The sequence below is a fragment of the Lissotriton helveticus genome, chromosome 9 (genome assembly GCF_964261635.1).
Source record: "Lissotriton helveticus chromosome 9, aLisHel1.1, whole genome shotgun sequence".
In the NCBI taxonomy this organism is placed as follows: Eukaryota; Metazoa; Chordata; class Amphibia; order Caudata; family Salamandridae; genus Lissotriton; species Lissotriton helveticus.
In genome coordinates, this window is record NC_136070.1 from 1,234,375,444 (window position 1) to 1,234,447,532 (window position 72,089).

A 72,089-nucleotide genomic window follows, 5' to 3' on the forward strand; every position below is an offset into this window, starting at 1 on the left:
AGGGCTGCCCGGGTGCAGCGGTGCTTGCTGCTGCGAACTTTCATTCATTCATTCATTCATTCATTCATTCATGCAGGTAGATGTGAGCGCTGCAGCACTTTGCGCCAGACCGCTCTCACCTCAGGAGGTGCCTTGAATGTCAATTAAGCAGATTTCTCCCCTTAATGGCTCCATAACCGGATTACTGTCTCGCAGCTGGAATGGCAGCTGCGGCAGGGGTCTGTTTATCACATTAGCGGGAAGGAAGCAGCGTTGGCCCCTGGCACGCACTATCCATGTGTGTCTGCATGTGAGATCTCCGTGCCCTGAAGGGAAGGGGCAGTGCACGAGGAAGATACATATGGGCATCTCAGCGTACGGCAGGAGGTCGTGGGCAGTGCCAGCCTAGCCCAGGGCACCCACAGGGTATGACTGACCATGTTAGTGAGGTGTCATGCCCATTAAGTCCTTGGTCGCTCTGTGGGGCTGACTTGTAGAGACCAGAGAGAGAGGGGTGCATTACCAGGCCCTCTCTCTGGCGCCCCCCTCTCTGGCGGCCCCCTCTGCTTTGGAAGGGTGGGGGCTGGTACCCCGGGGCTGTCCTCCAGACACTGAGGGACAGGGTGTTAGAATCCTCTTTCTCTGGACGTTCATGTGCCGTAGACTTATTCAATCCTCAGGAAAACACTGAAATGTATCCCTTCTATTGGAGGCTCCTTGAGGACGTCTTCTCTTCCTTTAGGTTTCCTGCATGGCGTCTTCACGTTTCAGTTGTCCTTTTCTTCTTCTTGGGGGTTGCTGGGAATCCCCTCTTAAAGCCAAGAATAAGGGGGTAATTAGGATGAGTCCGCCCGCCATCCTGTCGGAATTCGGGACCGCCCGCCATAAGGGCAGGGGTCCCGTGGGGGGTAGTAGGATGTGCCCGCCACAGTGGCGGGCACATCCTGCCTTTTTGAGCATTGTGGCTGGCGGTGCTCTCTGCACCGCCCGCCACAATGCTAAAAATGCATTTCAGCATTTGCATTAACAAAGCAGCAGGCACCGCGCGGTGCCTGCCGCTTTGTTAATGCAAATGACCACAGGTACCCCCCGTGTGCATCCCCCACCTATACTTCACTCTGGGGGCCCGAAAGGGGCCCCCAGAGTGAAGACCGCATGCCTTTCCGTGGCGGCATTGCCGCCGCGGAAAGGCACCTAAAAACAACCATCATAATATGGCTGGCGGTGCCTGATAGACACCGCCACCATATTATTCCTTTTCCGCCCCGGTCTTTCCGTCTGCCGAGGTCCCCCCGCCATACTAATATGGCGGGGGGAAAGACGAGTGTGGATGTCGGGCGGATTGCCCCGGCCAGGCTGGCGGTGGCTACCGCCAGCCTGGCGGGGGCAATCCGCCCGACATCATAATGGGCCCCTAAGGGTGGTGGAGCTCTGTATAAAACAACCATTTGCAATGCAATAGGTCTCGCATTTACGCGAGTTTGAGCTATTGACATTGCAAATAACAACGCCTTTTATTTTTGTTTTCAAAACATAAATAAAAGGCATTGTCATTTACAATGCCAATAGCTTAAACCTGCGTAAATGCGAGACCTATTGCATTGCAAATGCTTGTTATTAATTTGTTGAAGCCACAGGAAGTGGATTTCAGGCCCATGGGAAGAGCCCTGGTGTCACCACACCCAGTTGCATGTATTGATTGTCTCGAAACTCATAAAATAGCATGTGCTTTTTCAGGACTGAAACATCTTCTGTCACATACTTTACAAGTATTCTAACCAGGGCTTAAAGTGGAATTAAACAACTTGGGGGTAGGGGCGGTCTCTCCAAGGGACGTAGTTGATGTAATTAAGGGCGTGGCTTAAAACAAATAAGCTAAAAATCTGTGCTCAGCATAAGGTCCTGCTCTTCTGGTATATTGCTGCTTCTGTGACTGCACTGGATGACCCCTTTGACATACAGTAATTGGCACTAAGCTTGAATGGTGTTATGCATATTATTGAATGTGGTAGATTATGTTGGTAATATGTGGGATTAATTGTGGGTAATGTTTTGATCTTTCATTAGCAGATGGTTTTACTATTGTATTAAAAGAGACTCTTAGTTGGAATTACTCTTGTGAAAGGAAAAACAGAGAGTTCCATGGTGGTCTGTTTTTACAATGTTGCTAACCGCAAATTAATAAGTCATCTATGACTATGTGAGCAAATAAATTCATCAGTTTGACAGTAAAGCATATGTTTAAATCGGAAACAAAAGCAACAAGCATTGGCAAAGGCAATAGAGCTGACCATCGCAAGAGCTATTGGCTTTGTCAATGTGCTTTAGCTATGTTATACAGTAGCACAGCTGCTATTCAGCATGGCTAAAAGTTCGAGAAACAGACATTTGCAATGTAATAGGTTTTGCATTTGCAAGAGTTTGAGTTAATTGCATTGTAAATGACAAGTGTAAACATGCACTTACTACTTATAGTCCTTGCTTAGGAGAAGCAAGGCTGGCAATAAAAGAGGCGCAGTTACTGCCAGCCTTGCTTCTCCCAAGCAAGGAATATAAGTATAAACTGCATGTTTATGTTTACACATGACTTGCAGGTTTTTAAAACACATAAATTAAAAGCGTTGTCATTTATAATGCAATAGCTCAAACTCTCGCAAATGCGAGGCCTATTGCATTGCTTGTTTGGTATTGGATTCTTATCTGTCGACCATTCCTTCAGTCTTTGAAGCACTATTTTCTAAAACGCCTTGGTTCCAGTGCCCAGAAGACTAACCATAGAACAATAGTGTTTTGGTTTTAAGGGTTTACATTTTCAGAATTGGTTTCTTAATAGTCCCCTTCTAACTGCTGGGGGAGTTGCCAGGCACTTGCATTTTTGGGGGTACTATAGTAAATAACCTGGCCCACTAATCTATATTTGTTTTGATCACAATTGCTAGTAAATTATCTTGCCCCTCTACTCTTGTTACTTTTAATGTTAAATCTTATTTTTTTCACTGTTGTGAAGGAGACTTGCTCTAAGATCTCCATAGAGATGTCTAGCTGTCTCCATATTGTGTCTATATATCACTCCATGTAAATTTCCTCCATGTAGGTCATACATGCTGACCATACTTACGAACTTTAAAATAAAAAATGCATTCATTAAATAGAAAACAAATAAAATGTATTATAATAAATACAAATTGTATTTTATAAACATAAAAATACTTTAAAATCAAAATTACAAATATTTTCAATTAAAACCATTTCCACCCTACTACTCTAAAAACCTAACATTGACAAACAATTATATTTAATAATTATTATACTAACATTAAGTAGAAAATTACAAGTAATAAACAGAAATTAACACAACTAATAAAATAAATACAACGATAAACTAATCAACAAATAATTCAAAATCAACAAGCAATATAGCAATCAGTAATAATTAACATATTTGATTATCAATTGAATAAATAAACTAAATAAATAATTAAGATGTGTATTAAAACTAAAGGTTTACATATTATAAAAACTTCCATCCTAATTCCTTTCAAACCCAAAAACCCATTACTAAATTAACAATTTCTAAGTAAATTAAAAAAATAAGATTATATAAACATGTACGAAAATGAATAGTATCACAATATAAATACCTTAAAGTATAAAAATAACTAAAATGTATCAAATAAAGGCGATAATGATTTTATATGCAATTATATTAAAACCATGATATTATATACAACTTTAATTTAAAAAAGCCTATTAAATACCTAAAAAGTGAAACACAATATTCTTATCTTCTACATTTGGTTCCACAATATTTTTGACACGATGATATTTTTGACACTAAGGGGCACAATATGATAACGGGCGGATCGCCACCGCCCGTATGGTGGTGGCGATCCGCCCGCAAAAAACCACCGGCCGCCTCTAATTTCCCCCCAGCCACATTACCTTGGCGGGGGGACCCCGGCGGACGGGAAGACCGTCCACCAGTTTTACGCCGGTAGGCAATCCGCCTGATTGCCTACCGGCCGGAAAAGCAGTTCATGTGGTGGTGGTGTCTGGTAGACACCGCCATCCATATTACTATGAGGGCGGGGATGTGCGCCGCCACGGAAAGGCAGGCGGTTTTCTACATTGGGGGCCCGTAGCGGGCCCCCAGGGATTCTGGGGGGTGGGGGTTGCACATGGGGGGATACCTATGGTACCCTCCAGCAGTTCCATGCACAACATGGCAGGCACCGCGCGGTGCCTGCCATGTTGTGCATTGAAGTGCACAGCATGCCTTCCTGGCATTGTGGCGGGCGGTGCTGACTGCACCACCCGCCACAATGACAGGAATGCTGGATGCACCCACCACACCCCCGCCCTTATGGCGGGTGGTCCCTTTTTGCGATGGGATGGCTGGTGGGCAAAGTCCACCCGCCATCCTAATGTGCCCCTATGTCTCAATATATGTTTTTCACTATATTTTGTCAGAATACCCTTTAGTTATGGTGTTTTTCACTGACCTTGACAGACAGGGGTGACCTAAAAGAGGGATTAGCAAATAATAGTAACCTGGTGATTTCAGCGTTTTAGAGATCTGCCTATGCCTTTCTCATTGAGCAAGGTTTCATTTGGTTTAAATATCTACCAAATTGTTCTACCATAATCTTACACTTTTTATATCTAGACACAACAAAAATATCTAGTCCACTATACCGACTATCAAAATCTCATAAAGCTAAATGTATGTAATAAGTATAGAATTGCTATTTTTAACTCAGCATTTAAGTACCTTGATGATGTAGTAGCAGTAATTATTTTTGTTGGTTGATATTTGATATTTTTTATAAATTGAAATTTTTGACTTCAATACTCTGACGCCTCTGGCCTTTGGGTAATCAGACGAAATGTGAAAAAAGGCTAATTATCAACTATAACTTACATGACTTTCTATTTGAACCTGCAAGTTACAAAATTTCCACCTAGACAATTTGAGTAATCAATGCGGACCTTACAGCAACTGAAGTATTGTGACCAATTCTTATTAGATCTAAAGAAATGAGGTTAGAATTCCAAGCGAGCACCCTGTGCCCACATACTATTTTAAGAGACCTCCCACACGATCAGTAACCTGTTTACAATTAATTTGTATTCCAATTTTTCCTCCAGGCAAGACACATCTCCTGTTAGGTAAGGTGTTTTGCATGCTGTCCAAAGCTAACTTGACTGACGACTTCCAGCTGTTCCAAACATACTCTTAATAGGACCCTATAGACACCCATAAGTACATTTGATAAAAGACAAAAGACTGATCTGGCTAAATTTCCTCTATAGCCAAGTCAAACCATAAATGGATCACTAAACTAATAATTCTATGCACCAGTTAGGGATTAGGCGACGGCCCTGATGACGACTCCTACAAAGCATGTCATGAGTGGGAGGGAAAATGCACCACAATAACAGAGAATCCTGGGATGAGAATACTTCTACCTATCCACAGTAAGATTGGACTGAATACATTGAACCATCAAAGAGACATTCATCCAGGTTATTGATTCTGTGGGTGGAGGGTAGGGGGAGAGTAGGGGGAACAAAAACCACCTAACTCTGTTTACAACCACGCAAGAACTTAGGGGCATATTAGCAAGGGTGTTGTCGCCGCTTTAGCGGCACTTTTTGCCGATAAAGCAGCAAGCAGCAAGCAGCAAATTTTTTATCACCCAATTACCAAGCTGTCACTAACAGTAGTTAGCGACAGCTTCCAGGCAATAGCGACCGATTTGGGACCCGATTTGCTTGTCAGCGATATTTATCACTAATGACATGCAAAGTGGGTGTACCCAAACTGGTAGCGACTGAAAGCAGTCGCTAACACAGCTATCGCCTATAAGCAATACCCGTAATGCGACAAAATAATGTGCGCTAATCGCGATTAGCGCCAGGATTTTACACCTGGTAAAAACCTGACTTAGCCATCATAGTCTATGGGAGGTGGATTCTATGGCTAAGTCCCCACCTGCCTATTAGCGAGATTTTCCATTAGCAATATGATTTTTATCGCTGGAAATCTCACGTTATAGATGCGATTTGCCGCTTTCGCTGGATTTTTTATCGACGTGGAAATAAACGTTGGTAATACTGTGTTATCTCCATGATAAAATCCAGCGATAGGAGGCGATAAAAAAAATCACACTAAGCGTGGTTTCGATAATTTTCGCAAGTTGTTGCTAATATGCCCCTTATTTTTTTTAAATCATTCATGGTTGAAATGTAAATACAGTTAGTAGCACAAAACATATATAGATCTATAAATGATGACGCAATATAAATGGTTTGAGCTGTGTTTTTATGGTTAGTGCAGTTATGCTATTATAGGAAAAATCTCAAGATTAGATTATGAAGCTAGACGATGAAAGACTTCTGCAAAACTGAGTATTCGAAGCACTAAGGAGTGCCCAGACATATTCCGCATTTTAGCTGATGGAGGAACTAAGGGGCTGATTACGATGGCCACCGTAGCGGTGATTGGGACCGCCCGCCAGACATGCGGTGGTCCCACCACTGTAATTAGGATGCGCCCGCCATACTGGCGGACGTATCCTGGGCTTTCAACATTGCGGGTGGTGATGCTGGCTGCAGTACCGCCGCAATGTTGAAAGTCCTTGCCCCGCATGGTGCCTGCCACTTAGTGCATGGCAATGCAGAGGGTACCTGGGTCCCCCCCCAGTGCAGCGACACCCTCCCCCCAAACAAGAGGGGCCCGCAACGGGCCCTCAAACCCAATCTCCGCTAGCCATTCCATGGTGGCATTGCCACTATGGATAGGCGCCTGCCTACACACATCCTAATATGGTGAACGGTGCCTGCTAGGCACCACTGTCATATTAGTTGCCCTGCAACGCCCACCAGGCAATCGCTGCGACTGCCACCGGTGGAAAAGCGGCAGATGGACATTTTTATTTTTATTTTTATTTATTTATTTTTTGTAGAGTTTTATGCGTCCGCCGCGAAACCCACAGCCAGCCTAATATGGCGGTGGGTAAATCTCAATGTGATGGCGGAACAATGGTCACCGCCGGCCCAGCAGTGGCAATTGTTCAGCCATCGTAATGAACCCCTATGTTTTTTTTCTGGCTACATGGGACAGACCTCTTCACATTATTTCCACTTGTTGGCTTTCAGGCAACTTGCACTCAAGGCACATGCAATAATGTTTCACAAGTAGTCACAACCACCCCCAGGAGGAGGACAAATGCCATGGGGGAAGGAAATTATACAACCCTCAAAGTCAGCTGTATTGGATTGAAGCTTTGGTCTGTAAATGCATCACCATGAACCATTGGGAAAAAAACATGTATTCTCAACCGGCACTGGAAACTGTCTTCTTGAGTCATACACTGGTTCCATGCATGGAAGGAGAAGGCATGGTTGAAGATTCATGAAATATTTCTGGTTCAGGAACCCATTGTACTCAAGAAAGAGATTAAGCATCTCTGATATCTGATTTATCTCCCCAACACCAACAAACAATCTTGTATTGTGTTATTTCGATGGCTCTAGACTCAGTTTTATCAGTTGAAAATCTACCAAACATCTCTTAGTCAATACATGAGTGGCTATGGTGATATATCCTAAATGAGGTTCCTACTAACAACGTGTGCCCCGTTTTACTTCCTTAAAGTCAGATTGATGCATTTGAGGTCCAGGCCTAGCCCATGTGTGATGATGGGTCACTCTATACCGAGGTCATTGACAGTGTATTCACTCCCAGTGCAGCCACCTGTAATGTCTGAGGTGTTCTTCCTCAGTCTTGAAGATAGAACATCAAACGGCCTTGATATTGACTCCACAATATTGACTAAACATTTGAACACAAACCTACACACACCAAAAGCGGCCCTGGGAAAGATGTTCAAACCGCCCCAGCCTCCCTTCCTTCCTCGTCCATTTCTCTCTCTCTTGCTCTATCTCTGACTTTCTATCGCTCTCTCTTCCATCCACTCCTTCTCTTTCTCTCTCTCTCCTCCCTGTATGATCTCTCTCTCTCTGAGACTCTCTCTCTCTTACTCTGTCTCTCACTTTCTCTCTCCCATCCATTCCTTCTCTTTCTCTCTCTCTCTCCCATCCATTCCTTCTCTTTCTCTCTCTCTCTCCCATCCATTCCTTCTCTTTCTCTCTCTCTCTCCCATCCATTCCTTCTCTTTCTCTCTCTCTCCTCCCTGTATGGTGTCTCTCTCTGTCTCTTCAATTAGATGTGTCTGCCTCTCTCCTGAAGCACTGCGGTGCCTGCTGCTGCTAACATCAGGGAGCTGGAGAAAGCTACTGCGGCGCTAGCAGCGGCACTGATCCTTCAAAATCGGACTTCCAATGACTGAAGCCTGCGGGAGATGCCCAATAGAATAAATGACCAGTCCAACATGTATACAAAGAAGCAGAATGACAGAGGTGCCTTAATTCTATCTGTCAGGTCACTGAAGCATAAGAAGTGACAGAAAGCTGGAGGGATCTTCTGAGCATAACAGAAGATCAACGCATAGCCAGCAGAGAAATAACATCCAGGGCCCCATAATTGACAAAGTTAAGACACAGCTTCTGCCTTTTATCTTTTCCTTACAGCATGCTTGTGAGTTTGCACCATAGGAGAATTGTGTTTGTCTAAGTGAACCTAGTTATAACGAATTCTTCCCTCCCATTCTTCCAGTGTTGTAAAACATATCAGTTTCTTAACTATTTTGGCCCCAATTTACGAAATCTATTTTCATCAGTCATTTATGGCTGCCAGGAATATACAAAAGGATTCCTGGCTGGCATCTGGAATAAATAGTTCTACAACTGTGGATTCCTTTACCATTGCATCGATAATCCACCATAGGTGTGTTTTCCCTCAAAAGTTTGTGAACACCTACAAACGTACAGTTTATTGACATTTACAAATTCTGATCTTTGAAGTTGAAGTTGAGTTTATTGTACAGTTAATTAAAATCTTTACAATCATGCATTAAATTCCTTTTTTAACATTTTTAGTGACTTAAAATAAATTGGTGTTACAACACAATAAAATTCAGTAAAATGTGACCCAGAAGTAGTTTTAAATAGCAAAAAAGAAGTATCAGGCGGCTAGGAATGTAGAGTAAAGTGGAGGTTGCAAGGCAGCAGTTGTTACTTTTACAGGATTCTTGTTAAAGGTCATGGGTGTTCCACTTGTCTTACAACAAACGGCGATGCTGTTTGCAGAGCGTCTATTTGCTGCGGTTTTGCAAAAAAAATCTGATCTTACCACTTCCTAACATAGAAATGGGTAGACAGTTATTTTAGTCAAGGGCTAGTTGAACACCCCTTCCAGGGTGCATGGTGCATCACACTGCCTGCCAGTGTCTGTTTCTTACACAATAACAAGGCAACCTATTCTCTGCCCACCAGCATTCACTCCTTATCTTGCTCTCCAGTGCCAGCTCCTCACACTGCCAACTTCACATTGCACCCCAGTGCCAACTTTTCTTGATGGCTTACAAGTGCAAGCCATACATAATGCCAATCAATGCCATTTCCCCACCATACATACCAATACATTCCCATTCTATATGCCAGTGTGAACTTCTCACACTGTCAATCAATGCATTTTCCTCATCCTGACGATGAGAGCATCTTCTCACTCTTCCAACAAGATGTTACTTCAATAATATCATTTGAGATGTCATCAGTGATGCAATCAATAATATTATTGTACATGTCATGAGTGATGTAATATGTGAGGTCAAAAGATATCACAAAAAGGTCACATCAAAAACTACATTTTATGTTCAGGAATGGAGGCGAAAGTACCGTAATTACTAGTAATTATTTCTTCATGTACTGGTCTTTAAATATTATGGTACACAATTACAGTACCAGCTGTGCTCCACTGAAGAGCTCATGAACAAAAAAACACATCTTTCTGATGCAAAGAAAATAAGATGCTACAAAATGTTGAAAGAAAGACAGTTACCAAGGTAAGAAAATGATATAATGGAAGAGAGTCAACGTTTTCAAGCTTTGCTTCGTTGGAAAAACTGCATCTTTGTATAGATGGACCCTACTGACCATAACGCACTGAGAGGACACCTGACTGAGGGCCTCATTTATGAGGACCCTTATGGCACTTTGGCACTGCCGGAATGTCACTTTTTTTACATTCCTGTGGCGCAATGTGGCACAGCATATTTACAAGGCCACTTAAGGCATTTCATGACCTTGTAAATATTTGTCCCTTTCACGCAGAACACTGCACAAAAGGGGAGTTCCATGGGTTTTGCTGTGGTTTTTCCCAGGCAACACCCACAGAATCTGAAGCCTTCCCAGACTTATGAGAAATCAGAAACCTGGGAATGTGGCAGAATCTAATGCCACCCCAGGGGTGGCGTTAGGGAGGCGCAATGCGGAGAAATCTTTTAATTTCTCCTCATTTTTACTGCATTCTGCAGCACACATACAAAGAGAAAATCACCTGAATTGATTGATTTTGTTCAAGAAGGTGTCCCTTCATGCAAAACATCAATCATCCCGCATTGCATGGTTGCAAAGGTGCCGGCGTTGGCTTATGGCAGCCCATTTTGTGCTGGCGCAGGGGAAAAGAACAGGAATGTGCTGTTTCTCAAAGATACAGTGCATTCATGCCCTTTTGTTTTGATGTAGGGTAGCGCAGCAAGATTCTTGCAGTTCTGCCTTATGCCAAAACCTCATAAATGAGGCTCTCAGTTGTTATTCGCCTGAATTCCATAGTTGAAGATTATTGTTCAGTGTTAATCCCTGTTTTGAGTGCAGCCAAATAGTTAGGACAAGAAAATGCCAATTTTCTAAAGTGCCATTTTCAGAATTGTGACTTAAGATCTGATTTTACCATAAAAGAGGTTTTAAAGTACAGACACCAAACATGAATTTGCCACCGTCTCCCAATCAGATGTTATCACTTATTAAATGTAATAAGGTAACCCAATGTTATTCTATGGGAGAGATAGGCCTTGCAACAGTGAAAAACAATTTTGAGAGGACCAGGACATGTAAAACTTATAAGAACATGTCCATCTTTTAAAATATTACGCACTCTGCCCTGTGACCTGTTTTGGTCCAAACCTAGGGGTGGCGCACCTTGTACCACTGATGGGGGCTCCCTACCGCCAGGCAAAAGTTATTTGAGGTGAGACGTATGGCAAACTGGATGGCAGTTGATCTGCTGATGCTGGGAGAATGCTCATGCTATCCGATCCCTGGAGATCCTGATTGCAGAGAATGGCCTCCCAGGCCCACAATTCCTGACATATGGGGCACTGGTGCGGACGATGCACTATCTCATTGGGGCATTGGACCCTGAAGCAGCCACACATGACCCATTGCTGACAATTCTGACATTTTGGGGGCGAACGACACCTGGTCTCCTGTTTGAATAAAACAATGATGTATATGACAGTTGATAACCTTGCGAAGCTGTTGGCTAGATGGGAAACCATAATAGAGTGGCAATTTACAGGGAAGGAGTGGGGCAGGGTGTGGTAGTATGCACATAGTGTTTTCAGGAACACTAGGTTTGACTTCACCCATTTTAATTATCTGCACACCACTTACCTCACCCCACACTGACGGAACACGATGTTCAGACTACCGACTTCGCCTGCCCCAGGTGTCACTTGGTGGATGAAGGATTTGCACACATGGTCTGGGAGTGCCTGGTGATAATGCAGGCTAGAGGAGGGTCACTCCCCTAGGCAGACAAGCGCTCTAACGTGCAGAACTATGCCTGCTGGGGCTTTATCAAAGACCGGCATTTAGGAAAGGCAGTAACAGGTTCCTTGACCTGGCACTGGGAGTGGCTCGCAGAGATATAGCTAGGCACTGGAGGTCGCCGGAGGGCCCGCCACATAATAGGTGGAAGCTTGATGTTGAGAACTGGGTCATTAGGGTGGGTGCACTCTTTCGTCTAGAGGAACTCAGAGGGATACATAAAAACACCTAGCGGACCAATGGCAGGACGTTATTGACAGTTTCTTAGATGCAGGGCCTTAGGGAGAGGCTGTGCAAACCTCAGACAGGCAGGCTCTAACCAACCTAAATTGTAGGCATGAATTGGGAGCAGAGCCTGAGAGCCAACTCAGGAGAGCTGCTCATTCCAGCCTACCCCGCTGCCCAAACAGTGCACATTAAGCTTCGTGCTGCGACACGTCCCCCAACATTGATACACTCCAGTTTGGGTAAGTTACAGAAATTTTTCAGTGGTTTATTGCTATGTTTGTTCATGCCACACAGAACGGGCATTAGCCCACATGCCTATTTGTATGATGTTACACAGGGGATATATTATGTGCTTACGAGCTCAATAAAAATATTTTTTTTATAAAGTATTAAAAAGGAAGGTTTACGCCTGACACAGGATTATTTTGTCAGGTCAAAATGACAGTTTAAAACTGCACACAGCCTGCAATCGCATGCGTGGCACAAGTTTTAAAAGATACTTAAGTGGGTGGCACAATCAGTGCTGCAGGTTCAATAACAGCATTTAATTTACAGGTCCGGGATACCAGTAGTACCACTTTACTAGGGACTTACAAGTAAATTAAAAGTGCCAATTTGGTGTTAGCAGTGTTAAAGTGCAGAGTCCTAAAAAGCCAACAGAAACGGGTTCAGGAACAGGAGGCATGAAGGCAAAATGTTTGGGGGCCAGCTCCAACAGTTTCCATCCCAGTCCTGGGTACATATTCACATTTTTTTTCTTTTTATCGCATCTCTCGTTTTAATCTGTGCACCAAATTCATCTTTTGTGGTCTGAAATAGGGTGAACCTATAAAATACAGAATACGCAGTATCTCATCAGCTCTGATGCAAGACTTCTTTCCCCATAAAACATTAAAGTGACTCATGCAACATTAAAGTTTGCCATTCTGCATTCCTCCTTGAACAAACGTCGGGGCATATCAATAACGAGGGGCGATAATTATCGCCCACCGCGCCTAGCGCTGATTTCCCTAACGCCGGCTATCGCTGATTTAAATCGCCGAGTTAGCGCGTTATCATCAACGCATAACTCATGGGCGATATATAATCCAGAGATAACGGGGAAATCGCCATCTTGCAGGGAACATTGCTGGTTTTCCAACGATGTTACCTGCAAAACGGCGATATGCTTGATGATACGACCCTGTGGTCATAACACATCAATCCACCTCCCATTGTCAATATACATTAGTCAGGATTTTAGCAGACATTAGTTTTCGGTGAAAAAAACTGCGGTTTTCGCCAAAAACTAACGTCTGCTAAAATCCTGAGGGCCACCTTGTAAATATCGCGATGTGCATTCAGCAATAAATTACAAAGTAGTCCGCCAGGGGTACACCCAGCCCACTTTGCATCTCATTGTTCTCATTAGAGATGCAAAGTGAGGCGCCGGCAAAACTGCTGCTAACATGCGCTAATGCATGTTAGCACCGGCTTGCAAATAGGGCGAAAACATTATCTCCGCTTTTTTGGCTTTAAAAGCCAAAAAAGCGGGAGATAAGGCCCTTGTAAATATGCCCCGTCATTTTTAAATCCATTGGTCGAAATCTGGCGCCCTCTTGTGCTTTAAGTATATGGCAGCTTTTATAGTGGCCGGATCTAGTATAGGCCCGGAACACAGCCTATTTATTTCTCTATGAATATTTAACAATGCTAATGTGTGCATGCTTGTTTCATGCCGCCTGACAATTAGGCCTTTCCCGGACATGCAATCTGAAGTGTTAGCAATTAGCTCCATTGCGGACAGCGACCAGTGACACTGCTTTGCACTGCCTCATAAGCACATATAAACGCCTCTCCATCCGTTCCCATGTGTTTTCTGCACAGCTGGCTGCTACCAGATAATTTCATTAAGTCTCGTCTCCTGAAAACGCCTCGCTCACTGCAGGTCATTAAAAAACACATGGTTGGTTTTTTATCTAATTACTCCAAAATAACGACGCAAGTCCCAGTAGTAAGCGACAGGATTGTTAATAAGGAAGAAAACTTGGCAAGCACATCCTCGCAGCATTTCTTTCATTTTTATTCTATTTGTGTCTCTTTTACTGTAACAAAGTAGGGCCAGTGAAATGCTGTTGCTTGCCCTAGGCAAATACCCCCAGGTGCATCAAGCACCCATTTTGGTATTCCTTATTAGCGAAAAAGTAAGGATTCGCTAATAAGGAATAGCAAAATGCTATGCAAGTAGAAATCACAAAAAAATTAGCAATTTCTTAAAATTCCTTAATTGCGACTCGCAAATTGCGAGTCGCAATTAAGGAATACCTCCCCATTCATTCCTGCGGGCCTAGAGGCCCATAGGAATGAATGGGAAGACAATCTCAATTTGCGATTCTCAATTAGAGAATCGCAAATTGAGATTGCAATTTCAAGGGTGCCAGGGTGTCAAAAGGACATCCTGTTGCACCCCTGAAATCTGCCTATGGGTACATTTTGCACACACACATGCCCCAAGGGCATGTCTGTGTGTAAAATGGAACTTTGAAAAATGCACTTTAGTGCATTTTTCAAAGTTTTTGCAAATTACCATGAAGTTCAACTTCATGGTAATTTGCGCCCCCTATTAGCGAAATCGCAAATTTTTTTACTGAAATGCATTGCATTTAAGGAATCTCAATTTGAGATTCCTTAAATGCAATAGCAATTTCAGTAATCGCAATTTTTCGATTTCTTAAATTGCGATTTTTGCATTTAGGATGATTCATCCCAAATGCAAAAATACCGGTCGCAAAGGGGCAGATTCTGAGAATCTGCCCCTTTGCGAGCGGTTTTTAGCTTCATGCATCTGGGCCTATATCTTCCTAGATGTCGCAATTAGCCCAATTGTATATGTCGAGCAAACCTGAGTAGAATATCGAGAAGTGTGTTATAAACTTCAAATATAACTGGAAACAAGTTGCGTGGATTTTGTTAATTTATTAAGATAGAAAGATCTCTACACAGCTGATCATCTGCTAGTCTCCTCAGTCCTCCAGTACAGTTGGTTCCACAGCATTGAAACATAACATTCTTGATGCCGTGACATCATAAACCCAGTGACATCAGTTGTACATGACAACTCAAACTAAGCTAGCAAACATAGAGCATACATAATATATATAAATTGAACCTAGAATATAACATAACAAGTTGAGTGGATTTTGTTAATTTATTGAGATAGAAAGATCTCTACACAGCTAATCATCTGCTAGTCTCCTCAGTCCTCCAGTACAGTTGGTTCCACAGCATTGAAACATAACATTCTTGATGCTGTGACATCATAAACCCAGTGACATCAGTTGTACATGACAACTCAAACTAAGCTAGCAAACATAGAGCATACATAATATATATACATTGAATAACAATATACAATATACAATTAACAATAAATTAACAAAATACACTCAACTTATTTCCAGTTATTTTTGGAGTTTATAACAAATTTTTGGCGACGAAGACTCTACACAGCAGAACCCACTCAGTTTTTGGGATTTATCAATATTTTTCCATCATCTGCTATCAAGGATCTACTTTTCTATGATCTTCAAGATTTTCAATTTTCAAGAAAATATCTTTTTCAATCTTTTCAAAATCATCATCAAACCACCATCCAGTGGATTCATTGACATCTACCTCATCTACGGTATATTCCGATAAGTGACTATAACATTTTGTTTTGTTCTAACTACGTTTTACATGCTAATTTTGGGCGATTTGTTTTTAATTCAAAAAGACACTTTGCGAGTTATTTTATGGGATCTTTCTATCCGAATCTCTTTAAAGAAGCTAGACATCTTCGTTCGATTTTCCGCTATCTGAGCTCTTTTATTCAAAAGAAGGGGAGAACAATATGGAAGGAAAGGGAAAATGTTTGTTTTAACTCGCAGCCAGCAAGCGTTATGTTTACAGTCTTCATTTTCAACAATTTGTTATTCGCCCATCTGCATGTACTAATCATTTTCAAGAGTTCACCACGAGAGTCCATTTCCACTGTTGCTGTTGTTTATTTTTGAAAAAGGAAGGCGTACCTGCATGAGCGTGCCATTATTTTCTCGCTCATTCGTTCATTCAACGCTTGTGTTCTGCTGTTGCCTATGCGAGATTTAATGTCATAGATCGCGAGATTCAGACACCGCGCATGCGCGCTTCCCGGAACAGTGTCTTTGCCAACCATTGTCTACGTTGCCAACCACGTACTCAACGCTATTTCCTCATAGCGTTTTGCCAATCAGCGTCAGCGTTGCCTTCCGTGTGGGAATCGGACCTTGGAACTTACATTGTGTGATGTCACAATAGTTTTCTTTTCCCTTGGAGTTTAGTTCTCAGCGTTTTCTCCTGTGATTTTTATGACATCACAAGGCTGCATTATTGAAGGGCTTGCTGAGAGTTTACTCGTTTTCTATCTAAGGAAACTATTACATTTTATACTGTTTCACATCTTACATCAACTGGTGCAAACTTCAGTGATTTGCACACTTTTCTAAATGTCAATAACTGTCATCCTACAGTGATTTGCACACTATATTATTCCACGGAGTGCAAATAACAGAATACAGTGTTTTGTAAATAACAGAATACAGTGTTTTGCTCTATTTTTTTAAACTTTGATGCAGATTTCGTTTTACAGTGATTTGCACACTATTTTCAAAAGGGATTTTTTTTTTAATGCAATTGGATACATTATCAACAGAGAACAGGCTTCATACTCTATATTCCTGTTATTTAGGTGTTATTGAACTTCAATAATTTGCTCAATCTTTTACATTTAACATATTTTTTTCAGTCATTATATTCACATTTTTCACATTCTCCAAAATTGTTATTGACATTTTATTGCAAATTTTGTTATTTAACATTTATTTGTATAATGTCCTCTTTACAGTCTGTACATGCTCCTCCCTCTTTTCTTGAGTCTCCAGGGGAACCTCCTGTAAAGTGGGATGTATGGTTCGATGCTTTTGAAACATACTTAGGAGCTATTGGTGCTGTGAGATATCGTCCTGAAAGAAAGAAATGGTTACTGTTACACTCGGTAGGTTTTGAAGGGAGATCGATTTTTAAGCACTTACCTGATTTACCTGATAATGGAGATGTTTTAGATGAATATCAATGTACTGTATTGAAACTCAAGGCACGTTTTGATAAGCAACCAAATTTGATTGATCTACGACATAAGTTTTTTAAGAGATAACAGTCTGAAAATGAAGATGTGGATTCTTATGTTTCTGTTCTTAGGAAGTTTGCTTCTGTTTGTCTTTTCGAGAACTTCACTGAACAATTGATCTGCAATCAATTTGTGGGGAATTGCAAAGATAAACAAATTAGACAAAAGTTATTATCCATGGATAATCCACTTCTTGATAAAAGCATAAAAATTGCAAAGAGTATTGAAACGTCGCATATATCTCTCAAGGAATTGGAAGACAAACTAGTTGACACTATCAATTTTGTAGGTCCAGCAAAGAAAACAAATAGCAAGGGTATAAAAAAGGTGAACACCTGGTCATCTAAAACTAAATCAGATAATGCTATACCTAGCAGTGTTTGTTTACGGTGTGGGAGTTCTTTGCATGGGAAGGGATCTAAATGCCCAGCCTTGAACTCGACCTGCAATTACTGTAAAAACATTGGTCATTTTGCTGCTGTGTGTCTGAAAAAGAATTTTCAAAAGAACTCCATTGCTTGTGTGTTAGAATCTGATGATAACTTCTCAGATGAAGAAATTGTTTCTGTAGTACAGGATAAGGTTACGTTTAGTGGATCGGAAATACCACTCACTGAGGATCCTTCATCTTGTGTTGATCCTATTGTTGAGATTACTGTGGGTGATAAGAAACTTGATTTATTAGTTGATCCCGGTGCTAGAATCACCATGATAACACAGAAACTTTTCTATGAAACATGGGGTGAGAGAGTGTTGTTTCCTCCTGATCGATCACCAGTTTCCTACGAAGGACGTAAAATAGTTTTACTTGGTTTCATTGAGGATTTCCTTATTTTCAAAGGCAGGAAAATCAGGGGGAAGATCTGTCTTTGGTCAGACCCATCAGCAATCTTCTTAAGTTTTCTACGAAATTCATATGGTCATCAGATTGTGTTCATGCCTTTAGAGAAGTTAAGGACGCTTTATTAAAAAGTGATGCTCTTACACCTTTTGACCCGGAGTTACCATGTTACATTATGGTTGATGCCAACAAGGAAGGGTTAGGGGCTATTCTTACCCAGCTTTCAGGAAATCAAGAAGTTACAGTTGCCTTTGCATCTAGAGTGCTCAGGAATGCAGAAATACAATATTCTGTGATCGAAAAGGAACTGTTAGCCTGCTTGTGGGCCATTGACAAGTATCGTCCTTATGTATGGGGAAGGCATTTCGATCTTGTGACGGACCACAAGCCTCTAGTCTCTATACTGTCTTCTGGTCCTAGCAAGTGTTGCACACCAAAAATTATTAGAATGGTTAGCAAACTGTTACAGTACCAATTCAATATTACACATATTTCTGGTGGAAAAAATATCAGAGCCGATTATCTGTCACGTTTCCCTCAAAGCTGTGATATTAGTGAAGGTACTGGTTTCAGCAAAATTAATGATGAGGATGATGAAGATTGTTTTGTAGCATCTGTTGACATTCCCATTTTAGCGGTTGGGTCAGAGGAAGATTGGAGGCTGGCCTTTTCTGATGACAAAATTCTCCAAGATGTTGGTAATTATGTGAAGTATGGTTGGCCGAGGGAGAAGTCCCTTCCTTCTGAATTGCAACCCTATTGGAAGGTTGAATCGGAGTTATCTATAGAGGATGGGTTTCTGATGAGGTGTAACATTGTCATGAGACTTGTCATCCTTGGCATAAATAAGGACGTCATCCTGAAATACCAGGACCCCTTCTACACTCCTCAACATATTCTGCATGACCCTCTGGAAAACTGACGCCGCAGAGGCTAACCCAAAAGGCATCCTCTTGTAACGGAAAGTTCCAATGGGTGATACAAAGGCCGTCAAAGAGCGCGAATCAGGGTGCAGTTCTATCTGGTGGTAGGCGCTAGCCAAATCTAACTTTGAAAATATTCTAGCACCTTTGACACACAAAAATAGATCTGTTATTTTGGGTAAAGGGTGGGAATCTGCCGTGACATCATAAACCCAGTGACATCAGTTGTACATGACAAATCAAACTAAGCTAGCAAACATAGAGCATACATAATATATATACCTAGAATATAACAAAGTGTTTGGTGAGAATGTAGAAAATGTTCAGTACAAGGACGCAGAGAGTGTATAAACACGAGCTCCCACATACTGAGTTTGTATAATAGGTTTAGGCTGATCCAGTTGGACTTGAGGACTACGCCAGAACCCAAGGACACCATTCTATAGTAGATGTAATATTCTGGTGGTGTGTGATGTAGGATTGCGTTTTGCTCCCTTTTTCGTTCAGCACCTTTTTTATTTTTTTCATTTTTTCTGGGTTTTTATCTAGTTATTTTAAATTGCACGTTTTTATGTATTTTGTCGCGGGGTGCATGGAATTACAGAGCATACCTTGCTTGCACGGATGGTAGAAATTGAAAAGAATAAATAAGTAACAAATAATGATTTTTTGCATGCTTTCGGAATTTTTTCCTTTCCTCCCAGTCAAGGTGATGTTTATCGCTTATCCCTGCCCCAGGCACTTGTGATTTACCCAATACATATTTTACAGATTTCGGATCAGGGCAGAGCAGGGCCAATTAAAGGCCGGCCTGTGCATCACAGTTATCTATGGCTTGCAGTGCTGACAAGGCCTGCATTGTGCACTCTATTAGCATGTATGTATTTATGATCTGCACGTGCAGAGCTGCTCTTGTGGGGCTGGGATGATGAGTGCACGAGGCAGCAATAAACATTGATTCGTGGACGTGATTAAATTGTGCGACCATTTACTGACTGCTCTGATTACCATCACAGTCAGCAGCCAATGGCTTCACCGCCGCATTTCAACAAACACAGTTACCTTCCCTTGGCACCGGATGGAATGTTGGTGGAGACCGTTCTGGAAAGTTCTGCCCACCAAGATTCTTCCCGAAGGGCCAAATGGGGGGTGTGGGTGTATTCCACCAAACCAGATCGAACCCCGAACAAAATATGACTTGGGGGCGGGTGTGCAAGAGTCTGAACAAACCTTTACCCGCTCGTGATCTCTAATGCATTGCGAACAGTTGCAGTAGCAGCACAGTGCCATACGAGGGCGCCCTAGAGAAGAGAAGGATGAGTCACGCTGTTAGATGGAGTGCTCTTGTTTGGGGCAGTGAGGTCTCTTAGGCTCCACCCCTTTTTCCGGGGTAACTTTACATTCGTATTTAGTGAATATCCTTAAAGTATTAAAGTTACGCAAAATTGTAAGAGTAACTCACAGGTCTAAATTGCTCACAAATATAGGCTACCTTCGTAAACAGCCTGCAAATAAATCAATAGGTAAATGGAACAATATTCTACCCAGAACACTAGCATATCCACTCAAGAGAACCAATGTACTAATAAAGAAAACGTGATATATAAAATCAAAATTGTTTAGCGCATTATTTGAAAAAAACGTGAAAGATTGTGAATCACAACATAACAAATGTACCTGGCAACTGAAGAAAGAAAACAGAAATATTACATCAACACACATAATAATACTGCAAGATGTAAAGTTCTCAATTGCCTCCCCAATGAAGACAGGAGCCACTGTATCTTTGAGGATTTATTCTGTTATATTTTCCATCAGAGAGCGCCGAGCCGCTAACACTGTCCGGCTCCGGCACTCGCGCTCTTTTACTGGGATGCGCGCGCATCCCCAACATGGCCGCAGGCGTGCAGCGTCATCACGCTGCCCGCGCCGTCTAGAGCGCTAACATTACATATCTCCCTTTATTACACCAATGAACAAAACAAGAAAACTATAGTCCATCACCCATGTCATAGTCCTGGAACCTGGATGGTCTCACCGCCACTCTCCCCCCTCGGGTGTGTCTTACCGGGGTGGCAGTGTTCTCTCCCTCTTGAGTCTCTCCGCTACCTTCTCCTGGGCTCGGTTCAGCTGGGCTCCCCATCGATCTCCTATTGCTCCTCTCCATTTCCATGCTGTGGTCGATGTCGCTGCCTTGCTCCTCATTTAATCCTCCCCCTTCTGTGTCCACGTCCAAATCGGGGAGCTCCGTCCCCTGTTCAAGCTCCGCTGTTCTTCCCTGCTCCTGTTCGCCGGAGTCCCATCTTACTATTCTGTTGCACCTTGCCATTCTGTCTTGTGACCACACATTACCATCGCTCAACAGGGCCGCTCTGTCATACACTTCCTTGACCTGGAGCGGTTTGCTATACTTGCTGTCTCCCTTCCTTTGTAATGTCGCCAGCTTGACTCTCACCCACTCTCCTTTCTCCAGTCCCGTGTCTCTCACATTCCTGCGCAAGTTGTAGTACTTGGCATAAACTGCTTGTACTTTCTCCAGATTGGCATGAACCACTGCCGGGGACCATTGGCTGGTCACTGTTTTTTCCTTCCACACTCTGTTGTCCCTCGTGAATGGTTCTCGGCCCCTCAGTATTTGGAAGGGACTTTATCCTGTTCCAGTGGGTGTGATCCGGTAAGCCCATATCATTTTCCATATTTCTTTTTCCCAATCCTTGTCACTCATTATGGCCGCCTGTACCGACCCCATCACCACTCTGTTAAAACGCTCTACCAAGCCGTTTCCAGCCGGGTGGTAAATGGATGTGTGTTTGGACAGGATTCCATTTCTCTCCATGAATTTAGTCCATTTCTCTGAGGTGAAGTGAGGCCCATTGTCACTTAGTATGGATTTGGGAATACCTTCTCTTACAAACGTGTCATTCAGGAACCTTACAATTGTCTCTGTGTCCATCACTTCTGCCACCATCACTTCTGGCCACTTGGAGTACCTGTCTATGAGTACACACACGTACTTTTGGGTTCCCTGTCCATCTAAAATTGGGCCCAAGATGTCAATGGACAGCTCTTCCCACGGATTCTTCGGGGACTCGAACCTCCCCAGCGCTGGCCTTAAGGGTTTGAGTGTTTTGTCCGCCTCTTGGCATTGTGCACATTCTCTGACGTACCGTTCAGCTCGCACATCCATGCCTGGCCACCAGTATCCCTGTTTAGTCCGTAATTTCATCTTCCCGATCCCCAGATGTCCTTCATGGAGTATCGCTAGTAACCTCGGTACAATTCTTGCTGGGGGAATGACCTTGTCTCCTCTGTATACAAACACTCCTTTATCGTCGACGGACAGTTCCTCCCTGATTTCATAATACTTCCTCAGGTTCTCATCAAGGTGTTTCTTTTCCGGCCATCCCTTCACTATGCACTCCTTCACCTGCTGCATGTCACCGTCCTCCTTATAGGCTTCATGCCACTCTTGGTTGCTGATGACCCTTTCTTGGTCCTCCGTTAATGCTACCATTTCCCTTCCGACTTCTTCATCCTCCGCTGCTGTCTCCATGGCCGCCGCTCTGCTCAAATAGTCTGCTACTTTATTCCTACTGCCCGAGATATACTTCATGTCGTATCTGTATTCCAACAGCTTCAACGTCACCTTAGCTATCCTGGGCGTGGCACTGGCATGCCCACTTGAGGTTAGTACCTTCAACAATGGTTTGTGGTCCGTTTTTAACTGGAATCGTGTACCCCATAGAAATTGTCGAAATCTTGCCATTGCCCACACCACGGCCAGCATTTCTTTTTCTATGACGCTGAATTTCTTTTCCGTGTCGCTCAGTGTGCGTGATGCAAAACTCAACGTTTCCACCACTCCTTGACCTCTGTCCTGCATTAACACAGCGCCAAGCCCCTTGTCACTGGCATCCGTCGTGAGCACCGTTCGACCCTGGGGATCGTACCTTGTAGGGGTACAGCACCTACCACGTCTCTCTTTACGCTCTCAAACTCCTGTTGCGTTTCTTCCGTCCATCTGAATGGCGTCTTCTCCCTTGTCAGTTGTCTCATGTGGTGGGTCTTTGTTGCAAAATGTTGGACGAATTTACTATAGTATTCCGCCATGCCTACGAAGGATCTGACGTCCTCTCTGTTAGTGGGGGGTGGTGCGTCACAAATTGCTCTTACGTTCTCAGTTTTTGGTTTGATTCCTCGCACCCTTATTTCGTGCCCCAAGTAGGTTACTGATTCCAGGCCCAAATGGCATTTCTCCCACTCCGCCATCATGCCCTTTTCCTCCAGTACACTCAGTAGTTTGGTTAGCTTGGCGTCGTGGTCCATCCTGTCTCACCCCATCACTAGGATGTCATCCTGAAAGTATTGGATGCCGTCCATGTTCTTGAACAGTTGGTGCATCAGTTTCTGGAACACCGCCGCTGCCGATGCCAGTCCGAACGGCATGCGACAGAACTGGTAGCATCCAAAGAGGGTGATGAAGGACCTCAACCTCTTGCTCTCAGGATGTAACGCGATCTGGTGGTATGCGGAAGTTAAGTCAATGGTTGGGTACCACTTTATTCCTCTGGTCTTTGCTAGCATCTCCTCGATGCGAGGTAAGGGGAACTTTTCTACTACGATATTCTTGTTGAGCTCGCGGAGGTCAACACATAGCCTGACCTTTCCATTGGGTTTCATTACCACCACAAGTGGCGCCAACCATTCTGCGCATGTGATGGGTTCGATTATGCCTTTGTTCTCCAGCTCTTGTAACTCGTCTTGTACTGCCTCTCTTACGGCCAACGGCACGTTTCTCACCTTGTGTGACACCGGTACTGCTCCTTCTTTCAGTACAATCTTGTGTGCAAACTTCTCCAGTCTTCCCACAGTGCCTCCAAATACCTTGGGGTACTCCTTCCTCCACCGGTCTATGTCTGGCCAGCTTTCTGGTTCAGTGAGCAGTATCTGAACCTTACCTCCCGGGTCCAGCTTGATGCCCAAGTCACCCTGGTCCAGCCAACCCAAGACTGAGGGTCCCTTCTCAGAGACGTACAGTTTGCAGATGGCACTACGCCCCCTGAATTCGAACTTCAATGGTCTGAACCCTGCCATGGGTATACGATCTCCGTTGTACGTGACCGGTCGTATGTCCAGACGCTCCAGTTCCGGGCCCAGTGTCGGCTTAAATGTTTCGTTCCATACCGCCCTCTGGACTATTGTGTAGGGCGAGCCTGTGTCTGCTACTATGCTTATTGGCACTCCTCCAATCGTCATATCCAACACGGGCTTGGTTGACCTCTTGGTGTCGACACAGAGCACTTGATCGTAGATGCATAACACGGTGTCGTCCTCTTCATAGTCGTCTTCCCCCGGGTCTTCTTGCCCCTGGTCCACGAACTTCACCATGGTCCTGGTAGACTTCCTGCGGCACACCTCCTCATAGTGCCCTACGATCCTGCAGAACAGGCATTTGGTGCGAAACGCCTGACATTTCCTGTCGTGAGCCTCGTGCGCCGGGCTGCCACATCTGTAGCAGCTCCTCTTATTAGATCCCTCCTGTTTTCCTGGGGGTCCTGGATTACCCTGCCATTTGTTTGGACTTCTCTGTGCGGTGCTTTTGTACTTGCCCTCTCTCCGGGGCACTTCATCCTCTATCCTGTTCACCATCGGTCTGGTCACCGTCTCTTTCTTCACCGCCTCGGCCCAACGCTTTGCTAATTCCACTTTCTTGACTATCACCATGACTTCCTTCAGCGTGGTGTCTCCGCTCGCCCATAACTTTTCCTGCACAGCTTTGCTCGTGGTGTGCATAACAATCTGATCTTTGATTAACTCATCCTGGAATGCATCGTACTTGCACGTGGAGGCCAACTTCCTCAACGCCGCTACATATTCCTCAACCGACTCCCCTATCTCTTGTTTCCTCTGTTGAAAGTTGTATCTGTCGATAGAAACACAGACGGCTGGTCGAAAGTGTTCGTTCAATTCTTCGATTGCATGGGCGTAGACATCATCATCGGTGCTCGCACGTTGCTTGGGTACTAAGTTCCTGAAAACTCTGAGGCCCTCCGGGCCTAGGTTATGTAATAATATTCTTCTCTTCCTCTTGCTTGTAAATTTCTCCTCGTTTGCGTCCTCCAGCACTGCAATAAAGTTGTCTATGTAATCTCTCCAATCTTCCCACATCATGAGGGGTTCCTCTGGCTTGGGTAGGAATGGCACGGGTGCTGTTGCTGATGACGCCTGGGCGCACATGCTTTCGCGCTTTTCTGGGGGGCCGGACCCACTCTGGCTCTTGGGGCTGCCTGGCGAGTTGTCCTCCTCCTGCTTTCTTTGCTGCCTCTGGGGGCTTTTACTGTTTTCCCCTTCGCCTTTCCCCGAGGTCGCCAGCGCTCCAGCCCTTGGGGTGTATGTGTGGGGGAGGGGTTCCCTTGCTCTCTTACCCCTTTTCTTTCCGGTGTGCTGTCTGGCTCCTCTGTGTATGGGTGGGCTCTGCCACGCTCTCTGATGGTCCTGCCTTGGGTGGTGGGTAGGTTTATCAAGCACGTCGTGCTGATAGAGCTGTGCTCCTGCTCAGGGCTCAGTGTCTCATCCTGCTTGCTGATCCGTTTTTTTCTTTTTTTTTTTTCCTTCGTTACTTTCTGTTCGGTCCCGAGCTCGTCGCCATTGTAAAGTTCTCAATTGCCTCCCCAAAAAAGACAGGAGCCACTGTATCTTTGAGGATTTATTCTGTTATATTTTCCATCAGAGAGCGCCGAGCCGCTAACACTGTCCGGCTCCGGCACTCGCGCTCTTTTACTGGGATGCCCGCGCATCCCCAACATGGCCACGGGCGTGCAGCGTCATCACGCTGCCCGCGCCGACTAGAGCGCTAACATTACACAAGACACTCACTAAAGACGGAAATGCTGCTAAAATGCAAATGTATGTATGCATGGGTACATACACACCCTATTCAGGGGAAAAGGGGTTCATTGAGATAACCCGGCCCAAAGTCCATCTGACCCTACCCTGGCTGCAAATAATCAACAATGTTAGCAACCCATGTAAGCTAGCATGGCAACTTTTTGGTACAGTAATGGCTTCAATTTTTGTTTCACTTCCCCTGATCCTGAGGAAAAACTACTTCATTGGGAAGAAGAGGGCATATACTGAGGGACAATTTCTCTCTTTTGCAGCTGAAGAGGTATTGGGAGATAACACTTCAAAATCTCTACAGGAGTGATCATGGAGTGATGTGGGCATGGTTGCAAAATGGAACCTGGAATGATTGTACTGTGGAATATTGAGTACAAGAATATTGTGGCACACTAATATCGTAGCCAAAATATTGAGGAACAAAATAATGAAAATGAAATGCATACAGGGAACTATAGACTTACTATTGTTAACTATGTACCGTGAAGATATATGTATGTAAAGATATAAGGATATCTTCACGGAACATAGAAGCAAACTTAGGTATAGAAAATCTATACATACTTACATGGGCGTCCGTAGAATTCTTTTCAGGGGAGGGGATATAATATTAAAAAATCAAGATATTGCTGCTGGTAATATACAAGCAGCACGATCTTGAATACAATTTTAAGGGCAAGTGAAAAATCCAGAATCTGGGTGGGGGGGGGTATGGCAAGCGTTCCACTTACCCCCTTGCCCTTACCCATTCATACTTACCTTTCAATATTTTGTCCCTTGATATTGTGCCCTTGATAATAGTGTCCCTTAGCATTCTGCATTCCATATTCAGGATCCACATCAAACGGGAACTTAGTCTAAGACCGCGCCCATGCCATCCTTGCCCATGTGAAAAGGCTGGCAGGTGGAACATTCCAGAGGACCAAGGGCATTGCTGGCATCATAATCCAGGACAAACACAAGGAGATGATGGACGAAGCAATTAAACTTTTCAGACACTCTCCCCCAGTCACAGATCTGGGTTGAACCCATCCTCATTCTTTAGCTCACTTCGCCACCCCAGTTCAGACACAGCTATATGCAAATCAGTCTTGACCCTGTGCCTCATGTGAACAGTCCGGCCCGACCTGCTGAGCCATGTCTTCCCTGGACCGGAAACAAGCATCCTGGGACCGGTTTCGGGGGAACACCCTTCATCAGCCAGGTTAGCTTGAATCCTGTGGCAAAGTGAGCAAGGGACCCACATCTGGGCATACCCTGCCAACTTAGGGCGAACAAAGCAAACACAAGATGATGGAGAGAGTGGTGAAACTTTTCAGACAAACACCCCCAGTCACAGATCTGGGTTGAATCCATCATCATTCTTTAGCTCACTTCGTCACCCCAGTTCAGATACAGATATATGCAAATCAGTCTTGACCCTGTGCCTCATGGGAACAGTCCAGCTCAAACTGCCAAGCCATGTCTTCCCCGGACCGAAAACAAGCATCCTGGGACCGGTTTACAGGTAACACCCTTCATCAGCCAGGCTAGCTTGAAACCTGTGGCCATATTATGGGAGTGCCCCTTGGATGCAATGGGTGTTTGCGCCTCCGCTTCGTGAGCCCCCAGGGCACTTTGGTATTACAGAAGAAGCTACAGACGCTTGTGCGTTCCTTTCTGTAATTCCGATAGCGCTGGTGCACATAAAGCGTCAGAGCTGTCATCAGAAGACATTTCCTCATTTATATGGTGACATGGCCCCATGCAAATGAAGGAATCCTTTTGCCTCTGCACCAGCGCCGTACTACAGACATAGGCACAGAGACAAAGAAGCTGTCAGGAAGCGCACAGACAATGCGCCACCTAAAAGTTGGTGCATTGTCAGTGCGCCCGTGATGACAGCCCTCTGTAGAGGGTAAGGGTGGACATCTCCTTGCAGTGGGGTGCAGTTGCAGAGGGTTCGCAGGCGTAGCACGGAGGGGGAAGACGTACATGATGGAGACAGATGAAAAATAAACATTCTGGTAGAGTGCTTAAACACAAAGAAAAAAGCAGCACCTAAAAAAATGAGCAGTAGGTAATGTATTCATGCTTCAAGGTAATGACAAACACACAAAGAGGAAGGAAGCCCACAGTTGCTGACCAATAAGAAGCAGGCAAATTAGAGAGATGATGAAGCAATCCAATTGTGTGAATTAGGCGGCCTCTAAGCCCATTGTTAGAAACCAAGTTCGCAAGGGACAGTGTATGCACTCTCCTAGACAAGACCTAAAAATGGAAGGAACAACCATGTAGTGTCCCTCACATAAACAAGGAAACATGCCTTTTGTGAGTGTGCTAGAAATAGTTCATCTGCTGCTGTTAGATTTGTCTGCATCATGTAATTTGTAGTGTTTGGGTCTGGTAGGGCCAAGTCAACTCTTTATTCTCCAACAGTTCATAAAATGAGATTACATAAATGAAGGGAGGAGCAGATAGCTCAATTCCAAAGATATGCAACGTTCAATTGCTGTGCCATCGTTTTATAAATCATTGCCAGCCAGTGTTAGTCAAATTGCTTAAATGGAAGCAGGTGGTACCTGAATGTACTGATTTATTTAATAAATGGGTAAATCCTCTTCAGTGGAAAAAGGTCCATGGTCTGAAAAAAAAGTAAACAAATTGTGGACAAGGAATAAAAAATAACAGTTCTGGTGCCCAGTACAAAACCTAAGAAAAATCTGCCCAATGGCCAACTTTCACTGCAAAAATAACTTCCTGTGTGCGACTGGCCCAGCTAATAACAGTGCTTTCTGTGGGGAGATGCTAGGGACAGCTGAGTGTCGCAAGGTAAAACAATCCTGGATGTCATAACAGTGTGCCGGGAAGCCCCTGCTCAAGTCAGCGACTGGAGGAAGTATTCTGTCTGCTCATTGGCTGCAGCGGGCCAGTAGGGATAAAACTAGAGACAAATACTATTCTTTAGAGTCAGAATTAGGGACAACAGGCCTTTAGCCCAGTTAACGAACAAATACATATGATGAATGGTCAGGTGGACACCCCACTTGTTAAGGTTATAGGGGTGGGTTATATTCTCCAGTTGATGACGACTTCCTTAATCTTTTAAATTCATAATGTTCTACCAACCGTAAAAGATGAGGTCAGTCTACCGTATGTAGAACTACGTTTGGTGGGTTTACAACTAAATCATGCCTGTAAAGTTACCAAAAGTAATTCTATGGTTGTATTTTGAGTTCTGTCTTTCCCCACCATCTCATGTAAGGGGAGGAGTATGTGTACTCCTACTACTAGCCGGAAATTTCCACCTGGACTTACTCAATTTTGATCTGAGCACAGAGATATGCCATGTTGCTTTACCTTTGTGAACAGAACTCGAGTAGTTTTGTCTGCTTTTGTTATGATGGGTGGGGTCAAGCTTGTGATGTCACTGCTAGGTCAACTGCATTCCATTTGACGTCACTTCGTCCTGCACATCAGTCAGACCCTCTAATTTGTAACAAGTGCAGAAGGCAGGGGCATAGGTGTGATTAGTGCAGCAGGACCAGTTGCACCGTGGCCAGTGGCCCACTGCACCCCACTCATGGCTGTCTTTTATTTTCTAAACTAGCACAGGGCGCATTTTGAGTTAGGACCCACGGCACACGTGGTGTGCCACCGGAACAAGGCGCTGTTACACCGTGTGATCCCAGACACCGCTGGTTGTACAGAAAATATGAAGCTGTAATTCTTGGAACACAGCATGAAGGATCCCTGCTTTGGTCTGAGATCAATATGGTTCTCTGCCAAAGGAAGGACGTGTATTTACAGCAAAACAACAAGTTGTATTTCTCTCCGCTGAAGAGGTGCTTTATATAGCGCCGAGCGCGCCTCCTGCCCTAATTCACGCTATTAATCAGGATAACGAGGCTCGTGTTCCCTTTTGCTCTCCTGGAACGATCTTTTCGAGGCGCCGCTCTCCACAGGCCGGAGTTTGGTACAAAGTTTGCGCCTCTGCGCGGCGAGCAGCAATGCCCAGGAAAGACAGACTGCTTGGGGGAATATCGAATTTAGCTTTTAGCCTGCAGCCAGGCCGAGGGCGAGAGAACAGACGCCGCTTCAGGAGTTCATGCGGCGTAAACACTGACATCTCCCTCCGCCGGTGTTGGCTGCTGTGCGCACACCTCTTCCAGAAAGGACCCGGCTTCTGGAAACAGCCTTTCATCAATCGATAGGGACAGAGGTGCATTCATTGTTTGCTGCAAGATACGCCTGCACTAGGTTCTCTCCAAAGACAGAGGTTTATTGTAGTGTGCGATATTCCTATTTACTTCCACATATTTACTCCCTCGCGCGGATACTTCTAATCCTTACTTCCCCTCATCTTTATCTGACACATTTACTTCCTCACGCAATTTCTTCTATATGATTTTTTCATCTCCACACTTATATTTCTCATGATATGTACTTCCCAAGACTATTATTTCAACCAATTTACTTCGCCACACTTTACTTCCACGCGCCCTTTACTTCCTCTGTAAGGGTTTTGATCTAAAACACATTTCTCCAAGTAACAGAAAGGGTCATGTGAGTTTGAATGAAAATGTGCAGGTACCTGAGTGGGGCGGGATCTGTCCGATTTTGCGTGATGCAAGTGCTAAAGGCAGACTTTATACCAGACGAGGGATTGTGGGTTCAGAGAAATTACTCACGCAGCCCCTTCTTGTCGATACCTAACCGTTGTAGTTTGCTACTGTAGAGGAACGCCTTCAATCCAGACTTAGGGCTTGGTTAGTGTAGGGTGGGATGGCCCACCATCTATCAGAGTGGCAGTGGTAAATATAAATACCATTGTTTCACATTATTTTTTGCAGAATTTTGTGTTATTATGCAAAAGCAAATTACACAACAATGCTGCAGCACACATAGAAAGAGGAAAAAGCATCTCAGGATTGTTTTAATGCAGGAAGGTGCCCCTTCCGTTTTTATGCAGTAAAGTGCCCCTTCCTGCACAAAAACGTATCCTGCCTACAACGCAAAGACCCGTGCACCATGTTGCAAGGGGGCCTGAATTGGCGCTAGGCTGCCAAAACTGCGCCAACGCAGGAGGAAAGGAACAGGAATGTGCTGTACTGTATTAATAGAGCATATTCCTGCCCTTTCCCTGTGACATAGGGTAGCACTACAAGGTAACTTTCTGCGGTGTCATGCACCATTATAGTCATGACTACGTCCCCCGGTGCGTAGCTCAGGTACGCTGATCACTTGCAAGGTAAAGTGGTAGTGTTATGAATTGTGGCTTCTCGCACAGTGAAGAAATGTGATAAAACCAAAACATGCTGCTTGTGTTCAAACTGCGGCCCAAATGGGATCTTGGGGCTAATGAGGTGTGAATAGCCATTTACTGAACCCATCCTCGTCCTAATGTACAAGAGGTTACCTAAGGACTGTGTGAGGCTTAGCTGTACTTTTCAAGGGAAATTGATCTGTTTAGGGCAGATTTTTATCGAGATGAAATCTACTGTGTTTACATAAATGTGCAAATTACTGTTCTAATTATCGCTCTTGTTCTGTTACACTATCTTAATATACAAAGGCTGTTCTGTGGTGTGGTACAGGCAAAGTTTTATTAGGGAGCGTGTTATAATAAAAAATATGTCCCACAACTTTAAGCATTCTGGGGCCTATTCACACACATATTTAGGACAGCGTAAGTAGTACTTCTGGAATACTGTTTTTTTGCATTGCAACATTTATTAGGAGCGGGCAGAGAACTCCGCTCTGCTAGCGGAGTCTGCGGAGATTTCCCTACTTTGCGCTCCGCTGAGAACAGGGAGTAGGCAAAAAAACTCCGACTCCTCAGCGGAGCAGAGTTTGCCAGACCCCACCCCGCTAAATTGGGTCCCCGCCTAATAAAATACTACTCCTTACATAAGTTAAAAATAATAAAAGTCACTTACCTTATTGCAGCGTCCCCGGGCTGCCGTCATCCTCCGCACCGTACATCTTGTACGAACTGTGCATGCGCACTTCTTTGTGAGAAATGCGCATGCGCTGTTTGTTCAAAATGTACGGCGAGGAGGAGGAGGGCAGCCCAAGGACGCTGCAATGAGGTAAGTAATTTTTTTTCTTTTTTAAAATTATGCTTGTAGTAATATTTAATTTAGGCAGGGTGAGGGTGGGTGGCGGAGCGGAGCAGAGTTCCACAGAGATTCCCCCCAACTCTGTGGAACTCCACATAGCTGCGCTCCGCAAGCTCCTCCCGAGTTAACATTTATCTAGCGTTAACTACCCCTATTTGGGACGCTTGTCTCTATTTTCAACACTGGATTTCGCAACACTCCGCAACCACGATTGAGGTACTTTGTTCAGCGGGCCTAACTTGGGCCCTGTATCCGGCCCATGCTACATCGTGTTCGGCCTGAGCTTGTGACTTTGTCCTGGTCCAGCGTTACCAGATATCCATAGTACCAGATATCCACAGTTGGCACTTCGTGCTTCTAAGCACTATTTTTACCTTAACCTTGAACATTGCATGTCACAAGTTCTTCAAATTGGACTTTTTTTGTGTCTCAAATAATTGATTACATTTTACCCTATTTTCTTGATTTTTCTTGTGTGGTGTTTTCACTTTATGACAGTTGTTTGCTGCATAAATAATCTACACATTGCCTCTAAATTAAGCCAGACTGCTTTTTTGTCCCAAGCTACCAGAGGGTTAAGCACAGGTTAATTTGGGATTGCTGCTTGAGTAGAGTTTCGCCCCCCCTCACCCCAAACCAGAAACCCAATTTCCTACAAGGTGGATGTAGACAGGGCTACATTTAGAAATTCAATGAACCATGCCAGCAACAGACTGCTGAATGGTTCTTCCTGAGCATTGCTACTGGTAGTAGCGGTCAAGAGTGAGGCTATAATTTTGGTTTTCAACGTGAGGAATTTTCTCAGTCAGGCCTACCCTTTTTCTGTACTTAATTACTGCTTTGGAAGGTTAATGAGATTAAAAAATCTAATAAATAAACAAATAAAATACATAGGATGACTTGCAGATCCAGCATCAAGCTGTCCTCCTCTTAGGTCAATAGCCAAGAAAACAAATTATGTTTTTGATGTAACAAAATACCAAAGATAATGGATAACTTGTGTTTTTTAATCAACCGATGGATAAAAATCTACATGTTAGCAACAATGTATCATATTGTCGCTTTTAAGAATAAAAATAATATTTTCAGAGGAAGATGATCTCAATAGATAGAAAGAAATTCTGAAAGATAATGCGCCATTGTATGACACTGAAGAAAATTGAGTGAAAAATTAAAATATTTTAATCAACAAAATCGCCAACTGTAAGGAATACGCTCACAAAGAATGTTTAATCAATGTGACTAAATATTCTCAACAATCAAATAATATCAAAAGAATATATGAAAAAAAAGGAATCTATAGAATATGATAATGAATTGAGACACTGTTCAGCCAAGAACTGATAGTAGCAAATGAGAATGGGACAAGTCTATTTATGGAACCAATCAGAGTGTCAATCACAACACAAGGCCGCACAAATAGCTTTAAAAGCAAGAACGGTGGCAACGTGTTCATGTTCCAATGCCACTAATTGTATGTTTATTCATAGAGGAGAAATGTTTAATCATACCTATTTGGTAAGAAAATGAAAAGAAAAGATTTTACTACTTGATATAGTACAAATTACATCTATGGACTTTATTAAACGGACTTTTTAAAATGTTTTGTGAAGTGGCTCCAAAACTTCTAAAGTGGGAATTTAGTACTACTTAGGAAATGTCCATATACAATTAGTGCAAATAGAAAGAACTTTGCCCTCTTTGCACTTTTACTAATAGGGTGTTGGGCGGGGGGGGGGGTCGATTCACAAAGGCACGTAGAGTACGCAAAAGATACAGATGTAGTGCCACTTACTTTACTCATAAATGTTGTGGATTGCCAGATCTGTTCGGTTTGTTTGAAAATGATAGTTGTAAATTTGGCCTGCAGTTCTACAACCCACCTGGGTGAAGACTTACAATTTGAAGGTTTCAAGATGTTCTTCTGGAAAACGTTTGTGACTTCCTGTTTACTACAATGCAGAAGCATTGACATATGAGTAATTGTACATTTTATACAATTATACATGATACAATTCCACCATCTTTCAACTTCACAATGGTATTTATTTTTTCTCCATTGTGATTTATGTTTCCAACTATCCTTCTCACCCTTAAAAGGGATTCACTCTTGCAACTGACAGGAGTAAATGTCTAACTATTTCCAGTGCTTGAAGGGGTCAGAGAGAAGTTTGAAAATACTATTTGAGGTTGTTATTACCAAACTGAGGCCTGGTATGGCAGGGTGGCAGCCACCTCTGGCTTTGGGCTTACCATACTGCACAGCTCTGGCCAGCAGAGCCCTCTACTCGGCTAGTCAATATTAATAAAATCATGGGGCATATCCAGTAACCTCACACAATATTAAGACCACCGACAAAAATATAGTGAAGCTACAAAAAGAGCAACATTTGCAGGGTGGTTCGACTTTCATAGACATGTGTAGACCTTCGGGCGCAGGAGCAAATCAGGTTTTGATAGATTCCTACAATGTACACTGACACTCCCACTGTAATTTCGTTATATAATGTGTGCCCACATGTTAGACGTGCTTAATTGTGCATTGAAACAATTTGTAAAGAATCCTACTTAGCGTTTCAGAAGTGAAACTAGGGGATACAAGTGATCTGTCCTCTATCACACAGTGTGTCAAGTTGCAGAGCTGTGACTGAAGCTTAGTACTTCATTTTAAAGGTTTAAACTTCAAGTCTATCTTAGGTGGAAAGTTGTGCCCTCAAATGTGTAACTTGCAATACATTTGCTGACTCACAAAAATCTCAGCTACCCAGACATACCTCCCATGGTTCGGGATTCACAGGTAAAGAAAAAGTCACGGTTACTTATGAAAACAGCAGACGAGCGCCTGATCGTTAAAGCCTGGGAGTGGTTACTGTACGCACATCCAAATGTAGAAAATGTGTAATTTTTTACAAGTTTTCAATTTCTTTTCAGTTCAATTACATTCTCTAGCATGTCACGTCTTTATACAACTGCCTTGTGAATACTAGTTTGCTTTTCCTCACTTATAGAAGAAACAAACACACCTGCAGCTTGTACTAAAGTTACTGGTGAACCTCCCATCACTCACAGAACCATTTCTGGATATTTTCGTTGGGAACTGATGCACTCTCCTTCACTCACACAAACAGACTCGGATATTTAAGTTGGGTTACTAGTGCACTCTCATGCAAAGACACCTGGATATCTTAGTTGGCTAACTAGTGCGCTGTCATTCACTTACACAAACACACCTGGATCTTTTGGTTGAGTACAGACGCACTCTCCTTCACTTACAACAACTCTCCTGGATCTTTTAGTTGGGTACAGATGCACTCTCCTTGACTTACACAAACAGATCTGTATCTTTTAGTTGGCTTACTAGTGAACTGTCATTCACTTACACAAACACACCTGGATCTTTTGGTTGGGTAAAGATGCACTCTGCTTCACTTACAGACACACTTGGATCTTTTTGTTGGGTTACTAGTGCACTCACATCCACTTACAGAAACACACCTGGATCTTTAAGTTTGCTTATTGGCACACTGCCATTCACTTACACAAACACACCTGGATCTTTAAGTTAGCTTCTTAGTGTACTGCCATTCACTTACACAAACACACCTGGATCTTTAAGTTTGCTTCTTAGTGTACTGCCATTCACTTACACAAACACACCTGGATCTTTAAGTTTGCTTCTTGGTGTACTGCCATTCACTTACACAAACACACCTGGATCTTGAAGTTTGCTTCTTGGTGTAATGTCATACACTTACACAAACACACCTGGATCTTGAAGTTTGCTTCTTAGTGTATCGCCATTCACTTACACAAACACACCTGATCTTTAAGTTTGCTTCTTGGTGTACTGCCATTCACTTACACAAACACACCTGGATCTTGAAGTTTGCTTCTTGGTGTACTGCCATTCACTTACACAAACACACCTGGATCTTGAAGTTTGCTTCTTGGTGTACTGCCATTCGCTTACACAAACACACCTGGATCTTGAAGTTTGCTTCTTGGTGTACTGCCATTCACTTACACAAACACACCTGGATCTTGAAGTTTGCTTCTTGGTGTACTGCCATTCACTTACACAAACACACCTGGATCTTGAAGTTTGCTTCTTGGTGTACTGCCATTCACTTACACAAACACACCTGGATCTTGAAGTTTGCTTCTTGGTGTACTGTCATACACTTACACAAACACACCTGGATCTTTAAGTTTGCTTCTTGGTGTACTGCCATTCACTTACACAAACACACCTGGATCTTGAAATTTGCGTCTTGGTGTACTGCCATTCACTTACACAAACACACCTGGATCTTGAAGTTTGCTTCTTGGTGTACTGCCCTTCACTTACACAAACACACCTGGATCTTTAAGTTTGCTTCTTGGTGTACTGTCATACACTTACACAAAAACACCTGGATCTTTAAGTTTGCTTCTTGGTGTACTGCCATTCACTTACACAAACACACCTGGATCTTTTAGTTGGGTAGTAATGCACTCTCCATCACTTACAGAAATGCACCTGGATCTTGTACTAGTGCACTCTCACTCACTTACAGAAAAAACACCTGGGTATTTTAGTTGAGTTTCTGATGCTCCTTCTCTCACTTACAGAAAAACACCTGGATCTTTTAAATGGGTTACTAGTGCACTTTCTCTCACTTATAAAAACATCCCTGGAATCATACCTGGATCTTTTAGTTGGTTTACTCGTGCACCGTCTCTCACTAACAGAAGCACACCTGGATATTCTAGTTGTAATCTAGATGAGCTGCAAAGAATATAAAAAGCATCATAAATCTTCATGAATGCCCACTAATTTGAGACATGGTGATGTTCAACACATTTTAATTCCTGACAGCCAACCTGGAAATGTCCCTTTGTGTACATTATGCACAAACACATCACAGAAACATATCTGAGTTGCACGTTTATTGATTATATGTAAATTGCACATACATAAGTAACTCTGTTCTCCAGTCAAAGAGCTAATTTTTAACCCATTGCGTGCTCGTGACGGAACCACTCAGTCACGAGCACAGCCGCCCCGCCCTTGCTGCAGGAATTCCGTGCCTGCGCGGGCGTTCTATTCAGTGGGCGGGGCTGTGATGGAACCACTCCGTCACAAGCACAGCGCGCCCATGGCTCGTGACGGAGTGGTTCCGTCACGAGCATGGCGCCGCCGCGCGGACCCCACTCCCCCTCAGCGCCGCGGCGGAATTACCGCCGCAGCCAAGGGGTTAAAACAGATTAGTGGAACACCCGGGGCCTTACCTTGTGTCCGAGGAGACCACTTCACCGCCCCGCAGTGGTTCCGCATGGTTGGTACTCACACAGCCTGAGGAACCCTGGACTGCCACGTGATGTAGTAGCCCTCACTGATGGAGCAGCACAGGCAACCAAGTATTAGAAACCGAGCCCCCGGGGAGGGAATCTGTGCTTCCTGGGCCTGGTTGGCTGCCAGCCTGCAGCTGGTTGCAAATGCCCCACCGCTGAGACATGATTTGAAGAGACGGTGTTAATTTGGTTAATTAGGATTCCTGGGCAGTTTACTTCTCACAAATCAGCTTAAGCATTATGGCATCATTTGTAGAGGTATTTGTGGATGCGGAGGGTTATGTATAAATTTATGATTACGATTTAAGACCATTAATTCCCTTTTAGCAGCTTACGCCATGACAGGGCTCAATTAGAAGCTGTTACACGGAGACATTCGGCCTCTGCTCGTGTTGATATATGGGAGGGATTCAGTGTGTTTTATAATATAGACGTGATGTGGCTCAGTCATTTGTAGTCAGCACTGGTGCGCGGGAGGGGGAGGGGGGAGATGCAGCCGAAGCATATTCAGAAGGAAAGCAATACATGGCTGTGCAATGTTCATCTTAGCGCCATCTTCTTCAAACTTCATCCAAGCGCCATCATCTTCAACACCTTCTGCGTCATCTACAAGGCAGTGATTAGGAACGCCAAAATTCCACCAGCTGGCAGAAAAACTGCAGGGGTTGGGTGGAATCAGTTAGACTGGAAGTGAAGAAGGAGACAAAGGAAAATCATGGAGAAAGACCTTGGACTTTGCGCCTGGAATTTGGAATAGCATTCTTCCAAACGTCAAAGTTGTTGTGGGATAATTTGGAATGGCATCCTTGCAAACATCAGAGTAGTTCTGGGGTACTGTGGGAAAGCATCCTCCCAAACATCAGAGGAGTTGTGGGGTAATGTGGAATATCATCCATCTAAACATCAGAGGAGTTGTGGGGTACTTTGGAATGGCATCCGTCTAATCATCAGAGGAGTTGTGGGGTAATTTGGAATGGCGTCCTTGCAAACATCAGCGTAGTTGTGATGTAATTTGGAATGGTGTCCTTGCAAACATCAGCGTAGTTGTGATGTAATTTGGAATGGCGTCCTTGCAAACATCAGCGTAGTTGTGATGTAATTTGGAATGGTGTCCTTGCAAACATCAGCGTAGTCGTGATGTAATTTGGAATGGCATCCTTGCAAACATCAGCGTAGTTGTGATGTAATTTGGAATGGCATCCTTGCAAACATCAGCGTAGTTGTGATGTAATTTGGAATGGCATCCTACCCAAACATCAGCGTAATTGTGATCTAATTTGGAATGGCATCCTTGCAAACATCAGAGTAGTTGTGGGGTACTGTGGGTAAGCATCCTCCCAAACATCAGAGGAGTTGTGGGGTAACTTGAAATAGCATCCATCTAAGCATCTGAGGAGTTGTGGGGTAATGTGGAATATCATCCATCTAAACATCAGAGGAGTTGTGGGGTAATTTGGAATGGCATCCGTCTAATCATCAGAGGAGTTGTGGGGTAATATGGAATGACGTCCTTGCAAACATCAGCGTAGTTGTGATATAATTTGAAATGGCGTCCTTGCAAACATCAGCGTAGTTGTGATGTAATTTGGAATGGCGTCCTTGCAAACATCAGCGTAGCTGTGATGTAATTTGAAACAGCATATGTCTAATCATCAGAGTTGAGGGGTAATATGGAATACCATCCATCTAAGCATCAGTGGAGTTGTAGGGTACTTTGGAATAGCATCCTCCCAAACACCAGAGGAGTTGCAGACCCCATCATTTTGCGTTTCACTACTGTTCAGGAATCAAGTGCTTAGGAACCCCAGGACACCCCCAGAGATTTTTTTCTGTTACTCTGTGACATCAAAGCCTGCCACGTGCTTGCACTCTCTTTCAATAGTTTTGCTGTGGTTTACAGGATTTTTGTGTGAATCCCAAAACATATGGGATTTTTTGCCATTTTGAAAGTTTCAACAAGTTCGAATGCACATCCCAATGAATGAGATGGTGTGACATCCGCCTCAACCCACAGGGAATCACTATATAGGTTTTGACACAGATGACATGAAGAGAAATACATGAAATTACATAAACAGATGGCATTTGAGCACTGAGTCGCCATCAAACAAATCAGTTCAGTGAAAACTTCGACAGATGCTGCCAGGCATGTGCTAAAAGAAAAAACGGAGGGGGGCAGGGGACCCCCAGCCGTACAGGAACAATATTCAGAGTATGGGTGTTGCCACCAATGCTATGCGGTGAAGCCACAGGTGTTATGATATATCCAAGTGTTACACAGTGTTACACAGTGTTGCACGTGAGCCACGCCCATTCAGCCATAGAGTGGTGTGCAGCTAGTGTGCCCCCTAGTGGGGCACTTTGGAGAACACTGTCCCAAATATAGCATGGCCAATGTGGGTACTGCCTTTTGCATAGAGCATGTTTTCCATTGTTATGGCATATTTGAATGGCCACTAAATTTGCATAAGCCGTGCAGCATTACTACTAAACCTATGTAGCATACAGACAATGAGTTACTGAAATTGAGTCTCAGCACCATTGTTGAAATCTAGGCTGTGACATAAACATAATCGGCGCCATCTTGTCCCTTTTCCAGACTCGTACGGGCACGTAAACAGCAGCCATTTTGAATGCCATGGCCTCTCTGCCCACTGCTGATAGCCAGCGCGTCTCTCTCCCCCTCACTCTCCGGCCTCGCAAGCATCCCCCGCGCTCTGACAGCCCCCGATCCCTCCTGCTTGAGCCCTAAACACACCTCCAGCGCAACCCTGCCTCCGAGCCGCATCCCGTGCTGAACCCCCACACCCTTTCATCTCATTCATAAAACAGGCCCTTTGATAACCTCTTCCTCCTTGCCCGATTGTTCGGCCCGATCCCAGGCCATCACTTCACCCGGCGGATGCAGTTTATTGCCCTACAGTAGGACCTCACCTCACATCAAAGGAGCGGGGATTAATCAATGCCCTCACACCCCTAGATCCGACCAATCGCCCGCATTTCTGTTCCCAGCGGAATGTCCAGCTGCGCGGTAGCTATCATGCCGAGATTAGGGGTAGGAACTCCTACTGTAGATGTGTGTGGGAACGGGCCTGAGCCGGGGATTCCGAGGATGTCTTCCTGTACTTCAAAGAAATGTTACGGATGTAATGTATAATGCAATAAAGCCATAAAACTGTGTATAAGAGGCCAGGCCTCAGAGATGTTGTTAGAGCACCTCGAGAAGATACCCTGTTGTCTGATTTGACGTGTTCTGTTCCGTCGGAAATAAACTCCTGTTTCCTGCCTTCCAGTCTCCAGCGCCTGCCTCTTTATTTGGTAATCGTGAGTTGGGTGAGAAGCGGCTAACGCCGGGCAAACCTAGAAAGGGGGTAAAACGACCTGATCTGCCTGAACCCTTTTTCATCAATTGGCGCCCAACGTTGGGCCCATCAGCGACACGTGGATCCAGTGGGAGAGGTCCCGACGACGGAGTGAACGACTGCAACGATCGGGAAGTGCACCTGCCCGATAGACCCTCGACTGGCAGCCGATCATCCGAACTTCACTGGTTCCGAGCAGACCTCTCTCGAGTGATCTACGGTCCTGACTGGGAACCATCAGGAGTGCCACAGCAATGACGGAGAATAGAGGACGATCGGGCGCTTGAAGCGGAAGACGAGAAACTGTCCATAAGGTCCGGGTAAGGTCGTGCAACACGACAAACTGGGAAATATTTGATTGTTTGATTGGAAAATACTAGTATTACTCTCCGAATTGTTGGTTCTCTTGGAGATTCTCTGTCTGCAAACTGAGAGGGATAGAAGTATTCTCTCTTCCTTTGCAGGTAGTGAAGGGTAGGTAACGCAGGCTTTTGCCCCCGTTGTAATCCGTCGTGCCTATCTTTCTCCCCCACTGATTGATTGTTTGCCCGAACATTGTTTGTTCGAGGATTGCTTTCTCGAGAATTCTCTGTCTACAAACGGGGAAGGATAAAAGTATTCTGTCCTCCTTTGCAGATAGTGAAGAATGGGTAACGCAGGCTTTTGCCCCCATTGTAACCCGTCGTGCCTATTTCTTTCTCGCCACTGATTGTATGATTGAACGGACATTAATTGTTCGATATTGGTTCTCTCTTTGGGTATTCCCTATTTGCGAATACTGCAGAATAGAAATATTCTGTCCAGTCTTCACAAAGTAGTGAAGGATAGGTAGTGCAGACTTTTGTCCCCGTTGTAACCCGTCATGCCTATCTTCTCCCCATTGGTCAGTAGTTGGTTCAGCCCGGACCGCTTATTAGAGGTGGATCATCCGGCTCCTCTGGAAGGTACCCCTAATAAGGATATGTTTTTAAAATATGGACTAGTCACCGTAGCTTATAGTAAGTTATGGAATAAATATACTAAAAAGGATCAGGAAAGTCAGTGGCCACTGATAGGATCCTTCGATGACACAAAAATAAGCGTGCTGGAAACAGCCCTTTGTAACAATAGAACCACGCCCACTATGCTTGATAGTTTCGGCATGTGGCGTAAAGAAGCAGAGCAACGAAAGAAAAGAGAAGAAGCGAGAATAGGAAAAGAGTTACGAAAGGCAGCCCACCTGGCCGCTAAGAAACTAGAAGAAGAGATAAAAGAAAGGGAGGAAGCCAGACAAAAACAGGAATCTGAGTCGACAGGCCAGTGTCCTGTTAGGACCCCCTCTACACTCTACCCTGAGCTGACCTCCAAACAACGGGCGAACGATGAGCTGCTGCTAGGTCCTCCGATCATCTATATGCCCCCCCATATGCCCCCTCCCAACCCCTAGTACAGCACTTGCCAGCTCCGAGTGCAAATGAGAATAACCTTGAAGCTAGTGCCCCAGCCCTCACGGCCTCCGCTCCGGCCGCATTAGTAACAACATCAGATGAACCCGAGACTAACAAGCAGCCACCGGCTAGACCGAATAGATTGAGCAAAGATGAACGGGAGGGAATTGACAAGATAGTAAAGGCACTGGTAGACCGGAAGGAGAGCGAAGAATACACGATGGATATGCACAATTCACATGCAGGTAGCCACAGACGGCATTTCATTTTACGGTTTAGTTACCACACTCTGAACGCATATGAGGATAGGTATCAGAATCGGGGTCCTGCTAAACTGACAGCGTTATATAGAAAAGTCGATATTGGAGACGAGGCCGAGCGTGACGCGGCGGACCTCTTCATGCAAACGCTTGAGGTTTTCCGCCACCTCACGGAACAGAAACCAGAAGTTAAGAGTACAGTTCCCGAGACGACTGGGTCCTCATCAGAAGTAGGCAACACTATGATGCCTATCAGAGAAGCCGCCCCCTACTGGGTTCCCCCACGAGGTCAGGGAACGAACGACGATATCAACCATGCAGATGCAAAGGGGAGGGTTGTGTACAAGTGGGTTTATCAACCATGGGATCGGCAAGATATTTTAACTTTTAGGCAAACCCTGCCCGATGTAAGAAAGAACCCGACAGCATTTTATACCGAACTAGGTACAGCCTTGGGCTCAACCATAATGACTCTATCGGACATTGACTTGTTTTTCGGGTTATGTCTGCCGGCTGACGTGTGGAAGCAAATCCGGAAAACCGACCACACAGATCTGTTCGGACATACCTGGAATCAACTCAGTGAACTAGATAGGCAACGGGAGCCCAGAAAGAAACCTGTAAAAGACATACTGGAACTCCCGGACAAAATAGTTCAGAAGCTAAAGACATTGATCCCAGAGAAGAAGGAAGACTGGTCGGTAGTCACGGCTTGCCGTCAGAAACCCCAGGAAGACGTATCAGAATACTTCTCCCGATTTGAGACGGTGTTCTCCGACTACAGTGGCCAAGACATGACCACTGCAACCGGACAACACCTATTCGTGCAAAACTACGTAAAGGGTCTATCGCAAGAGGTCTCCCAAAAGTTACAGACGAGCGAGAGTAGTTGGGGGGCCCCCAAACCTGCAGCTATCCTTCAGATGGCTCAGTATTACGAACACCAAAAGAACGAGAACGAGAGGGCGACTGAGAAAAAGAAAAAGGACTTGAAAGAACGAGTGATGATTGCTCAATTGCAGGGAGTGACGACAGGAAGGGAACGGTATAGAGGAAACTACCAACCAAATGCACCCCCTAGAGACCGCACACCCACACCCGGTACTCCACGAACACACCTCGATGAGAACCAGTGTGCGTTTTGCAAAGGATTTGGCCATTGGAAGTCTCAATGCCCGGTCCTCCTGGAAATGATTAAAAATAAAGAGACAAGGGACATGGCAAATGGCCCCAAGACTAGAGGGCAGGGACGAGGGCACACCCACGACACCAACAATGACAGACCTGGCAGACCGAACACATTTGACCGCCCCCGACAGAATCAGTGCCAACAGTCTGACTGCGACAACACTCACGACTTTGCATAGGACTGCCAAGGGCAAGGAAGGAATCCAGTCGAGCTCTATGTTGACCAGCAAGGTCCTTACATCACCGCTAAGGTCCTAGGTACGAAGTCTCCATTTCTGGTAGACACTGGCGCGACACGTAATGCGTTATCTAAACGACTGATTCCAAGGGCACCCTTGTCTGGCTCACACATAACATCAATAGGCTTTGATGGAACGCCCTCCACTAACCCTTTATCCGCACCGGTTTCCTTCGACTTGGACAGTAACCCCACTGACACGATGTTTCTGCTTTCCTCCAACACCCCCGATGCCATTATGGGACTTGATTTACTAAAGCATTTCCGAGCTACTATCAGGTGTTCACAGGACGGAGTTCGAGTCATTCTTTACGATAACCCGACTCTGCTCAGACCTCATCACGCACGACACATGTTCTCCATCTCTGACGCTGACGCATCCTTGCTTGACTCTCTACCTCTGTATCTATGGGCTAAAACTGACGCTGATGTAGGACGAATGATGATCGACTCCGTGCGCATAACTGTCCGCCAAGATGCGATACTACCAAAACTCCCACAATATCGGATATCGCCCGAAGGTGAGAAGGCACTGGTAATGATTATCCAGTCCCTGGTAGAGGCAGGAGTGGTAGAGGAAGTAGTCAGCAATATTTGCAACAGCCCTATCCTATCCATTGTGAAGAAGCAGGGCGAGGGAGATGAGAAAGCGTACCGCTTCATCATCGACCTTCGAGAGGTCAACAAGGTAGTTGTACCTCAGTACCCTGTAGTCACAGATATCGCCACCATTCTGACCCTGATTCCTTCCACAGCCACCACCTTCACTGTAATAGACCTCAAAAACGCTTTCTTCTCCATCCCCATCCACCCGGACAGCCGCTACCTTTTCGGCTTCACGTTAAAATCCTGCTCATATAGATTTTGTAGAGCTCCCCAAGGCTACACAGAAAGTCCCAGCATCTATAGCCAGGCCCTCAAGAGACAGCTGGACGCCGTTCAGCTACCGGAGGGAGTGGTGTTGATACAGTACGTCGATGACATCCTTTTGGCGGCCGACACCACTCCACTTGCAGTCACAGCTACCATCCAACTCCTGCACTTCCTCGCGGAAAATGGCCACAAGGTCTCCAAAAAGAAGTTGCAATTCTGCCAACCCCAGGTCACCTACCTAGGCCACCTCTTGTCTAAAGACGGGAGAAAGCTTACACCCGATCGAATTCAGGCCATTCTAGAAACCCCCGTCCCAAAGACCCAGAAACAAGTCCGCTCCCTGGTAGGCCTCCCCTCCTTCTGCCGGCAGTGGTTGCCAAATTTCAGCCTCATTGTAAAGCCACTATTTTCCCTACTAGCCAAAGATGTCCCCTTCCCACTCCCTTGGACCCCCGAATGACAATCCTCCTTCAAAGAGCTTCGAGACGCCCTTTGTTCTGCGCCAGTCCTAGGAACCCCCGATTACACCAAACCCTTCTCTCTCTACACTCACGAAAGGGAGGGGTGCGCCTTGTCTGTCCTGACGCAAACTATTGGCCCCAAGCAACGACCATGTGCCTATTTCTCTGCCACCCTCGACCCCGTAGCAAGAGCCTTGCCTGCCTGCCTTCGAGCCGTAGCTGCCGCTGCTGTCTCTATCCGACAAAGTGAGGGGATCGTACTCTCGAATTCCCTCACGGTATTAGTGCCCCATGCTGTTGGCACCAGTGGCGGTTCGTCCATTGAGGGCGTTGGGGCGTTGCCCCACAAGCCATCCACGCCCGCAGCTACCTCAGCGTCTCTCAACTTACTTAAGTAAACTCTCAGTTTACTTAAGTTCAGAGACGCGAGGGAGAACTTAGTCTGTCAATCATGTCAGACAGTCAGCATGACGCTGGACCGCCCACCCCCTTCAGACTCTGAAGGGGGTGGGCGGTCCAGCGTCATGTTGAGTGACATCATCACGATAGTCAGAACAGGGGTAGCATGCAGCAGCAGCACAAGTGCGCATAAGTGGGAAAGGAGGCAAATTTTTCCTCCGTGCCCACGCATGCGCACTAGTGTCTTGCGCATGCTCATTAGGAGAGCGAGGGTCAATCTCCTAATGGGCAGGCGGGCAGAGCGTAACCCTGCTCTAAGTCAATCCTGGCGCTGGAGCAGCGCCGGGATTGGCTGAGAGGGGTTGAGAGGAGTTGCCACTTGCCAGTGATCCGGGTGTTAGGCGCCAACGAAGGGACCCAAGACGACCTGCGTAGGTAGGATAGATTTATTTTATTTTAAAACTACCCCCTCGGCCCCCACACCCGCGTGATTCCAGAGGTTGAACTAACCTGACTGGGCAGAGACTGGTGCAACTTCGTGACGGCGGAGGGCAGGGGATAGCAGTCTCACTCTTGCAGTACTGCACTCTTGACGTTTCACAACATCCTGTGAATCTGCGCAAATCACTTAATGCTGGAGGCTAACAAAGAAAAATGTGACCGTCCTTTCCTGTTTGTAAGGTACCTGGGGCTCATGTAAAACGCTTCAATGCATTCAGCGCAAATTAGCGCTATTTAACACTGCAGAAACAGATATTTTTCATAGTTTGTCACTGTGCGCAGCAATCTTGGCTCTGGCCCATCCTCTATTATGCCTGGGTAAATGGTCACTATTGAAAGGAATCATATTTTGATGCGTCACTGCGATGTCCTCACGCCTCTGAGGGAGTTATCTTAACGTGGGGCTCGATGAAAGTGTAATAATTAACTGTATGTATGCTGGAACGATGATTAAATGAATTTGTGTCCGAGGTATTTCAGTAGAGGAAATAAGAAAATTTAGAGGCCATAATCTGCTTGGGAAGCATAATGGCGAATGACTTGGAATGCCTGTAATGTATGGTTATGAGCTATAAAGCAGCTGTGCGGTGCATCATAAGAGTGTTAGAACACCTTTGTGTGTGTATAATGCAAAGGAACTATATGCCTGTAGTATTAAAGTTTGTCAGGCCTCTCGGCCGTGGAAGCACCCCACTCCGTGCCTTATTGTTAATTGCTTACATGTGGTTTAGCATTCAGGTCAAAGGCCGGCTCTTCAAGAGTTTTCGGTCTGTTGAAGTGGCTTCACTTGCTGTTGGGCTATTCCGCGTGTTTGAGGATCCAAGGGTATGGTTACTATGACGCATACTGTACCGGCACATCTGTGGGGTTGGAAGTACACGCTGCACCTACTATAGTGTGCACTGACTTGCACTTCTAATGTCAGTGTAAAAGATTAATTTCTAAGAGTTCTGGTCTCACCTCTGAATATATGATGCTTACATTTTAGAGCTGCAGAACATGCTCGGAAGCAGTGCAGGAAATGCAGAGACTGACTGACTGTTCGTTTATGCATTTCTGTTTTTACAAACTTTGTCCCTACTGACAAATGTAACAGCAAAGCTGTTCTGGCTTATTTACAGACAGATTGCTTAGTAAAATATTTTATGAGGGTAATGCACCCGCTGAAGGGCACATTTTACACCCCAGTAGTCCCAGTGTATAATGGCAGTGAATTGATGTTGGTTTGTGCACTTGCTAGGGTGATTTGTGCGCAGCATGATCACAGGTTTGACTCAGCAAGCACAGAGGGTCAATGCGCCTGATGCAAAGCATAGCACATAACATGCACACAATAGACTTGTCCTCAAGGACGGATGTGACAGCAACTATATTCTTGTTTACTTGTTTATAGACAGTCTGAAGTTGCCATATACTCTGTGTACTTACAAACCAAACATGGCCCATTCAGGTAATAGAGCGCTACAGAAACAATTCACCCTGTGATGATGCCTGGTGCAGGTTACGTTTGGGGCAAATAAAACATGACAGCAGTGAGCAGGGTGTTATTGTGTTGTCCCACCATGGTTAATGCAAAGGTAGTTCGAATGCGGGCATGTCACACAATACATTTACGCCACACCACTTTTAAAAGTCACTGGCCGCCACTGGTTGACACCCTCCTAAACCAGACTAAGACGCAACACCTGACTAGCGCACGACTGACCGGGTACGAACTAACCCTGCTTGCACCCCGCATTACGCTGAAAAGATGCACCACACTGAACCCAGCCACCTTGTTGCCCCTGCCCGAAAACGACCCGAACGTCCCCCCTATACATGACTGTGTGACCCTCACAGACGAACAGACTAGGAGTAGGGTTGACCTCCGAGACGCCGCCTGCACAGACCCCGACGGAGAGCTATGGGTAGACGGCTCTTGCATAAAACTCCCCGATGGCACCACCTCAGCTGCCTATGCAGTTACCACAGCCCGAGCTATAGTTGAAACCGCCCGCATCACGCAACAATCCGCACAGGCGGCAGAACTGATTGCCCTCACACGAGCATGTATTATAGCGACAGGGACTACTGCAAACATTTACACAGACAGCCAGTACGCCTTCGGAGTGGTTCACCATTTCGGACTCTTATGGAGGGAAAGGGGATTCTTGACGTCCCACGGCACGCCCATCCTCCACGGAGATTTAGTCTCCGCCCTGATTGAAGCAGTTCTCCTTCCCAAACGATTAGCGGTAATCAAATGCCAGGCACACAAGAAGGTGACAGACTTAGTCGGTCAGGGAAACGCGCTGGCCGACATCACTGCCCGAACCACAGCTGAGAATAGGACGATGACCCGCATGTATGTGACCAGGTCACAGGCAGAAAAATGGACTGACGCTAGGGAAACGATTAGGGACATCCAGATGGCCAGCTCACCACACAAATTGATTGAATGGGCACGGGTGGGATTGAAAGACGAGGAAGGCTGCTGGCGGACAAAAGACACAAACAAATGGTTGCTACCCAATTCATACCTGATCCCCTTACTGACTATGGCTCACTCCCCTGCGCACATAGGATCAGCCCCCATGATCGAACTTATCTCCAAGGTCTGGCACAACGACAAAATCCCCGACTCAGCCAGACGCCTGGTCCAGCAATGCCTTATCTTTTTGCAACACAACCCTGGGAAAGGAACTGTGGTACCCCGGGGAGGGTTTGGGGTCCCCGACCATCCTTTTGAGGTCCTCCAGATGGACTACATCCAACTAGAAAGATGCCAAAGCCTGAAGTATGTATTAGTCATTGTGTGTGCTTTCAGCAAATGGGTAGAAGCCTATCCAACCCGTGATAACACTGCCATGACCACTGCCAAGGTACTACTGAAAGAGTTTTTCCCTCGCTACGGTCTTTGTCGAATTCTATGGAGCGACAACGGCCCCCACTTCATAGCTGAAGCTATCCAACTAATCTTGAAAGGGTTGGGTGTAAAACAGAGGTTTCATGCAGTTTTTCACCCCCAATCTGCTGGCTTAGTTGAGCGACACAACGCCACACTGAAATTAAAACTGTCAAAGATAGTGGCCACCACAGGACTTAAATGGCCAGATGCCCTCCCACTGGCATTGCTATCGATGCGCTCCACTCCCACTAAGCACCATTTGACCCCCTACGAGGTTGTATTTGGGCGACCGATGAACCTCTGGACTGCCCCTAAACCGACCTCCATTCACGACGTCCCGGACGTCCTACTGTCTGATTACTTGTGCAAATTGACTAAAACGTTGTCTGTCATTCATCAGCAGGTGCAGCAGGCCATCCCCGATGCTTCCAGGGGTCCGGGTCACGATATCCAACCGGGAGATTATGTGCTGATCCGGAATTTCCAACGGACGAAGAGTCTGGAACCCCGGTGGACGGGCCCCTGGCAAGTACTGATTACCACCCGAACGGCTCTTCGAGTGGAGGGGAAGCGACACTGGCTGCACGCACACCACTGCAAGAAGGTCTCCTCGAACCTGACCACGACAGAAAACATCAGCACCCAAGAAGAACTGCTGAACAAAGACCGGCCATCATTGAACTGTTATCCTGACACCGAGGCACTCGAACTTGCAAAATTCTCTGATCCCACTGTGCCATCCTGGGAAGGGTATTTCCTGCGTCGAAAGGAGGGAGCTTCGGCTAAGTAGACCACAGACTAAGTTGAATCTCAGAACGGTAGCCTAAACATAACCAAGGGTTACCCGAAGAGAGGCTAAACGAAGTCAGTGGTTCTGCCCACTACCGAGCACCTTGAAGATGATGGAGGCGCCAGATAAGAAGATGATGGAAGCGCTAGATAAGAAGACGACGGAAGCAACAGGAAATACCCGTTATCGAAACCCAAAGACTGACAGTATACACAAATCAAAGACAATTGCTCTTTTCATTGTCCTCCTCTTTTGCCTCCTCCTCATGACTTCCTTCTGGATCGTGGAAGAGAGCGCACCCGCTCATCAGATATTGCTGACCACTGCACAGCCAACCACTATGAAAGAGCATCACCTGATCTCCCTTTCGCCTCAGCTCCGAGAAAGGCGTAAGGAATTCTGGAACAATTCCTTCGTGCAACTGCTGCACCAACACAACCTTGCCGCCAACGCCGCCAACTGCTGGATCTGCGGGTTGCTCCCGCATGCCACCGGACACTCCATCCCTTTCATCCCTTCCCCTTTCTCAGTTCACGGCTCCTGCCTTGCCTGGTTGATTCTCTTGCAAGAGAGCTACAAGGAGAACACCACTTCAGGTCAAACAGTGTCACACTTCTACCATGGGTTCTGGCTGAACAAAACCGGAAAAACATCTGCTCCCTTTTGTCCTTTGACCTCTGGTCCCTCCTTCCAGATGGACATCCCTGCCAAGGAACGAGTTGAAATGCAGGTGGTCCATAATCCAGTCAGACTCACCTTCTCCTACCTACGGAAACAAACTGCTGCCACTCTGACTGTGGCTCTGTCTGTTATCAATGTCACAGGCCTCGTGTGCCTCGAAGGCCTGGGAACACAGCTGGTGGGACACAGTTCCTGCCACATCACCAGAACATTGGACTCAATTGATCCCCCCTCCTTTGTTGCTTCTCCAAATATGTACTTTGTTTGTGGCACCAAAGCTTACACTTGGCTTCCAAAAAGTTGGGGGGGGTACTTGCTACATCGCCTTTGTTCTCCCTCCAACGTACGTGGCCCCAGCAAATCATCACCGGCAGAAACGCGCAAAAGACATTGAACAAGCCGACTCCACCGGAGCACAGTTCCTGGATGCAATAAAAGGACTTGTTCCTCTGTGGGGCCCAATGGCAAACAGTCGCGCCATCCGACACCTGACCCAGGCAGTAGAAACGACCATGAACATCACGGCTGGCATCCTCATTAACAATACGGCCGAGCTTCAGGCAGTCCGCCTGGTGGCTCTTCAGAACCGCCTTGTTCTAGACGTGGTTCTAGCCGACCGCGGAGGAGCATGCCGCATCATCGGGTCTAGCTGTTGCACCTACGTGCCAGATAACTCGCCCTCAGTCTACAAAGCAATCGAACACCTCCACAGACTTTCCTCAGAGGTTCACCAGGAGCAGGAAGGATGGTCGCTTGGGAGCTGGTTCTGGGGTACTTTGAAGGACTGGGGATGGAGGTTGTTTACCTTTATATTGATACCGGTCGTGGTACTGTGTGGGTGTTGCCTAGGTATTCAATGCTTGCCCCCTTTGTGTTCACTCATTACTGACTGCATGTGCCCTAAGACTCCGAATTTCGAAGCTGAACGTATGAAAGCTTTGTATGATATCGAAATACGTAATATAATGGGGATTGACGTAAATTGACAAGCTGGCTAGATATGTTGAAAAGGGAGGACTGTTGAAATCTAGGCTGTGACATAAACATAATTGGCGCCATCTTGTCCCTTTTTCAGACTCGTACGGGCACGTAAACAGCAGCCATTTTGAATGCCATGGCCTCTCTGCCCACTGCTGATAGCCAGCGCGTCTCTCTCCCCCTCACTCTCCGGCCTCACAAGCATCCCCCGCGCTCTGACAGCCCCCGATCCCTCCTGCTTGAGCCCTAAACACACCTCCAGCGCAACCCTGCCTCCGAGCCGCATCCCGTGCTGAACCCCCACACCCTTTCATCTCATTCATAAAACAGGCCCTTTGATAACCTCTTCCTCCTTGCCCGATTGTTCGGCCCGATCCCAGGCCATCACTTTACCCGGCAGATGCAGTTTATTGCCCTACAGTAGGACCTCACCTCACATCAAAGGAGCGGGGATTAATCAATGCCCTCACACCCCTAGATCCGACCAATCGCCCGCATTTCTGTTCCCAGCGGAATGTCCAGCTGCGCGGTAGCTATCATGCCGAGATTAGGGGTAGGAACTCCTACTGTAGATGTGTGTGGGAACGGGCCTGAGCCGGGGATTCCGAGGATGTCTTCCTGTACTTCAAAGAAATGTTACGGATGTAATGTATGCAATAAAGCCATAAAACTGTGTATAAGAGGCCAGGCCTCAGAGATGTTGTTAGAGCACCTCGAGAAGATACCCTGTTGTCTGATTTGACGTGTTCTGTTCCGTCGGAAATAAACTCCTGTTTCCTGCCTTCCAGTCTCCAGCGCCTGCCTCTTTATTTGGTAATCGTGAGTTGGGTGAGAAGCGGCTAACGCCGGGCAAACCTAGAAAGGGGGTAAAACGACCTGATCTGCCTGAACCCTTTTTCATCACCATCATCAGTCGTTCATTACATAAGTAAAATGTCTTGCTTTGTTTGGATTTTATTAAAATCTTTGTTTCCATTACACCTCGGAATCACACAAAAAATATGTGCCTCATTTGAAGGTTTCTTGCTGCTAATGCGTTTTGAAATATTCATTTGCATGTATTTAAAAGACGTGTGTTTGAAAACATTTGTCATCCTGCAGCCTTTCTTTGTGTACTTTGTGTGACCCAGCAAGATTGTCACTTGGTTCACACTATAACATTCACACACTGAAGGAAAGCAAAAGTGAACACAATCTTCATTTCAAATAATCAGTAGTTTGTTAAAAGACATCGAATGACACTTTGATCTCCTGTCTTTCAATCATAGCAAATGCAACAAGATACAAACTAAACATGAAGGCCGCCTCATAGCTCATTCCTCTACTGAACATCAGCAGGGTGATCTTGGGGTGGCCGCACCTGCTTTCAGCGCCTCGAGGACCCCGCTGTGCATGTGACGAGGGGCCACTCAGTCGCCCATAGTGTTAGCTTCATTTGAAGCGCTGACAGATGTTTCCAGTTAGTCAAGTCAAATAGTTTATTGTATATGATTACCTAAAATCGTTACAATTTACACTTTAAAAATATATTAAACTTAATCTTGAACTAAATACCACTTATTAGCGACGAGATTAGCAATGTTTAAAATCTAAACAACGTTAGTGATGCGCATAAAATGTTGGGTAACAGTTTAACCACATCGCTGCTTGGTAGTTTCCCCTGCTGTGCTGGACAGCAACGAAAACGGGTGTGAGCTCAGCTCGTCATGAGCACCTCAGAGGTATATGCCAGGATGAGCTGAGCTCGTCATGAGCATGGAAGGGGTTAAAAAATCTGCGAAAGTTCTATTATTCAAACTTTCCAAAGAGCTCAAGTGACAGTTAGTCGTTTGTGCGGGTAGTTATTTGCAGACTGCTCATTGTTATACTTTTTACTCAGGGCGTTTCCATGCGACCTAGTGGAGGAGACAAGGGCCTTTGGTGCAGATTATTGCAGGTCAAGGTATGGAGGAGCACGAGGGATTTCTCTAGCATTTGCACACCTTCTGCCATGAACTTTGAGAGGCGACCCATGCGCTGGAGGTCCATGCCAGCCGGGCACTCGTTCGTTCATTGCCGCCTTCATCCATCTGATTCCCAGGCTGATACAGAACATACGCAAGTGCCTTCTTCTAAGGGGCAACAAGGCAGGACACATGTAGATCACATGACCTTTGATTCAATTCTATAACTACACCCCTGCAGCAGATGCCGCCCTGCACAAACTTCCAAGGGTGAAAGATACAGGACGTACACAAGTACCTTCTTCCTAGGGGCAACAAGGCAAGACATGATCACATGACCTAATGATTTCTATAACTACAGCCCCCTCAGCAGATGCAGCCCTGCACAAACTTCCATGTGTGAAAGATACAGCACGTACGCAAGTACCTTCTTCTCCAAGGCATCAAGGCGGGACACATGCAGATCACATGATCTACGATTCAATTCTATAACTACACCCCTGCAGCAGACACAGCCCACCACCCACTTCCATATGTGAAAGATGCAACACGTATGAAAGTGCCTTCTTCTAAGGAGCAACAAGGCGGGACACATGTAGATCACATGATCTATGATTCAATTCTATATCTACAGCCCCTCAGCAGATACTTCAATATATACCGGTTTAGTACACCAAGTTTCCTGCATACATAGAATATCAAATTCAGATAGAAATGTAATCCAATCTGTATTTCCAGGTTTTTTAGTGAGCCCATTCCATGTAGCAAACCTGAATTTTCCTCCCGCATTACTATCAGGTGGGTTCATAGCTGTATCCTTCCCTAGTGCTAAACTGGGATTGGGACAGATTACCCGATAAGTATTAGTAATATCTGACATAAGTGTCTCCCTCTTATACTCAATATCAGATTACGGACCGCATTGACTGCCATTGTTAAACATATTAATCCCGGATACCTCTATACTACCAGATAACACATGATCATCTATACTATGGACTTTAGGACTAAGTCAATTGTTGTCTTCTATAGTGCTCAATGCATGGTATTTATTTGACAAAAGCTGGTCGAGGAGGTGGGGATAGCATGGATAGTGTGGCCTTGGTACCTGTGCATTTTGGGTTTTTGCACAAGGAAGATTAACATTACGTAGGTGGCGAGGAAAAAACCCTAAAGGGAAAACAGACACATTTTGGCCATCCTGTGGTAGTAATCAGTCGCAGCCGGCATGACTTGCGGGTGAGGGGGCAGGTGGGGGGTTAGTGCGGGTTCTTGGGGGGGAGGTAGGACGGGTTTCATGAACATTTAAAAAAGTACCTTCCAAGGCTCCCACGCCACCTCAGCTCCTGGCTGGGCCCCGCGTTTTCCTGCTGCTCACCTGAACAGGAAGCAGCCCTCCCCTTCCCTAAACCAATCACACCTCTGCAATGGCAGCGTTGTGATTGGTGGGGAAGACGCCCAGCTGGCCGTTTTCTCTATGAAGGCTGCATGCAGCCTACATAGAGAAAAGGCAGAGTGTGCATGACTGGTTTGGTCGGCCCCAGCGGGCTGACCAGACAGTCAGGGACCACAGCATTGGGTAAGCCACTCCGACCCGCCTACCCACCCGCCTCCAACCAGGCATACCCTTCTGCTTTCTCACAGTGCAAGAAGCAGAAACATAAAATGGTATTTAAAATACCATTTTATGTTTCTGCTTCTCGCACTGCGAGAAAGCAGTGGGGCAACGCTCCTCCGCCCTAATGGAGGAGCCGCCTGGTAGTAATGCTGCCTTTCCATGGATTTCTCCTACTATGCTAGTTTTTTTTTATTTAACAACAATACAATCCCCCTCAAAAACGTTTGTTTGTGGGCCAGTCCACCTCACTCTTCTTACATATAAGATTTGATTCAATTCTATAACTTCAGCCCCCTCAGCAGATGCCACCCTGCAAACTCTTTCATGGGTGAAAGATACAACACGTACACAAGTACCTTCTTCTTAGGGGCAACAAGGCAGGCCATATGCAGGTCACATAATCTATGATTCAATTCTATAACTACAGCCCAGCAGCACACAGAGCCCTGCACAAACTTCCAAGGGTGAAACATACAGCAAGTATACAAGGACCACTCACCAGATGCAGCCCTGCCCAAGCCTCGTTTGGGTGAAAGGTCTTTAGTGGTAACAACTTGAGACCCATGATTATCTGTTTCTGTTGCTGAAATTGTTTCATGTTGATTCCAAGATATGGTTGTGGTGACACTGAAGTGTGTCAAGATTCCAACCCCTGAGCCCTTTTTAACTTAGAGAATGGAGACATGTTTCTCTTAAATGATAACTGCTTTGCTTCTGACTTGACTGCCACCTTAAAATGGTTGGAGTCTGTCTTGCTTATCCAATACTTTTCTAAACCGAATTCCTTTTGAGTACTAAATAGCTAATGTGGGCCAATCTCTGTGTGTGTTTTGGAGGAGTCCTTAAATTCATTCCACACTAAGCTTTTTAATGAACCTTTGTCAGCAAAAATAGGTACATTCTCCCTTTCAAATATGGAAACAAGAGAGCCCATTCAACTAGAAACCACTTCAATAGTACTTCTAAACTAATCCCAAAAGATTATAGAAACGAAAATATAATTTTCAAGTTCAAAACAAATTCAGGAGATTGTTATTGAAATTCGTATTCTAGTTACAGCACCTGGTCCCTTCATAACGTCACAAGGTGACCAACTACCTCAGGCTGTACAAAAAGCACTTGAAAACTTTGTTATTTAAGTAATCAGCAAGAAACAAACAGTTAATAGTGTTCCCTTACAGGGAAATGTCCGCGCATTTGCTAGGCAATCAGAAATGACAATATAAAGGCGTGAAAAGTACAAATATCCTACTGTGTATACATACACGGGTGCTAAATTTGCCCTAAACACCTACTACCTAACGGTGTGATATACGTAATTAAGACTGAATAATGATAAGTGGTGTGCTGCACAAGCCCCTATTTAAGTAATACTCCAGTCGGGTCTGTCCATCTTCGCCTCTACCATTTAGGTTCCGCACCGGGACACTTCCGAGTAGCCGTGCGTGCTATAAATGGCGAATAACATAACATAACATAACCAGCATATAATTTTCTCTGAGAAAGGTGACAAACATAACCCGACACTCATACTACTAAGACCATAACCCTGTGACAATTTTGGCCCACGTTTCCGCAGCCCCACTGAATACTAGCCTATTCTCTGAATCCTCTACAGCAGTGGTTCCCAAACTTTTGACTCCTGAGGACCCCCACTGAATCACTACTGGAAGCCGGGGACCCCCAAGCAATTTGTACAATTTAAATTTCTTTTTAAAAACGACTTTTGAAGCAGAGGCAATTTTAAGAGGGAGACAGCCTGAATTGGGTCTATTGGCATGGACATGTATGCATACAGCAGTGTATTATTTAGTGGTACAAGTCTCCTGCTCTCAGCCATAGCAGCACCTCTACAATCTCATTCAGAGCCTTGGAGTGATGACCCTTCCTTACAGCAAGAGGTTGAATGATTGTGAATTATTATCATTTTTACCTATTCACAGTTTAAGAAGGTCTAAAATATTATACAATTATGAAGCATTTTATAATAAAGACATGCCCCAAGAAGCAACAAAAATTGTGAAAATTCTAACAAGACAGTAATAGAGAGGACGCGCCATAAACATTATGTTCTGGGTAATGTGGCAGATTTAGGTTCGCCTTTCAGAAGTCATATGTGGCTCTCGCGGGAGCGCGAGGACACAGCTCCGCCGCAGTCAACACGGCGGCCATTTTTTATCCCACGGCGCGTTCTCTTTAAATCTAGGCAATTTATATAAGTAACCGCAGAGAGAAACACATCCCAGATTGCAATCGGGAGATTGCAACCCAAACGGATCATATTTCACCGATTTTGATATGGTCATATAATTTGGAAACTGCCATTCCTCGCGAGCAGCACCCACTTTAATTCTGCGCCGGCTCACTCTCTCGTTTAGACTGGGGGTCGTTGACACCCCACCCCCTCCTTTCCATTACCGGAGCCCCATAAAGCAGGCTGTGGAGACGTTCTCGACTGAAGGCAATCCGGTCCTGATATTCATAACAATAAAACATAACATTACAGAGATAAACTCGCGCAGCCTTATCTGTGCAAACAGCATCGCGGCGTCGCGCGCAGGACGCGTCAGGCGCTCCATTACACAAACTGCTTCTTTTAGGGGTCAAATGACTCGGCCACTTGGGATTGCAAACAGGTCATCAAACTGCAGGCTGTTGTCTCCTTGAGCATCTTGTAGCTGATAGGCTCATTCAGGTCCCTGAGAACATCACGTCTGTATTCTGTAATGGCTTCTGTGGCCTGTGGTTTGTTGAATTGGTCATGCAACTAATGGTTCCAAAAGCCAACCTTTAATCGTCAACACTACGGTAATAAGTGCAGTTTAATACTGCTAAGTAGGGCTGATATGACTGATTTGGTCTTGCTCAAGATATCTGACCTTGTGAGATGAGTAAAGGAAGCATTGGCAAAGCAAATAGGTCTGACCTTGGCAAAAGTGATATTTTTGTATTTCTTATTTTTCGCAAACATGCAATAGGCACTGCAGTAACAGACACATGCATCATTGTTGGCTTTTGTGATTTCTTAATTGCGATTTTTAAGAAATCGCAATTAAGAAATCGCAAAAGCCTATGCATGAAGAAATCGCTGAAAATGTTGCAATTTCTAAACATTCCTTAATTGCGACTCGCAAATTCCGAGTCGCAATTAAGGAATACCTCCCCATTCATTCCTATGGGCCTTTAGGCCCAAAGGAATGAATGGGGAGGTATTCTCAATTTGCGATTAGCAATTAGCGAATCGCAAATGTAGAATGCTATTTCAAGGGTGCAGGGGTGTCCAAAGGACACCCTGTTGCACCCCTGAAATCAATCTGTGCACATATGTTGTGCACACACATGCCCTAAGGGCATGTGTGTGCACAACAGGAAACTTTGAAAAATGCACAAAAGTGCATTTTTCAAAGTTTTCGCAAATTACCATGAGGTTCAACCTCATGGTAATTTGCTCCCCCTAATTGCGAAATCGCTATTTTTTAAACTTTCATGCATTGATCCTTAAATGCAATCGCAATTTGAGAATTCGCAAATATTTGCGAATTCTCAAATTGCGAGGGCCTTCACCCTTCATGCATTTTGCAATCGCAAACGGACGATTTTTGCGATTCGCACCGTTTGCGATCGCAAAATGCTTTGATGCATGTGCCTGTAAAAGTGTAAGAGTAAAAGAAGGAAAGGAGAGACATGTTTAAAGGTGGCATTCATTTGTATGGAAAAGAAGTACAAAATAAATTACCCACCACATAACTGACCCATCCCAAAAATAAATGTAAACATTAGATGAAAGCAGAGATTGGCCTACCAGCCGTGGCACTAAACTGGACTACCTTCGAGGTGGATGTACATATGTGCAAGAGCAAAATGCAGTCACTGTGAAGCGGGTCAATGGCTTAGCACTCGACAACGACCCTGTGACTGACACTTATTGGCTTTAAGAGCTATCTGTAGCCTGCATCCTATCCTAAAACTGTGTATATTATCCCTACTTTATATGATATATATCGCATGCCGGTACCTATTGTATATATGCGCACTTAATGTAAAGCTCTTGACTACCCCTATATAAAACTAAAAAATAATTGCGTAGAGTAGTGAGCCTTTATATTTTGCAAGTTTTATATAGTGTGAACTGGGACTGAAGGTATCAATGTGCTGTACATGAGCACCTGTTGCGCTACTGATGGACACATTAATTTTTTTGTTAGGCGCGGGGGGACTAACAGGTAGATTCATCAAGCATTTTTGCGATCGCAAACGGTGCGAATCGCACAAATTGGCCGTTTGCGCCTGCAAAAATGGCATTTGAGATTCATCAATGGTTCATGAACTCGCAATTTGAAAAATCGCAAATAATTGTGATTTATCAAATTGCGATCGCATTTAAGAAATCTCAATTAGAGATTCCTTAAATGCTATTCATGAACCTTTTAAAAATTGCGAAATCGCAATATTGGGCCGCTATTTACCGCGAAGTCTGACTTCGTGGTAAATAGCGAAAACTTAGAAAAATGCACTTTAGTGCATTTTTCTAAGTTGTATGTTACACACACACATGTCCTTTGGACATGTGTGTGCGCAACATCAGTCTACATTTGAATTTCAGGGGTGCTACAGGGTGTCCTTTGGCCACCCCTGGCACCCTTGAAATCGCATCCTTATTTGTGATTAGCAAATTGCTAATCGCAAATAAGGAATAACTCCCCATTCATTCCTATGGGCCGATTAGCAATTTGCTAATCGCAAATAATGAAGCGGCAGAAATCGCAATTTTTTTTGCGATTTGTACGTGAATCCCATTTTGCGAGTCTTTAATAGCGATTCCTTAATAATCGCTATTAAGGACTCGCAAAACGGGACAATGATGAATCTGGGGGTAAGTCATTTTCCCAGAATCAAAGGATATTGAGCGTCCCTGCCGAGACTAGAAGCTGGTTCACCATCTTTGAAGTCGACCATTCTAGCCATTAGGCCACATCCGCTCCCTCTAGTGCTGAATGGTGCCGGAAAACAGAAAAAAAGAGGTTGGTTGGATTGGTAGCCTGGCACCGGTGTTCTTAGACTTGTGGATGCATTTGAAGTTGCATGCACTAAGGCGATGGACCAACCTGTGTAGACACCCCTTTTCTGTCCTCCCAAGTTGGGTGGTCTGTTATTTTTGGTGAGTCCTGAGTAACTCCAGGGTTAATTGAATATTGGCTTTCTCTTCTCAGTCAAAGACTGCCGGTTTCTTTTGTTTGATCCGTATTGTTGCATCTTGGCTACTGCACATGGTTAAGGCCAGTGGGATGTGCTTAGTCTTGTCCAAGGTGATGCTTAGTTTGATAGCCTCTGGGATCCCTCTCTTGTAGGAAACCAATCTGCTTCAGATATAATTTTTGACTTGGTCTGGCACATGGTTATGGAGGTTAGTGGTTCTCATGTCCTCTATTTTGGCATTCATTCATCAATAAGAATGTTAGGGACTCCATGAAACATGGTTCCTTTGCATTTTCCTTCACTTGACTCAATCTAGTGGAGGATGGGCTCATAATATTGAAGTTAGAGGTTTTGAGTCTGGCTGGGAGGCAGTTATGAGTCAGGACCCGACCAGAGGAAGCTGTAGGGGCTTAACCAGTGGTCAGGACATGGGATTAGACACACAAAGGACATGGACACCTTTTTTCCATAGGTGGGCGCCTGTGGAATGGACATGTTCTGGAGACTGCACACTATCTGAGGAGGGGCTATAGCCAGGGATTAGACATACCATACAGTCTATTTACTGTGCAATAATAGGCCAGCACGTGGGATTAAAACAGGTTTCTCCAACGAGTAGCTCGTCAGCTCCTGGTAGCACTCCAACTACCTGTGATTAGCGCTCCTGTGTGCAGCCAAGCCTAATAAATTCGAAGCTTTTGCTTTGCAGAATTAATATCTGCATACCAACATTGAAATATGTGTATTTGAGACTAAAATGTGTGTTTTTTCAGACCCCATTTCCAAAATATATCTTAAAGCTGATATTTGAAAGATAAATTATGCAGCATTTTGAAACAAATTTCTAACATTATTACTTTGGTATTGTTACCTGGGTGACAGGGGCATTGCAGCTGTGGCAGTTACGTATTACCCTTGCAGAGTTATTTCATATTTGGAAGGACTTTCTTTTACATAACTAGGGCGACCCTGCACTGAGGTGGTCATGGCTGGTAATCTTGTATAGGGTGGCCACTAAAACAATCTTATATGATGTTTACAACAATACAAATGTCAATTGCTTTGGGGGGATTTTCATTGAGCATAAGTAGCTCTTGTTGCTGAAAAGATGGTGACCCCTGGTTTAGAAGTAGAAAGGACATGCATACCATTTATGCATAGGTGGGCACCTCTGGAATGTACATGCTTTGGAGGTCAGCATATGGGATTAGGCACAGCAAACCACAGGGGATCTTTATGGACTGGAATCAGGGATCAGACATAACAGTCCAGTCCACACTTGATCTGCTAATGGGCCAGAACTGGGGAATAGTCAAACAGAGGGTACCGTAGACTATCTATGTGCTGGCAGTACCAGGGAATAACGTGACACCTATCTTATGCCTACTTATGCCTTGACTACTGCAATTCTCTTCTTGCTGGCCTCCCCAAATCCCACCTGTCCCCCCTTAAATCTGTTCTCCATTCAGCAGCTCGTTTCATTTATGGGGCCAAAAGAAGCGACCACATCACACCGATGTTATCTACCCTCCGCTGGCTTCCCATCGAGGCTAGAGCTATCTACAAGACTGCTTGTATCACCCACAAAGCCTTGCACTCCTCCTCTCCTCGCTACCTGGTGAATAAACTGAAACTCTCTGGAGGCTCTAGACCATCACGAAACGCGGAAAATCTTCTGCTTGAACCTCCCACTTTTAAGAAGGAAAGAACAATGGCACAATCCTTTTCAGGCAACGCGGTGAGAATCTGGAACTCCCTTCCGCCGCAGCTCCGGACCACCGCCTCCTCCCAGGCCTTCAAAACTAACCTCAAAGTTCTCCTCCTTCAAAGACACTTCCAAATGTAATCCATGCCCTCTCTATTATCTGAAGGAAGCCCTTCCATTATAGAAAAATCTACTTTACATGACTATGGAAGGGTCTTCCCAGTGTGTTCTTGTGGTCTGAGAGTCTGCCATTTAGTGCAGTATTATCTTTCTACCTGTGTTTGGTACTCGTTTGTAACATGCACCCGTCACTTTCTCTTGTTTTTTAAGTTCAAGTTTATTGAAACTGATAGAGCAAGATTTCGCATCGCGACTTGCTCGATTCATGAACCTCGAAACCGTTGTAACCTCGTAACGAATTGTACGTTTTACTAATATCTTTTATTTCCGATATATATGTATCATAGAGACGCTTGCATATGTGTTTTACTAATACGATTAATCCGTGTCCCTAAAATGGCCGCTGCTTGACTTTTCTCTTCTGCGCATGCGTCAGTCACACTCATGTGACTACACTTAGAGATAGTTTTGGAGGGAAAGGGTGCGCATGCGTAATAGCCACAAGATGGCGTATCTCTGTATTAACGTGGTGAAGCTTCCTGCTGCTGCTCTTGTGACATTGTTCGTTGCACTTACCATTAACGCATAGTATATTTTTATAATGATGAAGCTAAAGTACGACATTATGACATGAAGTACATTCATTTATTTCCATGTATTAATTTGTTTTCGCTTACTTTTCATGTATCCTCGGCACTGAGGGGTGATGGGGCTGGGGAGTCCATCTTGGAGGGCCCGTCTGCGCAGAATCAATCGATGGTGCGATGGCATTGAAACCAAGCCAAAGAAGGTTGATGCCAGAGCCTGCCTGGGAACATGCACCTTCACCCAGCAAGAGCATCTAGATTGTATTATATTGTAACACATTGTATTCTTTTGCATTGTATTCCCTGCGACTTCTCGTGGGAACCCCAATCTTGCTAGGCGGCACCTTAACATGCAAATTAGGCCTTAGAATAGTCTGTTCTGATTGGTGTGTTAACCAAATCCTACCTTAGGACCAATCGAAATTTGGGATTTCTGACACTTTGCAACATTTGGGGGGTGGTACCCTGTCCCAAAACAGTATATATAGCCTAGGTTTAGCTAGAGAAATTGTCCGACTTGTCTGAATAGCTGACCTGTCACTGACCCAACGCACTCAATAGGTGACTTGATACAGAGCGCTGCGGAGCACTCTGTCCGAATTTGACCATAGACTAAGGTTTTACTAAACCTTAAGTGCTGGCGGAGCACTTTGCTGAGGAGTTCGCTGACCCAATCGGGGTTCTGATCGATAGCTGCAGAGAGGGTGGAGCGCAGGCGTTGCTTCCAAACTGCGGGTGCTGGTCGTATCCTGGTGGTCCTGTCCTGATCCTAATCTGGGTTTCCTGTCCTGTCCTGGGGTGTCCATACTGCACCTGCTGTCCCACTGAGGGTTATCCTTCCTTGAGGGTTTTCCTGTCCTTAACTGACCCGTGGCCAGGGTTGGTTTTCACACCAGTCTAGGTAAATATCGCTCTAAGTCTTACAAACTGCACCTTCCTATTTTTCTGTCTTTGCTTCAATAAAGACATACCCTTTGCATATGTTAATTTTCCATGCTTTTCTTTGCAAATCATTGCATCTCATTAAAGTCATTTACAGTTTGCATTTATCCTATGTTCCCTTGTGTTTTAGTATAAATCCGTCCATACTGTTTTTCCTAAATACTGAATTGAAGTAATAACGTTAGAATTATAGCGTGTTGCACTTTTACCCTTTCATAGATGTATAGGTTACCCTAGTGTCCTTTCTCTCGAAACCTGACCCCCTGATAAAGTTCCTAATGCGTGCATAAAAATCCTAGCATTTAGTACTCTCTCTAGAATTCCATTTTTGTTAATTCTGAATTCCTTCATTAGTGGGTTAGATGGTTACCTGTATACTCTTCCTATATAGTTATGTGCTCTTCGTTATTCTGATTATAGATTGCCTCATTACTATAAACTGTATGATTGAAGAAACTGAAATCTAAGATACATTTTTAAAACTTCACAGTTGTCCGTAGTCATTTCATATAATAGAGAAATAAAGTTGGGGTTTGTATTTTGCTGCCTTTCCTTTTACAGCTAGCTCCCTGACCCATCGTGGTCATAGGTACCCATAACGGTGGATGGTAAGTTGGGTACACTGGAAGTCATCGAAAGGAACTCACAATTATTGATAGTAGATTGTGTGGTCATCTGATCAATGTATATAATAAAGTAAAGTATATGGGCCCGAAGCCAGAAGTGGCGAAATTATTGGTCGAGTGACCCGCGATCTCTAGCAGTAATTTTCTGGTAGCGAAGAGGATGGTTAGGGAATAGTTAAAGGTTAGGTAGGGCTAGTTAGACTAGCTAAGTCGGATGCTGCTATAAGAGTAGGCGCTTCCAGAGAAATTGATCAATCGCTTGAAATTGTTTACTTTAAAAATTATGAAATGTTTTAAAATCATTGTTCTTGTTATTATACTGTTATATGTATTAATCCATTCGTACGTAAAACGTTTTTTATGTTGTTAGGAATCCCCGGGGAATTGAATAGCGAGTGGTGAATAGAATCCACTTGCTTTGAGGTCATTTGCTCTAAGGAAAGTTGGTGCAGGTTAGGCAGAACTGGAAGCACTGACTAGGGTTTCTCTGAATGTATGATTGAATAAATGATAGTAACGAGGTTCATTGGCAAAATTCCTACTGTGGCATAACCTAGTGAGGGCCGCACCGGAAGAGTAGCAGGTTCATCGGAGCTCGAGTGAAAGCAAAGGGGTTCGCTAGGGAAACTTTAGGCTCGGATATATCCCGGAATGGTGGATGAGTCTAGGGGAGTAACAGGTTCACCAATGCTAGTGTGAAGGGTAGGCAGAAGAGATCTACTCGTAGTGAGTGAAAAGTAAATGGAAGTAGTTTACTTGCAGTAAAACAAATCTTTCCTGTCTAGACACTTGAGCACAGTGGCGAATGTGTATTCGTTGTTAAATAACCAAGCACTGAACACTTTAGAAAGTAAGAAAGTTTCCGTTACCTTGTGAAGGAGGGAGTCAGTCGCGAAGCGGCTCTGACGTCACTCCGTGCCGCGCTGGGATTGGTAGGCGTAGCGAGCTGGTAACAGAGCTGAAATTGTAAAGGAGGGGTGAGTGCCAAAGCGTGAGAACTGTCTCGCGAAAGGCCGCGCACCCATTGGTCGAGATTATTTGAACGTGTGCATTTCATTGGTCGCACGAAAATAATAGGCGCACTCGGATTGGAAGTGATTTTGTAAACAAGTCACTCGCAAAAATCGTATGTGGCATTCGTATAGACCGCATACCAGACCTGATCCACGTTATATGGGATTTGAGAACGATCAGTGGAAGGGCGTCAAAATCGACATTATGTACGGAACTAAGAGAAAAGTGTCTCTCGTAAACAAAGTGAAGAATTATTCCAAAAAGGACAAGCCGATTAAAACTAGAGAAGGTGTTGTCATACCGCAGCCCAACACTCCCGCATCTTTCATGATGTTCGATAAAGGGTACAACACATGTGTATGGTTGGAGAATTGGGTGGAATACACGAAAGATGACGGAGTATTGGCTTTTCCATTAGATGGAACCTTTAATAGCAGAATGCTATTCAATTTGAGAACCCGAATGAATGATTTACATCCCAGACCTAGGTTAACGCAGTATGAGGCACTAGAGGAATGGGAAATTGAGGCTTTTGAAAGGGATAAGCCCCGAATGGATAAAGGGTTAACTACATTTTATCCAAAATTGAAGCAGGAAGCACGAGCTAAAAAGATGAAAGAGTGGAGGCAGAACATGATAGTGGAAGGATTGTTTCCCATGATGTCGGCAGATGATCCTTCTGAGGGAAAGAAACGGTTGGAAAAATCTAAACATTGGGTACCCATTGGAGAGTCGGATGATGAATTATTAGATGACCTGTGTACAAGAAGTCCGCCCCCTTATAATGAAGGACATCGACCTTCCAGTGCAGGAGATATTTCCCGAAGACTTCCTCCCCAGGAAGAAGTTAGGTCCGCAAGTGTAGGAGGGGGTTACCACATACCTCCCTATACAGAGAGTCTAGGACCAGTGGATATCAGAAACATTTACCCCAGGATGTCAGCTAGTGGGGAGATAGGATATTCCCGTGAAGGAGATTTTTGTTCTCGACCTCCCTACGGAGGCGAGATGAGACCCTCAAGTTCAGGAATGCCGTTATTACAGCCACAGTATGAGGAAGAACGAAGATCCCTAGGTACAGGAAGTTTATTCCCAAGACCAAATTATGGTGAAGGACCTAGTGAGACTCATCCCACTGCCCCGAGTTATGCTCCCACGCTGACCCCCGCAGGTGTTGCATGACAAATCCTTAGAGAGATTACTGGAAGAGAAGGAGCGGGAGGTTCTAGCAAAACAGAGAGCTGAGATCATTCGGAAAATGACCCAATTAAACACTAGTCCTGAAGCATTGACAATCCCAGTAACAATCGGACCTGTGGTTTCATTGTACGGGGATCGGCATGAAAGTCCAAAACCTCCAGTCATTACTCCCGTCATAGCCCAGCCCAGACCAGAACCCTTAATTGTAGATGAACAGACGAGTGAGTGTGAGTCTGAAGTCTCACTGCTGGATCTGCCCATTAGAAATACAGGGAAAAGGATGCAGAAAAGACATAATCCTTTCAATGCGAGGGAGATTCAGATGGAATCGACTTCGGGTACTAGAAGTGTCACTTTGGTCACACCTGAGGAAATCGAAAGATGGAGTCAAGAATTAGAGAAACAAACTTCGCAAACGAAACCTTTAGACCTCTACAAACTGAGAGTAGAAATCGAAGAATTAATGGCAGGAAACGTAGGATTAGACAGATTAAATACCTACTCTGAGGAAGAGTTGTTGTTTATGTGCAAAAGTCTTACCCGCAATGTCCGAGTACTTCATGAAAAATTGACAGATACTGCTGCTAGTATGGGAATAGACATTACAAAATCGAAACCCTTGCAGAAACCATACCGAGCAGAATTTTCAGACAAAGATTTGGAAAACCTGAATATATCAGGGAAAAAAGCACAGGTCAAAGAACTATTGACAGTGTTGCAGAAATGGGGAGACGTAGAAAAATGGAAAGCCAGATGGGCTAGGAAAAAAGATGAGGCCAGGTCTAGGCAGGTAACTCCCGAATTCGCTCTAAGAGAAGCTGAAAAGCCAGAACAGTTATGCCCTATGCGTGAAGTACCAGGGGGAAAATATGTACATGTCCCATGGTCCCGTCAGGATATTGTGTCCTTTACAAATGACTTCCCAAAATTACGAGAAAAACCGGTCGACTGGTACCGGCAGGTAGAGAGATTCATAAAAGTGCAGAAATGCTTGTGGAAGGACCTGGATGGGTTCTTCGACATAGTGGTCCCTGTAAATTTGTGGACTGAGTGTAAGATAGCCATAGCTTGGCCTAGTGAGGAATACCCGAGAGACGACAAAACAGGGGAACCATCGAAGGAAGTGATGAGGAAGTATGAACAGGTAATTCAACATTTGAAATTAAAAGTGCCTGCAAAGGAAACTGATTGGACCAAGATAGATAGAACTACGCAAGAAAGGGATGAGCCAGTGCATTCTTTTTATGAAAGGCTGTTGCAGGTATTTAAAACATACAGTGGTATAGATAACATCGAGATGAAGGACATGACCCATTTCATTTACAGGTTTGTAAACGGTTTAAGACCCGAAATTTGTCAGTGGATAAAGGATAATAAAATCTGTTGGCATACCAAAAAGATAGATGAGGTCCTACGGTACGCAAAGTACTGTGAGGACGAAATGGCAGAAAAGAAAAAGGCCCTGAAGGAAAAGGTGATGTGGGCTCAAGTGAAGCTCGCAGAACAGCAAGAAAAGCAACTGAGTAAATTAAATAAAGTTACTCAGAACCAAGGTCCTGGGGGAGGGAATGGAGGAAAGCCCCGACCTAAAATGAGTAGAGAGGAAGCGAAAAAGAAATTTCCCTGCCATCAGTGCGGAAAAATTGGACATTGGCGAGACGAGTGTCCATATTTACAAAGTGATAATGCCCAAACACCTGATTTAATTCCACAGACGCAGAATGAAAAGCAAAGAAAGACCCAGCAGCAGGTAAAAACGATTCAAGTGCCACGAGCGCCAAAGCCTATATTTAAAGGGAAGTCACCACAGGGTGATGATGTAGAAGTCTGGGGAGGCAATGAAGATAGAAATACAGCAACTTCGCAGTATTTGTTGAGCGATACGTTTTTCTGTGATGACCAGTACTGACGGGGCCTGAGAGGGGAGGACGAGGAGTGCGTACTTGGCGCCTCTTTGCCGGTAGACCAGTCAGGGCCATACATTGAAGGAAAGGTTGATGGAAATGATGTCACCTTTCTATTGGACACTGGTGCTACCCGTTCTACTGTGAGAACAGTGGACGTTCCAAACCTACCCCTCTCGGGAGAAGCAATCCAAGTAGTAGGAGTATCTAATCAATTGATTAGTACACCTGTTACCGAACCCATGGAGATCTCAATTGGAAATTTTAAACAAATGCACAGATTTGTTGTCTGTGATACCAGTCCGGTAAATTTACTGGGACGTGATTTGCTGTGCAAAATGAATTGTACCATCTTTTGCACACCAAAGGGCGTCGAAATTCAAACCCCAGATGAAGACGGTATCTACAAGCTAATGTTAATTAGACCTGACTCAGAAATAAAATGACTGACTATACAGGACTTACCTGAAGAACTCCAGCAGACAGTGAAACCAGAAGTATGGGACTTTACAGGAAAGGATGTGGGATTAATGAAAAACATAGACCCCATACAAATAGCCATGAAGGAAAATGCAGTGTACCCGAATACCAAGCCTTACAGAATGAGTGCAGAAGTAAGAGCAGGTGTTGCCATTGAAATTCAAAAACTGCTAGAAGCAAACATCATACTGGAAGTAATGAGTAGCCCGTGCAACTCACCGATTATGGGCATAAAAAAGCCTAGTGGCAAGTATCGAGTAGTGCAGGACCTGAGAAAGGTAAACAAAATTGTGGTTCCTTGCTGCCCTATTGTCCCGAACCCAGCAGTGATTCTGTATCAGATCCCCTGGGATGCTGAATGGTTCACTGTGATCGACCTATGTCATGCTTTCTTTTCGATCCCATTGCATCCAGATAGCAAATTTCTTTTCTCATTTGCTTTCAACAGTAACGTATATGTCTGGAACAGGGTCCCCCAGGGGTACACTGAAAGCCCCTCTATCTTTAATCAGATCTTGAAAAAATGCCTGGAAACTTTAGTCTTACCTGGAAAATCTGTTTTGGTACAATACATTGACGATCTGTTGGTGGCGTCTAAAAGCCATAGGGATTGCGTGGTTGACACCATTGCCCTACTGAATCACCTGAGTGAAAAGGGACATAAAGTGGCCCCTGAAAAATTACAGTTCTGTTCGAAATCAGTGAAATATCTGGGACACCAGATAGAAAAAGGTATCAGAAAAGTCACCTCAGAGAGAGTCAGAATAATTCAAAATATGCAGTTACCCCGTACTCAGAAAGAAATCAGAATGTTCCTCGGAGTTGTAGGTTACTGCAGGCAATGGATTGTGGGATTCGCAGTCCTTGCAAAGCCCTTGATACAAATGACAAAGAAAGGAGCAAAGGACCCAGTTGAATGGAATGACGAGAGCTTAACAGCTTTCACACAGTTGCGAAATTGCCTGTGTACAGCCCCTGCTCTGGGAATGCCTGATTACTCTAAGGAGTTTGGCCTTTTCTGTGACACTCGTGACAATTGTGCATTGTCCGTCCTGACTCAGGAGCATGGTTTAATCAGAAGACCTGTGGCATATTTTTCTGCCACTTTGGATCCAGTGGCTGCTGGACTACCTGGATGTCTAAAAGCAGTAGCTGCAACTTGCACCGGTTTAGAACAAAGTGAGTCAATTATTATGGGTCATCCTGTAACTGTGTATGTTCCACATGCAGTTGTGATCCTATTGACTCGTACGAAAACTCAGTATCTCACCCCTAGTCGGCTGACTAAATATGAGAGGATTCTCATGGGTGCTGCAAATATAGTCATTACCCGATGTAACATTTTAAACCCTGCCACTCTACTCCCTGACTCAATGGTAATGGAAGATAAGGGAGATCATGAACATGACTGTATTGACCTGACAGAGTTTAGTACTAAACCTCGCCCAGACATAAAAGAAACTCCTTTGCCTGTACATGATGAGGAATGGTTCGTGGATGGTTCATGCCTGAGGCATGAGCTAGGAGGCCTAAGTGCTGCTTATGCTGTAGTCACGTTACACAAAATTGAAGAAGCATCCTATCTATTTGGAGTAAAGTCTGCACAAGTAGCCGAATTGATCGCTCTGATAAGAGCTTGCAAATTGGGAAAAGACAAAAAAGTGACAGTGTACACTGATAGTCAGTACTGTTACGGGGTTGTGCATGACTTTGGCCAATTATGGCTACAAAGAGAATTCCTGACTTCTTCAGGTACCCCCATTCGAAATGGAAAAGTTGTTCAAGACCTTTTAGAGGCAATCCAATTACCAAAGGAATTGGCAGTGGTCAAATGTGTTGCTCATAAGAAGGGCCTTGACCCTGTATCTATGGGAAATGACTTTGCTGATCGGGTGGCAAAACAATGTGCTATGGAACAAATGAGAATAAATCCAAATCGGGGTGGGGTTGGAAACAGCTGCCAACTTAGAATGTTTGAAGAAGTGCCTACATGGGATGAAGTGAGAGAATGGCAGCATGTGACGCCCTGGGAAGAGAAAGAGAAATGGAAAGAACAAGGTTGTAAACCGAGACGTGAGGATGGTGTCATTGTGGGCCCAAATGGTATGCCTGTGTTACCCAGACACCTGCTTGCCCCAATGGCTCGATTGATACATGAGGGATCACACATTGGGAGGGACGCCATGGTTTTGGTATTTCAACAGACTTGGTACAACAAGAAATTCAGGAAGGTAGCAGAATCTCTCTGCCAGAGGTGCTTGACCTGTCAGCAGTTCAACGCTGGCAAAAGAACAGTGGTTGAATTGATGAAAATTGGGAGATCAGGGGGTCCCTTTGTGAGAATACAAATTGATTTCATTACCATGCCTCGTTGTGAGGGAAAAAGGTATGTCCTAGTCATTGTCTGCCTATTTTCAAAATGGGTGGAAGCTTACCCTGCCACACAGAATGACGCCATAACAGTAGCTAAACTCCTACTAAAAGAGTTGATACCTAGGTTCGGGGTTCCAGTCTTTATTGATTCAGATAGAGGCACCCATTTTCAGAATGAAATTTTGGCCCAGCTTTGCAAAGCATTCGGGATCACTCAAAAGCTGCACTGTGCATATCATCCAGAGGCTTCTGGAGTGGTAGAACAAATAAATGGCACTATAAAAAATAGATTGGCAAAAATGTGTGACTCTACTGGCTTGAACTGGATAAATGCCTTGCCTCTTGTTCTGATGGGACTCAGAAGCATTCCAGATCGAAGAACAGGCCTGAGTCCCCATGAGATATTGATGGGAAGAGTGATGAGACAAGCTTGGGTACCAGGATACAAACTGTTAAGCATTTCTGATGATTTGGTACTTGAATACTGCAAGCAACTGGGTGACCAAGTGCGTTCTATCTCTCGCCAGATTGGGGCAGACGCCGTCGCCAACCCGACAACACCAGTTCACTAATTGGTTCCTGGTGACTGGGTTAAGATAAAGAAGCATACTCGTTCGAGTTGCCTTGAACCAAGGTGGGGACAAAAGCGCCAAGTAATCCTGGTCACCACAACAGCGGTGAAGTGTGCAGGCGTTCCCAAGTGGATCCATGCCAGCCATACCCAGAAGGTGATACCCGACGAGGAACCTGGAGCAGAAGGTCGTCCAGCTGAGGGGTCCACAGCTGTTGGTCCTGAAGTAGCTGATATCAGACGGCCGAGCACCAGTCCCATTGAGGGTCCTGTAAGCGTTGGTCCAGAGGTAGCCGATGACGTATGGCCAAGCACTAGTACTGCTGAGGATCCCACCGCTGTTGGTCCAAAGGTAGCGGATGACCAGCTGCAGAGGATTTGGCCAGAAGATTGGATACCCATAATCGACCTTCCTGGAGACCCACTCAGAACAAGAGAGCGAATAAGAGAAGACAGAGAGTGGAATAGAGAGGTCGAGCAAGGCACAGGCGAAGACCCTCAGATCATTGAGATTCACATCAAATCTGAGGACGAAGAAGAA